The sequence below is a fragment of the Haplochromis burtoni genome, unplaced genomic scaffold (genome assembly GCF_018398535.1).
Source record: "Haplochromis burtoni strain Fernald_Lab_line unplaced genomic scaffold, NCSU_Asbu1 Contig_120, whole genome shotgun sequence".
Taxonomy (NCBI): Eukaryota; Metazoa; Chordata; class Actinopteri; order Cichliformes; family Cichlidae; genus Haplochromis; species Haplochromis burtoni.
Window position 1 is genome coordinate 830,652 of NW_024582481.1, and position 61,504 is coordinate 892,155.

The 61,504-nt window shown below is 40.4% G+C and overlaps 3 protein-coding genes across 5 annotated transcripts; all 3 read left to right on the forward strand.

Annotated features, from left to right (window-relative positions):
- The first annotated feature begins 29,646 nt into the window (after window positions 1-29,646).
- sp8b (sp8 transcription factor b) lies at window positions 29,647-32,786 on the forward strand. 2 transcript variants are annotated; one of them, XM_005934728.3, is made up of 2 exons: window positions 29,647-29,808; window positions 30,286-32,786. In XM_005934728.3, the coding sequence occupies exons 1-2, from the start codon at window positions 29,788-29,790 to the stop codon at window positions 31,621-31,623; spliced, it is 1,359 nt and encodes a 452-aa protein (XP_005934790.1). In that variant the 5' UTR covers window positions 29,647-29,787; the 3' UTR covers window positions 31,624-32,786. The 2 variants fall into 2 exon arrangements, with proteins under 2 accessions (XP_005934790.1, XP_005934791.1); XM_005934729.3 differs by having other exon boundaries at window positions 29,783-30,091.
- A 5,983-nt stretch (window positions 32,787-38,769) lies between these two features.
- Window positions 38,770-45,003, forward strand: macc1 (MET transcriptional regulator MACC1). Its single transcript, XM_005934730.3, has 5 exons — window positions 38,770-38,915; window positions 40,395-40,517; window positions 40,606-42,653; window positions 43,278-43,466; window positions 43,553-45,003. The coding sequence occupies exons 2-5, from the start codon at window positions 40,403-40,405 to the stop codon at window positions 43,754-43,756; spliced, it is 2,556 nt and encodes an 851-aa protein (XP_005934792.1). The 5' UTR covers window positions 38,770-38,915; window positions 40,395-40,402; the 3' UTR covers window positions 43,757-45,003.
- A 13,996-nt stretch (window positions 45,004-58,999) lies between these two features.
- twist1b (twist family bHLH transcription factor 1b) lies at window positions 59,000-60,402 on the forward strand. 2 transcript variants are annotated; one of them, XM_042223827.1, is made up of 2 exons: window positions 59,000-59,687; window positions 59,825-60,402. In XM_042223827.1, exon 1 carries the CDS (start codon window positions 59,155-59,157, stop codon window positions 59,659-59,661), a length of 507 nt encoding a protein of 168 aa, XP_042079761.1. In that variant the 5' UTR covers window positions 59,000-59,154; the 3' UTR covers window positions 59,662-59,687; window positions 59,825-60,402. The 2 variants fall into 2 exon arrangements, with proteins under 2 accessions (XP_042079761.1, XP_005934793.1); XM_005934731.3 differs by having other exon boundaries at window positions 59,863-60,402.
- The last annotated feature ends 1,102 nt before the right edge of the window (window positions 60,403-61,504 follow it).

The following is a 61,504-nucleotide window of genomic DNA, read 5'->3' on the forward strand; positions in this document are numbered from 1 at the left end:
CTCTCATCCCTTTGCTCATCTATCTCTCACTACTGTCCACTGATAGATTTCCCCTCACTGATTTATGGGAGAAAAAAAAATGTCACGGTGGAATAGGCTTTTGATAAAATTGTTCAAGAGATTCTGGGCAATAAATCCTGTTCTTTACATCAGGGTTGCTAGCTACTTTCACATTCTTGTGCCATCAATAAGAGCGGCCAAACATGACGACTAATCAATAACTTTACAATATTCTGGGCAGTTTGGGAAAACAGTAACATTTATATTTAACAGGAAAGAACAAGTCACTAGTTCTATATGGGGCGATCTATGGATAAGACTGTAACTTGAGCTGAAAATAAGTCAGGCTGTGTTTGCACTGCTAGCTGGAGAGAAATCGCTGTCCTTCACAACAGCTGATTAAAGCTGCCTTAAAACTAATGACAGATACTATCTTATCTTTATTTCTGTTTGCATTCGAATGTCCACAAAACCTGTTAAATTCACATTAATCAAAAATATCAAATCAATCGGTTAATCATTTGGGCTTTTTTGTGCCAGAAATCCAATTCAAATATGAAAAAAGGGTCATTTAGTGATCATTAATCAATGTGTCTTATATTGTAATGGCTTCCAAAGATGAGCCTATTTTTCCTGTAAAGAAAAACAGGCCAATATAATCGTAGTAACAAGTTACAGGATCTCTAATCCAACATCACTCACTCATCTGACAGGAACTCTTCAGTCAGCCGAGTGGCGCCAGAAAGGATGAGTGATTCAGCAAACCTGCCTGGTGTTGTCTCTCCGCTCTTTCAATCTTTTACGATGTAGCTTAGAGAAAAACAATGAGTCTGTTTCTCAGTACAGGTGTTTCTCGGAGGAGATGACTTGTAAAAACAGGTAGATTTCCTCTGAGACGTGAATTGACTCACATAAAAGGCTTCTGCTGCAGCAATAACTCACAACCGAGTCCTGGCCGTCTGCCCAGAGACACTGAAATCATAGCGGTGTTTAATTTGCACAAATAACCTCACAGGGGTGAAATATAAAAAATAAAAAAGTCCCCGAGCGACTGATGGCATTTGACAGCGTTTGCGGTAATGTCATCCTCGGCCGATCGGGAGATAAACATCAGCACTGTAACCTCAGACTGACAAAGAAACAAACAGTCAGCCACTCAGAAGAGCATACTTTAGAGGACCTCTGCACTCGCAATAAAGGCCAAGAAAAACTGGAACATGAACTTAAAGCCCTCTAAAGACAAGGTTGTCACAAGAGATGAGAGAGGAGAAAGCAAAAGACAAATAGCAAGCGGGGGGAAGCCATGTGGATGACTTTGTCTTTCAGATTAAAGCCCGAGCAACAAAGACATTTCTGACAGGGTGAGGAAATGAAATGTTTACAGTAAGAGGACTGATAAGAGAGGCCACATAAGACATTCGAGAGCACTTGTTTGGACTGCCCTGTGTGTTGCTACAGATGAGAAGTGGTCGTTCTTAAAACAGGTGTCAGGGCATGTGAAAAATGCCAAGTGGTGCGCTCCCCCCATTTAATTTAAGCCATCTGTGTGTCAAGACACCCCCAGCAATTTCAGTGCAACGCTGCACCGATATCAGCGATTTGTTTTGTCTTTACAGTGAAATTGAAATACTTTCCGACAGCATGTCAATGATTCTTTTCCCCGACTACTAAAAGGCTGAAATTACATTTGCTTTGCTATAGAACAATTTCGTCCATGCATTGATTTGGCTGCAGCCACATAAGATGCTGCACTGCCTTTATTATGCAGACTCCAAACCTGAGAGGCTCAGGACATTTGAATTATTTACATCAGTTGTCACAGGCTGGTGTGATTTCAAAGAGCATGCTCCCAGAGGCCCATTACCCTGCCCTTGTTTGTCGGGGACGAGATGAGACATTTTCTCACTGATAGGCTCCTCTTCTGATTCCTGCGGGAAGGAAAAACACCATGTTAATTTAATGCGTCCTGTCCCGATGCGATACACCGGCGCCAAAAAAAGATGCTTGTTCTCATCTATGTAATCACAGCGGCAGGAGCAGAGGGCACACATCCCCTGTGCCTCATTTCAGGGCTAATCTTTCATTTCATAGCCTATCTCTCCATATCAAACAGCACAAATGGCTCAATTTGCATGACAGGATTTGTAACATGGCAAATCAGGTGTCAGACTCGATTAAACATTACACCCGCACACTATCATAATCAGCCCTCTAATGAGTGTGGCCGCTGGTGTGAGAGGCTTGGATGGATCAGGGAGAACGGCTTCTCCACGCTGCCCAGCGGGGGGTGAGTAACTGGGGGATTAAATCGGGGATGCGGTCCCTCCGGCTCTGACAGAGGGGCTCCTCGGGGTGGCGGGGCTAGAGCCCTGTGATGCTGACAAGACAAGGCGACACAGGCCACACACAAACACGCACACTTCAGGAGGACTGGATGGGAGAGCTTCTCTCACAGCTCAAGCACACAGACAACCGTGGGGCAGCATCTGAGGACTGCTTACTCCTGTGTATTCTCAGCTTTGAATACTAATGCGTGGGGCTATTGCAGAGGATAGAAGCCCCAGCAGAGCGACCCCAGCCCTCAGCTCACAACAAGCTGATCCTGCTGCCTCAATGAAACGAGGCAACGGGATCATTAAGATGCTACAGAGACTCTGGCCACTAATTAATCTTACAATACTGGTTGTGCTTTTATTTCATGTAAACATCAAGTCACATGATAAGCTGATGTCACTCAGCCTCCGCTGAGCTGCCCCCTCCTCCCCGCTGTCATCTTCAGTCCCGTCCCTCTTTGTGTACAGTTTGCCACTCCCATTGTCCAGCCTTTTTTTTGTTTTCTGCTGAATATACACTGATGCTAATTCTACTGCTGGCTGTGTAGCTGTGCAGCTTTTGGTCACTGGTCCACAGAGACTTCCCTTTTACCACCATCCTACCACCCTAAGCATCAACATCCCCCTCCCCCTTACTTCTTTCCCCACCCTCTGCCCTGCTCCCCATTTGGGGTGACCCGGGTGCTGTTCTGAGGGTTCCTCACACCCCAGAAGCTGTCAGTGGCCTCCTTCCTTCCCATGAGCGGAACACACAATAGAGAAAGGGCTCCGGCTGAGAGGTTCAGTAGCCATTAACCCCTACCAGCTGTTCCTGCCGAGGGTATTCTGTGCCACAATACGTGCCCCCGAGGGGGCCCTCACGTCCACTAATCTAGCCATTGTTGGCCAGGAATGCTGACAGAAGAAAAGAAATTTTTCTTGTGTCCATGCAAGCGTGTGTATCCATGTGTGAGAGCCGAGAAACGTAGGGCTAATTTCTATAGTTGCCTGTGAAGAAGGGAGACCATGAAGAATACCCTATTTAGCTGCTTGACAAAATTCTTCTGCCTAAAAATGGAAAAACAATGGCAATTGTTTTCAAGTAAACTCCTTTACACTATCTGGATTTAAGAAGAAAGGGGAAAAAATGATATTCCTGTCTGGTGTGCAAAAAGTTAAAATAACTTTATAAGATTTGAATTATTTGGTTATCTGTGATTCATTTTTAATGCGTGGTCAGAGAAGCGTTCAAAAACGGCGATCGCTTCCAAAGCCATTTCTGCAGAGATTAAATTTTGGGAAAATGATTCCATTTTAGTACTTTGCTCTCAGAATATATTAACAATTAGTCCATTTCAATTAACATGGAAATTAAAACAGCATTTTCCAGTCAATTTAACCATGATGCAGCCATTAGGGGCTTCTGGTGTGCAGAGCATGTTTGCTTCTCCAGTCTATAAAAAAAGGAGAAAGAGAGAGAAAAAGATTATCCAGAAAGTGATTTTGATATTCCAGTCAGCACACATATTAGTTCATTTATTATTTTTAAAAATGGTGTAAAATAAACACCCACAAAAACTCAAATGCTTAAGGCAATTTGTTACAAACGTTATAATGACAAATGGAAGATGAATAGTCTTTTCATCTACTCTAATTCTTTTTTGGTCAATCTTCAAAAGGTTTCCTAAATGTAAGATATTGAAACTAAAACAGTAAACACACCCAAACAACATTTACTTTTGTCTTCCAGTGAAGTCAAAGTCAACAAATGTCAAAAGGTGCGATATTTCTTAATGACATCAACAGGAAGCAGCGCTTCACAGCCGTCAGCAGGCTGTAGGATGTGATATTTGCAAGAAGGAAGTAAACACAATAGCACCTAAAGAAAGGGGGAGGGCAGGTCTAATGTAAACTGTGAGGTGAGTTTTGAAGAGGATAGGTATTTTTCTAGTATGTGTGCTATCCCACAGTCTATGCTGTGTTGTGACAGGCGGGGGATCTGCGTCAGTCAATTATATGTCCCAACAGACTTTTGTGCTAATGAGTTGGTCCAGCCATCGGCAGACTTCCCCTGTCGTCCAGAAAAGATCACTTTCATTGCTTGCAGAACTAATTCAGGGCACAAAAGTGGGAGCTTCACCATTGCAGCCTCTTTTACTGCTCCTTTTGTGGAAGCTTTAGAAGTGCGCTGAAGAGAGGGCCTAGCGCTCAGGCCTCTTCATCTCCAGTCCATTGCCTGTCATTAACATACATATCCATATGAAAAGTGGGGTAAGGCCGGAACAGCTGTCCAGTAAAGAGGCAGTGATTCCCTCTCCCAAATGCTGACAGAAGCCTTTAGCCTTCCTTGGGCAATAATAAACCGAACCATTTAAACAGTCTTTCAGGGAGTGAGAAAGAGATTGGGCCATATAATGCTACATTCACAGGCACCAGTAGCCCTCACTGGCTCGCAACAGTCTCTAGTTAGACTCGCTAAAGTTAAGCGAAAAAGCAGGAAAAGAATCATAAAACTGTGAGACAATGTGGATATCATAAAATGACAACAAGGTTAGAAAAGATCCAAATTTAGCCACAAAGATGGCCGAGTGATTCAAATGGGCAGTTTTTGTGCAAACAACAGTCATTATGCAACTGCCACTTCTGAGCTGGTATTTTTTGTTAGTATCACTTCCATGTGGTGTCACAGGGTGGATATTAATAAGAAATTGATTTGTTTTACTGCGTTTTTGAGCAAATTGATTGGAATAGGAAATATTAATGTTTAGCAGCCTTTGTAAGTGTTGCCTGTGGTTGGCATTGTAATAAAAAAAAATGTATATTTGTTTGTTTTGACAGCTCTGCTTTTCACCAGGCTTTTCATCCTGAGCAAAATGATTCGGTCAGAGGGGACTCGAGGAGTGTATGGGGATGGAACTGAGCAATCCTCTTGTTTAAACTTGGGCGGTGGGCATGAAGACAGAGGTTAAGTGACTTGCCCCAGGTCACATGGGAAGTCGTTTACTTAGGGTGGATTTTCTCATCTAAACCCTCAGCCACTTAGACCAGAAGGGTTTCTACAAGTACATACTCAGTGTGGGCTTTTTTTTTTTTATGAAGTTATTTCTTTTTAACTGTGTCCTCTTCTTATTGTCACCATTCTCAACGCAAGCGTGGAGAGTCTGTTAGACACTCACGGTGCTTTGACGTGTTTACAAAACTGGATCTTTTGTGTAATTATCAAGAGTGTTTTGTGGGGGGTTTTCTTGTGCATCAGTTCACATCAGTTTGGGAAAACTTTGAATTGATTTGCCTAAAACAGCCATAAACACCCGTAACAGACTGTTGAAATAATAACAAAACACTAGAAGATTTCATTTTGGAAAAAAAATACAGATTGTGAGCTTATTTAAAGAAAATTAAAGTAATCTTTATTCTGGCAGAGATTTTGATGATGGAGAATCGTGATTACAGTTGTTGGCATTTTGGTGGAATAAGTAGTGTTTTTTTTTTTCAAATGTTACCATATTTATATTGGGTTTTTTTTTACTTTTTCTCTTTGTTAGAAAAATGGAAATTACTGTTTGTTATGTCAGACAAAGAAAATGATTGACACAGAGCAGCTGATGATTATTTTCAAAAATTTAATTTAATCACAATTTTTCTTTTCTGTGAATCCTTGAGTATCAGCTACCTTTAAATGATCGCTGCACATTTGCAATTTATTGTTAGTGATTTAAAAAAACCACAATAACAATTTTGTGTTAGTCAGTCATAGCAGGCACAGTGTCTATGATGTTATTCAAAACCTTAGTTTAAGGATCTTTTTGATATTTGTCTCCTTCCACTCAGTGGTTTTCTATGCTTGAGATGCCTCGTTCTCTAGAAAAGGAGGTAAAGGGAGAAGCCAGAATCCGGATCTAATGAATAAGAAAAGCCTTTAGTTAAAAGGGGACTGGTTTGTCTCTTCATGGGTCGCTTTTTATTCAGCTTTAGAAAGACGAGGAGTCCTGATTGATAAATCCCCTCTTTTGCCCCCCTGGGGGCCCGTGACCCCAGAGTCATCAAGTACAATGCACAGCACCTTAAGTTTCTAAATCTGTGATTGAAAAATAGAAGAAGTGAATTTGTGTCAAATGAGGGAGCTTTGACGTGCTTTTTGCAGCAGCGATGATTTCGAGGCCGCGTTGCCCGTGGAGCTAACAGCAGCTGGCTGCATACGGGACTTTTTCATCTGATCCTTCTACCCCGCCACCACCTGTGCATCAGCAACATCAACAAAAAAAAAAAAATGAGAGCGAGAGAGGGAGTGGGGAAAACACCTACTGTAATGGCACTTGTTGCAAGCATTTAAATCCAGCGGAAGTGATTTTTCATACATAAGCAGCCAACACCTCAGGCCCCTACATATCACAATCCCCCCTCTGCTCTATCCTTTATTTATCACAGTTCTGCTGTTTGTTGTGTCTTTAAGTCCCACAATTCATTAAAAAAAAAAAGGGGGGGGGGGCGTTGTGGAGCAGAAGAGAGGGACGGAGCACGGAGAAGCCAAATCTGGCTGGGGGTTGCTGTGAGGGAGCATGGGGTAAAGGGGAGGGATTAGGATGACTTCTTGAACACATTTTCTCCCTTTTGCTGCAATTAAACAAAGTAGGCCTGTGATTAGTGCAGCGCAGGGAGCAGAGAAAAAGACACCCTTGAATCCCAATGGAGGGACCTGACTGAGCATTATTGCCTGACAATGCCTGAGTTTATTGCTGAAACCTGCTTACCCTCCTGCATGGTAAACCATGGGAACTCCAGTCAGGTGGAAACTTTTTCTCCTTTTCTTTTCCCGCTCCTTGTTTTTCTCCCCCCTCTGACCACGGAAGCCCTCCAGGAGCTCACAGTATGGTTGAAGCCACACAACTCCCCCCTGGTAACTGAGATGTTTAGGATAAGCTCTGCCTGGTTTTTGTGCATGAGCTCACACTTGTCTGCTGTTGTTCGAACACAGTTAATGATGAGCTTCCTCTGTTTTTTCCACACCCCTTCCCTCTCTCCTGTCCTCCTCCTCCTCCACCTCCTCTCTCTGCTCCTTTTCTCCTTTCTTATTTGAAGCTAAGCGGCTGTTTAAGTGGAGTGCCTCCTCCCTCTGGCTCTTGGGAATGCTCTCAAGGGGCCCTTGCCTGGCACTGTGTGCATGACACATAATGAAAACAATTTTACGCTGCAGAGGGAAGTATGAGGCAATTACGGATGTGACAGCCACCTGCAGATTCACCCCCCTACAGCTCCAACTGCACTCTCCCAAACACTGCACCATTGCCGCAACCGCTGCACAGTGTCACCGCACTGGTACCCCCCCACCCCACACACACACCAATTGCTCACAGACACACACACTCCACCAGCCCCCAGCTTCATGAATATGTGATGGCTTGATGATGTTGTGAATGGCTGGGGCAGGTGAGGAGGGGCTGAGAAAGACCGGGGCTGTAATAAGTTGCCCAGCTGGAGATGGTGTTGTGGCCCTGTCGCCCTGTGGCAGTCCATAGAGGCATCTCTCCACAAGCACTGACCCCGGGATCGGCCTCCTGAGGGGAGCCAAGAGATGACGTGACAGGAGTGTGCAAAGCGCTCTCCCAAATCTCTTGTTGCCCAATTTTACACATGAAGCTGGGCCCAAAAGCCCAAGTGGCAGGCCTAACAGAGCCCTGATTTAATTTGATAACCTGCTTAGTGAATGCGAATTAAATGAGTATTTCACATACAAATTATCTTCTTTCACGTCGATGGTTTAAAGAATTACTCTTTTACTTCGCGAGACACATGTCTCAGAACCCCTTTGTTTTACACACCGAGATAAATCTGTTCTAGTTAGTCTTGGCTCTCTCTCGAGCGTAGTCAAGAGAGATATGAGCCTTCAGCATTAGCCGCTCCATACGGCAGACCCTTCAAATATCTCAAAAGGCTATAAACTTGCAAGGTTGACCCACATGTATAATGCGCAAATCTGTCAGGTTTCTATCCCACAGTGATTGTTCTAAAGCCCCAAGCCATGTGCAAAGCCCTTCTGACCTGTAGATCATTCAAAGTGAGGCCAAAGGGAGTATTTAATGCCTGCCAGTCCCCGAGAGCTGCCTCCTGATAGCCTGATGTGTCCTTAATGGTCCCGCTGAACAGTGGAGACAGCAGCATGATGAGTGGATCCTGAGTAACATCTGACACATTAGAGACCAAGTGATAAAAGCCACTGAGTAGACACACACGCGCGCACGCACACACGCTGCTCTTGCATACGCCACTTCAGGCAAGGATGTCCTACATGACACAGAGCACAAGGGTATAAACAAAGACACTAGCTGGAGATGTGAACACAGAGAAAATCGCGAGTGCTGATCAAATGAAACATCGGGGGAAACGCAGTGAAAAATGGCCCACTGAAAGTTGATATTATGCAATGGTTTCTGTAACCATCAATCCAATAAGGCATGAGGACTATATTCTCCCAGTGCTCGGAAGAAGCGTAATATAATAGATGAGAGGATCAAGGTGAAACAGGAATGAATAAGTGAAAACAGCATATCTAAGCATGAAAAATATTACAAGTGACACTGCAGACAGTAAACTGAGGAGCAAAGAGATGAGAAGTAGTAAATTAATCTTCGTGCAATATCTTGTGGACGAGAAAAGTGCACCAGTCTTTATTTCTTATAACAACTCAAGACAAATGACCACAGCAGGTACATTAGTTCTGCTAAGGGACATGCAAGAAAGACAATGGCTTTCAATTCCTGATTTAATCAACCCCTGACGTGATGTACGTCTGAAAATAACAACAGAGATTAATCAGGAATCAAGACATGGAGGGAGTGCAAGGGCAAGTGTCTGATTTCTCTGCATGTTTGCGATGAAATATACATAGTGTAATAAAGGGTCTGCTGCTGCCAGCACTGCCTGCCATGGCTAGGCACCTGTGAGATTGAAGTTGCGAACGCAACGTTACCAAAATACGGAGTGCACTGAATTAATTAGACCAAACCATCAGTGTGTGCACATCCAGTCCGATCTGGGGAGTCTTAATTTATTTTCTCTTTCCAAGTCATCCTTTACAAAAATGACAGTGTCTACTTATCGATTTTACACTCAGAGATCAATCAGCTTTGGCCTGACTCAGAGAAAATTTACAGCCCCCTCCCTCACCTCCACATTCCCATTCAGAGCTCAGGTCTGCTAAAATGGCAGGAGGGGTTATAAGCACCCCTCACTCACATCCACATAAACACACACCGAACCCCGTCCTCTGCCTCTGTAAAAGCCTGACCGAAGTTAAAATAAGCTAATCTACTGAAGAGGAGGAGACTGCTTCCTTGTTCAGACAGATTTAAGCCCTCTTTCTCATCCCCCCGCCTGCATTACACTCCCACACCCCAGGCAAAGACATGAGCACAAAAAAAAACTAAGGATGAGAGCTGTTTATACACAGGAGTGACTACATGAAGAAAGCTGCCAGAAAATGAGTGGACTGAAATAAAGCCTGCTGTAGCCTCAAACCTGCCAGTTTTATATGAGTGACGATAACATCTCGAAATCTTTTAAGTGCTTGGAAGCTGCTAAATCAATGACCAACTGTTTCGGTGGTTTATACTGCATCACCATTTGAAGAGTATTACTGTTTCTCTTGGACCAAATACAAAGATTCAAAAATACATAAATTAAGCTCTTCTAAAGCATGTTCTCCTAAAGGATCCTTTCCCATGTTTGTCAAGACGGAGATGAGGCCAGAGAACACTGCTCCTTATGATCCTGGCTCGATGGCGTGGTCGAACATTATCTCCGCCTGGCAGTGGCAATGGACGCCAGCTGTACAGAGATGACCATGCTGTCACGCTGCCCCTCAGATGGAACAAATTGTGCCAACGAGAGTCAATAGTACCTGGCACCGGGCAGCCACAGCCATTAGCCAAGGCCATTACCTTGCACTTGGGTCTGGTGGGTTAATCCAGGGTTAATTCTATTGGCCTGTCTGGCAGAGGAGAAGTGAGCAGACTGACAGCACTTCACTAAATTCAATACTGCAAAAAAGTCTGTCTAGGAAAGAGAGGGGGGGACTTTCTCATTATCATACTTTTGAGACAATAATGAATGAAAATGGAACTCTGCAGTGGACGGCCAGGCTGGTGAAAAATGTATTGATCAGTTAACCAACGCGAGAGGGATTCAAATTAATTTCTCAGCATTGAGGATAATATTAAAGTTGCTAGAACGGCACTGGCTTCCTGTGATAGTGAATTGGTTTGCAGAGTTCTGTAAACCACCACACATTAAAAAAAAATGCTGTAAATAAGAAAGAGGACAGATTTCAATCCCAGCATATTTAATATCAACTGCCAGCAAATGTAACTTAACAGCCCACCGAGGTCTTGCCTAAAACTGCAGGAAATGTTCAAATGGCCATATCTGAAGCTTCATAAAGCCTAAGCGGTAGGTAAATACAGATGATTGATAGTGTGACAAAATATTTTATATATTTAACAAGTCTCTCACATGGACGAGGTTATTATGGGCTTATTACTGTCACACGTGTACAGGGTATAACTAAAACAGTCCATCTTTTTAGCGCTGCTTTTTATTTAAAAAAAAAAAAAAGGCTCAACAACATCATATCAAACAAATGACACTTTAGCCTGTTCTCTGAAACCAGAAAGTTCATTTACAAAGGACTAGCTGTTGCAATCACAGCTCTAATGTAGTAGTGCAGAGAAAAAAAAAGGGTAATTGGTTTGGTAAAGATCGTTTTCCATCGCACCATAAAGCACTACACAATAGAAAAGGTCGCCAATTAAGCAATCATGAATACCAAGTACCATAGCTGATGAAAATAGGCCAGTGGTTTAAATAGATTTGCAAGCAATTTACCTTTTCACAATGTTGGCAATCTGATGCAATTTGCTTGCAATTTTGTCTGCTTTCAGTAGCACTCTGCGCTGACACTACACAGTGCAAATGGCAAAGAGGACCACATAGAAAATGTAAAACTATCTTGGCCACATCAAGGTATCAGAATGGCGCTTCATCAGGAAAATTACAACAATTAGCATAAGTGCTCCAAAATCAACACTTTAAATGTCAGCGCCAAAGGTTGGGCCACAGATGAGCAAGGGTGCGCAATGTCCTCCAGGATGGACTTGCCGTGGAACGCAAAGCAATCACCCATCATCTCTTGCCAGTGATGGCCCCACAATTGCTGTGACATTCTCTCGGGCCTGTCATTCTTGGTCACAGACTGTTTTTTCCTCTCTGCTTTGATTTGCTTGCAGCAGAATTGCAACAGCCTTGCTTCTACTTCAAAGACTAGTTGGGTTCTTTTTTTTTTCTTTTTTTTTTACTTTTTTCTTCATCATCATTTTATACTCAGTGAAAGACAATTACATATCTCAGGGTCAGGACTTGGTTTTTCTTTCCACATAGGTCGACTGATTTCTCACATATAAGATGATGCGAATTTACATTAAAGAAGTGAAGAAGCTTTCTTTCAAAGCAAAATATAAATAAATAAAAACGGTAATTTTAGTTGTGCTTATGTAGAATTCATGTCTTGCAAGATATTTTCAGGAAAAAGACGCATGCAGACTTTTTATTAACCCTTTTTGAAATTATCTGAGATAAACTAAAACACAGGAGAGCATTATTGATGCTTCTGATGTATAAAAACACATTTATATTCTTTGTAGATATTAAAGTACAAGGAAAGTGTCACATCTATCGCATATTTTTTTGCACACACAAATTAATACAACAGACACAAGATGATCCAAATTGTATTGGTCAGTCAGCACATTGTCTCCTTACTGATGGACAGTGGAGTGTTTGAGTGCCTGTTTTAAGGGCCCATCTGATGTTTCAGACACCTGAATGAACATGACTTACTAATACTCCACTGTACATGACAAGTCCTGCTTGTCAACTTTCAAATTAACCACCTGATTTTAAGGTGGGATCCCTCAGTTGTGGTCTATGAGAACCACCCAGCATTATCTTTGTGTCTCATCTGCTGCCTTAAGGCACCACTCAGGCAGAACTTTTTGGCTTTTCCCTGCAGCCCCTCCCCTTGTCTCAAAGGCTCTCCAGTTGAACTTGTCAGGAATAGCCAAAGGGGACAGATGTGTATGCTGTCTGACTATGTCATGATTGAACAAGAGGGAGACTGAGAGGTTCAAGGATGGAAAGAGGAAGTATTAGCTTGTTTTATTGCTTTAACAAAGGAAGGGCGCACACGTTTATAGACGTGGCTAAATGATGGAGATTCTTCTTTTCGTGTATTTGCCTGAAAAAAAAACTCTAAATGAGTCTAAATTTTCCAAAACCATGCTGTCACAGATTTGAAGTGTGTATTAGTTATCAAGAAATATATTCCTGGCTCTTATATTGGTGGAAGTTAACAGAAGATTGTTTTTTCCAACATAAAACAAATTCAACATTTTGATTTAAAATAGACCAACGTTACAATTTTTAATGCAATAAATGTTTTGCAAAGTTACACAATTTATTACATTCTGTGGAAGTTCCCAGCTCCTTAGACAATTTGCTTTGAAATTCGGTTAATGACTTTACAGAGTTTTTGAGTTACCTCCGTACATATCTCCAGCTGATACTCTCAATATCATCTTACAGCAGATGCTAGTTATCTTAAGCTATTAAAGTTATATTTATTTATTATTTTTAAATGTTTTAATGTTGTTTTTGGGGTGCTTTGTCTTAAAGATTCAAAATGTGACAATGCATAAAATGCTAAAAGAAAAGGGGGAGGGAAGTCTTTTTCCACTGAAACACACAAACAATCATCGATTAACTGCTGAAATTAATTGCCAGACAGATATTGTGTTGACTGTTGCTGGAGATGACCTGTAGCAATAGCATACTGTGCACAAGTTCAGTAATGAATGAAATAAAACTCTAGAAGGTCAGGCGTATTTTTTATGTCCTTTTTTTTTAGCTAAAAATGAATGATAACAGATTTAGGGAAATTAAATCGGACGCAAAAAAAGAAATGTGAGAGTAAAACAACTGTGCAAGTGTGCGAATGAAAACAGCATTAGTTGTGGGTGTCTCTTTGACACCTTCCTGTGTTTGTTAATTTGTCCATATGGATTTCAGCTCATTCCATCCCTCTAATGCTGTGTTTTGTCAATAGCTGGTCACAGTGTTGTCTGTTCCTCACTGTAGTGCATTTAATATTTACCAGCATCTGGGCCTTATTAAAGCAAGATGAATCAGCTCCGAGCCGATAGATTTCCTTTCAGCGGGGAATGAAAGAGAGCAAAGCAGAGAAGAAAGATAAAGACGGGCGTGAGGCAGGCAGAGGAAGAAAGTTTGCATGCTCAGATGATCGGCGTGCAGGGGTCTGGCTCGGGAGCTTGGGAGCCCGGGAGCGGCCCCCAGTGTTGGAGGAGTTTGTGAGCTCACTGATGATGGGGCTGCACAGATGGGCTGAAGCCTGGCTCCCGGCTCACTCCTTTGTATGGACTCTGCTCTCTAATTACAGCTGATGAGTGTGTGTATGTGTGTGTGAGGGAGAGTGAGTGGGGGAGAGAGGAAGGGAAAGGGGAACTGGGGTGGAGGATGTGGGGAGGAGGGAACACACAAGCAGGTGACAGGACGAGGAGAGGAACCTGTGGCAGATCCTCGGCACCATCAGGCACAACGTATCCGCAGCCTGACAGCTAATTAGAAACGACACGGATTTCTCCCAATGTAACAGATGTTGCCTAATCAGTCCAGCTCGGGAGAACCCTGCGCCAGCAACATTTCATGCACAATTTAACCATCTAAAAGGGATGAAATACTTAATGCATTGTAAGGCCAGCACAGCTGTTTCTCTCGTCTGAAAATTTCCCAGTCAAAAATATGCATGTTTTATGTAACTCTAGCCGAGTGTTTATAATGCTATAATAGCTGAGAAAAATTGCTGCCACACATCTGCCAAAGATTTCAGCTCTATTGGTTACCATAACATTGATGGAGCAAAGACTAAATGCAGATTTGAATTCTTTCTTTCTTTTTCTTCTTTTTCTGTAATAGCTTTTCTCTCCATCTCTGACAAATAATCAATAAACCTTCCTACAACAGAATAAGACTTTTTCCCTCCTATTTGCATTTCTAGAACTATTGCACTAACACACCTCACACATACATCTTTAAAATACAGCACAAAACAAAATATCAGGCTTTGAACCAGGTTAATTCAGGCAAAGAAGCGACATTTATTTATTTATTTTTCCGGAAACCGCTAATTATATGCATATATAGCATTCTCACCATTTAAACCGCATAATATAAATCACAATTCTCCATGCCAGGAGAAAAGCGCCTGTTATTGTGATGGTAATAATATGTTCTATTTGCCACCCTATCAGATAAGTGTAAATCTGTGTCCTCACCGTTCCTTTCACGTCTAACATTCTCTATCCAAATCTTTTTCTTCCTATCTGTTCCAGTGTTGGCTACATCTCCTCAACTCTGCATTTTTATCTGATGCACTGGATGACAGGTAATCTAGTAATCTATCTGAAAGTTCCAACAATTGCACACAGAGAAAAAAAAAAGCCCTGGCTGATGAAATCTGAGCAGTTATCACACTAACCATTACCTGTCAAGCTCTCCGCTTCAATTTAAGGGTGCATCAATTTTCTGAAGAGGAAATCAAGGGCGAGGAAGAAAAGCAGTCCAGATAAACAGTGACAAAGGCCTCTTTTCTGCTGCTTTTATTTATGATGGGATGTTGCTGTGTGCGGGGAGCAGGGCAAGGGCTTTATCAGACCAACTGATACATCTCTGATAGCCAGGGAGTCTTCACCCTTGATGAAGTGTTGCACTTGCCGAAGAAGATTTCGAACTCAAATGACTTTCCCTCAAAAACCCGTGGAGATAGGGGAGTCCCTCAACGGCCACACACGGCTGAGTGGAGTGACACAGTGAGCAAACAAAGACACAAGCTTGTTTTGTGTGTGAGTCTGTGTGCCGATGATGTGCACAGCTTGTTTTTTTTTTTGTTGTTGTTTTTTGTTTTTTTAGATGTGTTCACGTGAGAAAGTGTGAATTCTACATGACGAATAAATTGGCGAAAATGAGGCACTTGTGTTTATATGACACGTTAGCGGCAGGTCACCCTTTAATTGCATGTGAGCTTACCCCTGCACGATTTCTTCATATTGTTTAAAAGAAAGAAAGAAAGAAAGAAAGAAAGAAAGAAAGAAAGAAAGAAAGAAAGAAAGAAAGAAAGAAAGAAAGAAAAGAAAGAAAGAAAGAAAGAAAGAAAGAAAGTACTTGTCAAAATGTATTCAAGTGACTTTTAAAATATTGTTCCTGAATATGTGTGCCAGTATCAAGCCTCCTAGTAGATAGTAGATTTATCAGAATAATATAAAAGTCTTGTTTAAGCATGTTTTATCATTGGATATTAATTTTCATATTTTGGTTTATTTTAATTTATCATGTCTTTTCTTCTTGTAGACCAGAAGTAATTAATTACATATTTTAATTTATTTTACTGAACTTTTTCTATTGTCTTCTAGGTTTCTGGAAAAAATGACATCATAAGTCTTTTATAAGTATATGTGTAAAACATCAGTAAACTCTACCCTATTCAACCACAGTGTCTCATATTAAGGATAAAAAAATAGGTTTAAAATGGAGGGGAATCAATATGAAAAAAAAACAAAGTGTGAAGGGGAAACACCAAAGAAAATCTTTAATTTGTATACAGTGTTTTTTTTTTTTTTTTTAAAAAAGACATTTGATTATTTAAACTAATAAGCACTTTTAGGAGGTGCCATCATACTTGCTTTTACTTTTGCACCTGGACTAAAGCTTTATGGTGGGATGTTAAGGAAGGAGGTGGGACTCGAAGCCAAGTGTTGCTTTTATGGCTCTGACTGTGTGTGTGTGTGTGTGTGTGTGTGTGTGTGTGTGTGTGTGTGTGTGTGTGTGTTTGTGAGTGTGTGTGTGTGTGTGTGTGTGTGTGTGTGTGTGTGTGTGTTCATACTGGACTTACAGACTAAGGGCTCCCATGCTGGCAGTTAACTGAGTAGACAGAGAGGAACCATAATTAGATTCATCCACTGTTATTGACAGAGCCCCAGTCTGATCAATACACACACTCACCATATTGTTCCAAATACCAATAACTGTGAATATCTGTCTTAACTGCATTAGTTACAGTCAAATAATTAAATGCAACCTTTTAAGAATGGATGTTCCCATATGCCGATGTACATACTGAAAAGAAAAATCTATTTTTTGTTAAAATAGATAGATAGATAGATAGATAGATAGATAGATAGATAGATAGATAGATAGATAGATAGATAGATAGATAGATAGATAGATAGATAGATAGATAGATAGATAGATAGATAGATAGATAGATAGATAGATAGATAGATAGATAAAAAGGTACATTTTGACTGATTTTTAGTTTCATAAAATCTTTCTTTGTGGGGCGAAAGAAAATACACAGTAGCATCACCTAATTTCAAGGTGGAAAAAAAGGAAGATGCTACATTCTTGATCTTAATCATGTGTTTGCACTGCTTTATCAGTATGTACATGATATAGTGCTCTTGCATGAATGACTTTAGCCCACCACATCCCGCCCACCAAAAGCTTTTCACTGAGAATATCCCACCCTCGAACACAGAATCCATTATTGACAATACCAAACACTCTCCTACTCCCTGCCATTGACGTTTGACCCCCTCACGATTTTTTTCCCTTTTCAGAATCACTGATAGCTTTTTGTTTGCCATAACTGCCCCACTTATATTTCCACAGACGTAGACCTGCATTGACTGACTGCCTGGATGCAATGCAGATAGCCCAGCAGTGTATAGCACATAATAGCCACCATCTTTTAACCTTTAACAATGCTGTAAAAATCAGCCCAGTGGTGACATCTGAGCAGCTGTCAAGGATGTCAATATATATTTTGTGCGAGTCAAGGCAGAACTTAAGCTAATTGTTGCACATAACAATGAGAGGCACAAGTGATAATTGATAAAAATTAACCGACGGCAAGTATGATTCTCAGCAGCCGTGTTGGAAACGTTGCTATTTATTCTCTGTGATTAGTTGTGCCTATACTAATGACTGAGATGCACACCGCCACATGAACCTGACAAACATCATTTTGTTGAAAGGATATTTTGCTTTCCTGCGTACCTAGCCACTTTTATGTCCAGCTGTCGAGCTACCAACACTTAATAAAAGAAATATGTTATATTATATTGAATAAACTGTTGAGCAATTATGTGCTTATTTGCAATAAAATCAGGGTTGAAAGATCACTGAGATGAAACATATTAAAAGTAAGATGAAAAAAGTTAATATTTCAAGAGAAAGAAAATTAGTTATTACAAACAAACTTGGAAGTTTGATGGTTTGCAGCTTTTGACAGGTATTTTTATTTTGCCCGTCCTTTGACCTACAGGGCAAGCTAATGTCTTTCGGGTCACCCTCGAGCCACTCACACACAGACCGGGTCTCCTTCGCACTCGCTTTGAAAAAGCATGTGCACAAACACACACCGGGAGACAGGGCTATAAGAGCCACAGTTAATGGGATTACCCCAGCAGTCCTGAGCCATCTCTAACCTCACCTCCAGGTCCCACTGTGGCAATCACAGCCATCAGCCTCCTTAACGCATCATAGAGAGTGCTTGTGATACCACGCTGTGGGGACCTCTGCTCTCTAACCTCTTAACACAGCAGCCGCCTCTAACTGGAGTGACCTCGGCCGCTTTATAGAGCTACCCCCAGAAGAGACCTAAACGCAGCATCCACCGGGTCAGAGTATAAGACGCCATTAACCCAAAACCTCGGTGTGTTTAAAAATCTCTCCTCCGGCAATCACAGCAGCGTCAACACCTTGTAGGCTGACCTGGTCACACAGCATTCCAGATACTTGATCTTTAATGTTAGGGTCACATCGCTAATGGATCTGTACTGGTGCGTGCATGATATGTGTAGCTGACAATAAAAAGAAATGCTAATTTTTATGCTGCTTTGATACTGAAAACACGGGAACTGGTACACATTCCTTCCTATCCACACTCCCAACACGATTACTTAGAAATGAAGCGGAAAATGGAAGCGATTTATTAACGAGACATTAGAGGCACTTTTAATAACCTTCCCATCCTGCTCAGCAGGGAGCTGCGGATTACACCACACAGGTTTCGGTGACACCAGAAAGGAAGTCCCCCGCCGGGTGTGTGAAGAGCGCAGAGGGACACAATACCCAGCCTGGGGTTCTCACATCCCGCTCTGGGCCCTCACCCCAGAGGGAAGGACAATGGGTTAAAAAGGCATGAATGTCCTGCCTATCCAGGATATAATGTAGGTGGCTGCCACTGGGTCTGAATGGGCTGACAGAGCAGCGGAGGGAGAGGCACAAAGAGCCCGTAATAAAAGAGATTCCTCGGGTCAGTAAAGCATTGCATTCACTTTGGCCTCCACAGCTCACAGCCTCTCCTCTCACATTCACCTTTAGTCTAAGCTGCAACAGCTAAAGTATATATTTAAAATAGCAATATCTGGGAAGTGTAAGTATTCTTGTATTGTCTGGAAACTAATCAAATTTTTTTGAAATCAATATTTAAGTGTGTTTTAAAACGTTTACAGACATTTATCAACTTTTTGAATGAAGGACAATTTTTTTTAAAAAGTAAATATTTAACGATGACAATTCTTTTTAACTACCACGACGATGAAAGCAGCTGTAGAGTGCAAGTTGCACACGATATACTGAGGAGGAAATTTACCATGTTCATTTGATCTTATGCACTTTCAAAAAAAAACAAATCCAGTTTAAAAGGAAACGCTTCACTCCCACTAAAAGTAGAGGGAAGGATTAGAGGAATTCCACAGTATCAGGTGACTTATGTTCGTGCAGAAGTGTGAGAAATCAACAGCTTGTTTTTTTGTGTTTTTTGTGTTTTTTTGTTTTTTTGCTTTTTTGTCTGTGTATATCCAATTAGTGTGAGATAAAGCTAAGGTGAACTAAAATACAAACAGTTACAAAGTGAATAGATTTACTTAGTTATTCTCTGTTTTTTATTTTTTTATTTTTTTGCAACGAGGGAAGAAAAACATTGACTGCATTGGAGTGAGTAATCACTGAAAAGCATAACCATTGTCCAATTCAGTGGCTGGGACAATCAGATAATGCAAGGAGACGAGGGATGATGCCCACACAGACACATGCCTTTACTGCAACCTTAATCTAATTAAAGTAAATAAACTTATAACTGATCTCTTATGTGACAAAACACTGCTGAGGAAGCTAATTTGTTTCCTTGTTGTGGCTGCAGAAACAGATAATACTGTTTTATTACACAAAGGTCACGGGGGAAATTAACTTCTGGGCCAGCAAATAAAAGAAAGGCCTGGCACTCAGAATAACAAGTACATACAGATTACATTCAATCATGAGAGTCCCAGTTGGATAGGACGCTGACCTTTCTGCTGTCTTGTCAGGAAATAAGATAGGTAAACGTAGGATGGGCCACTTGCATGGGACCATCTTTATGTTGTATTGCGGAAACAATCTAGCGAGGCAGCTACTACACGGCAAACGGTGCAAGTTGTCTGTTGGGAAGAAGTTTAATTTTAACAGCTGAATAGAAATTCATGGCTGTTTTCAGACTCACAGAGCACTAAATTGGATTAAGAGCACAAAGCTGAATTCACAATGAATGAACAAAAAAGTTTCACTTTCTTTGTCTCTTAATAAATTCAGCTGAAGTCCAAAAGTATTATTAGTCACCCTCCATTAAATTCATAACACAATTCAAGGAATTCTTCTTCTAGAGGTGATTAACCATGAAGGCACAGTCTAGTGGTCTTTTGATGATTATCTAAATTCTTCTCTGGTGGTATATATTTCAGCTTCTCCAAGGACCAAGCTGGATGTTTCTTTTATTGTATACTTTCATTTCATTTCATCCCCCTCTCGCTGGTGCAGTTAGTCACTGTCTCCCTCTTTCTCTGTGATTGATGTTTACAGGTCATAGCAATACTCTTAACTCATTAGTTAGAAAGGGAAAGATGGGAGCACTTGCTGGAGTGAGATATTGCCAAGGAACAGAGGGAGCTATTTCAATGGGGAGACAGAGAAACTTAGCGTCAGTGTGATAATAGCCCCTGAACTATTGCATGTTTCAATCAATGGAGACAGAAGTAAATAAAAACCAGAGGGGAAGATTCACCGGCATCGATCCCAGCTCAACACAGACCTTGCTGACAATCTATGGTCTGGGCCAGTAATGCTCCCAGTCATCCACAAAATCAATGAAACCCATCCTTTCAATAGCATCCAATTATTAGCACAAAGTAAAGGCAGGCTTCCACAATAAATCAGAAAACTTTATTGAAAAGCGACGCGGACAAGATAAATGCTAATTGGAATGTGACTAATGTGCAATATTAAACTATATGATTAAGATCAGTCAACTTGGGTTATATTTCATAAAATAAGAATAATAAGACTTTAGGATTAACTTCAGGCCTAATTTTGCATTAATACCTTATACTTAAATATATATTTGCTTCACTTTCCATGTTTTAGCATGTGAGGAAGAAATTTCATAATCAGTGGATGAGACGTTTTCCATAAAAAAAAGTTGTTAAAGGCGGAAACTCTGGATACTATGTTCTATACTGTTTATATCTAATAATTTTTCATTAGTTTCAAAGAAGTAGCTCAAACTATGTGTAAAATCTGTAAAGTGTAAACAATTAGCTTTACTTTAAAAAATGTGTAAAAGTTTTATATAATAACTACAAATAATAATATATTTTTACTATGTTTCATAACATATATAATAATAATACATATTTTTATATTTAAAAAATTATAAAGATAAAAAAGAGATAGAGGAAACACCCTTCAACCATGTTATGATTGTTGATGCTGCTTAGTTTGTCCACCAAACTTCCCTGTTGGCACAACAACACAACAACCAGCTGATCCGAGCATAGTCGGTAGAGAGTAAACAATTAATCCACGACTTGGTGTGAAAAGAAAACAAGATTATTTTTAAACTGCACTGCCACATAACTACATATAACAAATAGGGAAATCTGTTTATGTTTGCATGTCTGAAAGAAAAAAATATCATCCAATATATCAGATTTTACATCACCAAATATTGGTACTGGTCTTAAAAACCCTATGTCGGTCAGGCTCTAGTACAAAAAATAAACAAAACAAGTATTTAAAATATATATTTGAATCTTGCCTCATAAATTATATGAACAGAATTTCATTTGTCAGACTAAAGTCATTGAAAAGTAGTTTCTTACAATTTAAAGATAAGACAAAGAGTTATCCAGAAATGTCTGCAGACATATATAGAAGATTTTTAGACAGATTCAACAATTAAAAATCTTTACCCACAAAATTCTTCCTATTCATTTTATTGCCAGTCTGTCCTCTGAGGTATTTTCGGATTACACTAACTCGAACAACCATGTTTTTCAAACAATCATTTCACATTCCTTGGATAGATAGAGCCAAAATGAAAGCAAACCTGTCTGCGTGTCGGTGTTTGGTAAGTATTACATTACCTTTTAGGTATTTGTGTAAGGCGTAAACATCTGTGTTACCAAATATAACACTAAGACAACAATTTATTGGTGACCTCATCATTTCAGCTTGACCAGCTGAGTGTGAACCTCTCAGGACACTCCACGCTTTTCAACGTACTGAGTGTGTTTTACATTAAGTCTACAACATTCCCCTCCGCTGCCCCACTCCCCCACCTCGAGTAATAACCATTAATTTCCCATCATAGTTTGTGTTAATTAAAAAATCTACAGGTTTAATTGCCGTTAAATGTAACGATGTTAGATCTCATGTTCATGTGTTCATCTCCACCCATCACCAGCTCGTTACGCAGACTTGCTGGGTTTAATCAGATAGAGAAGGAAGACACGTCTCTAATTATCTGCTCCGCTTCATCATTTAATCTTAACTGAAACAGCTCTTCGCATGTGCTGCAGCCTCAACTTCTAATATGTCTTTGCTGATGAGAAGACACAGCCATAAACTGTTCTACCAACCAAATAATTTGTTTATATATAATTTTGTCATCTTTTTATTCAAAACTCATTATTGTATATTTTTCAGAACCTGACAGGATATCATGGAGAGACTTTTAGATTTTTTTCACCATCACCAGATGCCTCTTGTGTCAAGAACGTGGGCTTCTTTCAATGCATCACTGGTTGAAGTACTAGTACGCTTGCTTGCAGTATGAAGAGGAAGAAAATCTGATTAAACAATTAGTGTCAATTAGCCCCGACCAAATCATTCCACAAACAATTGGTCTCTAGTGCCCGGCTTAATTACAGGAGACTTTCAGCTCCTTATCAGGAGCCATGTTGCCTGTGATTCATGTCGGACTCACGCCTGTCCCTCAAGCACCATCAATTATCCACCAGTAAACAAAACACCAGGCAAAAAAAAAAAAAAAACACACACACACAGCTCCAGGTCCCAGGCCTGATTAGCATACCTCTATGTATGCACGTCAGCTGTTGAGCAATGAGAAGTGACCAAAGCAGGGATGTGATCAGATGAAAAGCACGGTAAAGGATGAAGAAGAGATGATGATCAGGAAAAATAGAAACTTATGATCTGGATCTGGATCAAAATCATAACATTTTTCGAAGCCACGCTGGAGGCAGATTCATATAATTTCCCTAACAAGCTGACGCCCTCACACATACGTAATTAATTTGATTATCTGGACTCTGATGAACTCTGCAGAGATGTTCTGTTCACTTTAGAGTTAACAAAGTGTGCGCTAGCACAAACATCTAAAAAAAAACAAAAAACGTGAGGTCAGTGCCCTCGATATCAAGACACAAACACTCACACGTACACACCAAACATCCTCGGTGCGCAAAATGTGTGAAGGGGAGCGACAGCAGGCCTGATGACATGTTAAATTACCCTGGTGATGTATAGCTTAATGAACCCCTTGTGTTGATCACGCTCCACATTAATCAACAGCCATGAACAGATTCCCTTATTTTCTCAATGCTGCCTTGATAAACTGCAATTTCATTTAACCTTGGACAGCAACTTTAATAGCTTCCACAGGACAACTGTCAATACTTCCCTGGGTATACAGTGATTAAATTGCAAGGCGAGAAGTGTGTCCCAGCTTCCTCCTCATGCTCATCGTGCATCTCCCTCTCCTCACACTCCTTCCCCGACCGACCCCCTTTGCTTCAAATCACAATTTATACTTTCACACTTGCGGCCTGTGGTAAAAATCAAAGAATCAAAACTGACAGCTCATTGCAGTTTGTTGTGGTTGAACTTTTCGTATGAATGATTTTAACATGTACATTAAAAATTATGAATGTACTAAAATGAATATATCTTCCAAGTGTTACTTACTGATTTCGCTTCATGTCAATCCATAGACATAGTGGCTACTTTTACATGTCATATAAATACTAAATCACAAATAGTTAACTTAAAAGTTTAAATTGAGCTCCAGTGCAAATGTTGCTCATTTATCTGACTTTTCTGAACTTTTCTGCTGTCCAGCTCACAGGATGGGATAAAACAAGGTGGTGACAGGCAAGTGACCTGAGCCCCGTCACAATGATTTTCTGTGATATCCTCCACCCTTGTCAATTTAGCATAAATTATCAGCCATGAAAGGGCTTCTGGCTGATTAAAACCAATTGTCTGGGTAGGGAAGGACAAGGTAACCTCTTTATTATATGATAAACTAAGTTAATGGAAGAAGACAATCTGCCCTCTGGGAAATCGGGCTGACTCTTAATTAAAGCATTGTGTTTTTCCTGCTGTGTAGGAACACCTGTCTGTTATTCCAAACACGCCGCTTAATGGAAACTTTAAAAATAAAGAGATACTTAGTTCTTCTTTCTGCGCCAATATCTGACAAGACAGGGACAGAAGAAAAACGGTTGGGTATTTCTGCAGCAACGCGCCAATCAGACGATACTCGCTCGCTAACAAATAACAAAACTGTGTGTTTTAAGAGGCTTGTTTATCAAAAACAAATGTCTGACACTTCATAATTACACTCGATGCCCAAACAAATTATCACTTTTGAAGAACATGTCTCATTATCACATGCACAAATGAGAAGACTCCAATTTGTGTGTTACACGCTAAGCACTACAGGCTCAGTGCTGTTATTCAGTTCCGTGTGCGCTCAGCGAACAATACAAGTTTGCTTTACTCTTGTGCTCCTCGGATGACATAACAGAAAAGCAAACATTTCTCTGTCCAGCGCCTCTCGTTGGCTTCCTCCACCCACACTTGAGAGGTGACAGGCGTACACCCGGACTTCCATTATTATCCAACACGGCAAGAATGCCTCCAGGAGGATAATTACTGAAACTTGAAGAGCCAGGGCTAATCCTAAGTACTTCACTTTGTATGACTGCCTCGCCCGCCTGTCTCTCAGACTGCCGCTCACTCTGACAAAGTGCAATGTTGGGCTCAGTGAAAGTCAATAAGAAGACCTCATGGCCCACATATGCAGCAGCAGTCAAGCCAAATGGTGGCAAAATACACTGTTATCACTGTTTATCATAAACAGCGTTTGTGTGAAACTGTAATCTATCACCTCAGGCAAGCAAACAAGTGGTCTGGGACATACTGATCATAACATCTAATAAGGCTATGCAACAAATTCCCAAATAAATTGCTAAACTCATTTCATTTTGATCATAAATAGGCAGTCTTTGGGTGGCTGAAGAAGGACTCTAACAGTGGAAGGAGGGCAGCACTGACACCCACTATATAACCTGAACTATAAAACCTCTCTCAGAGCATTTCACTGCTTCTGCTGCTGTCAGCCAACACTTTGACTGACAGGTGCTCAGACAGATCATTAGCACCCTTTCCTGACATAGCTGCGTGACAAGACCCATCATACGACACCCACTGTAATTGTGAGGATATTCGTTATTTAACATACAATTATCTTAATATAGGGAGACAAATTATTCCCATCCAAATTACCATTTACATGGTTTCCATGTAAACCATCAACATGGCAACTGTGAACAAAGAAGCCACTGCCAGGGGTTGTCAGATATAAAAAGCAACTTTATATTAAAGCTTTTAAACAGCTCGGAGAGTGCGGCAGACTGATTCATGATTTTAATTCATTTGAATAGGATAAATATATAAAATCTGACCCGCTAGAAGTGATGAACGGCTCCTCGTTTGAATTTTTTCTTTCAGCCAGACCGAACTTGAAAGGCAGCAGAAAGTTTTTGGTGGCTTTGTCCATTCATCCCAAGAGGAACCAGAGGCTGCCGTCCTGCCAGACAAAGCCAGGAACAGCTGGCTGATCGATACCCGACAAAGGCTCAGAGGTTAGAGCAGTCAAAAGATTGTTAACTAGCCATTTTATTTGCCAGACATTTATATCATTGTTTATGGTTCAGCGCACCCCTTCAGTATGGGCCATGATGCACACCTGTGCTTGGAACTGTCTCAGGGTCTCTTCAGCCACTTTTCATGACCTAGTGGGCACAGGAAAAAACAAGATAGATAGATAGATAGATAGATAGATAGATAGATAGATAGATAGATAGATAGATAGATAGATATGATAGATAGATAGATAGATAGATAGATAGATAGATAGATAGATAGATAGATAGATAGATAGATAGATAGATAGATAGATAGATAGAGGTTCTGTATAAATGTAGATAAATATGTTTGTGAAGCTGAGAGCATGCACCGATGGCAATGTATTGTCTGGGATTGGACTGTTAGTGCGCATTCCTGCAAATGCATGTGTATATTTGTGTGAATAACAGTGTTGGTGCAGCATGCACTCCAGCCGGTAACACATGGCTTTGCTGCCACCACTCTGGCTCGTGTTGTGAGTGCCCCTGCAGGCTGGCAGAGAGGGGAGACCCTCTCTGTGGCTCACCCAGGCGGAGAGGGGCTTCCTGCACATCTTTTGTCACACCATTTGGGCTCTTGTGTCTGTGGCTGCCCTGCTCCTCCGGACCCACTTGGCAGCCACTGTGCAGACGGACATCTGCTCTTTCCAACCTCCCGGTGAATAGAGAAAACAACCAACAGACCCTGCTGTCTTACTCTATGCTCTATGCTCTCTGCACCTTTGCTAAGCAATCCATTTACACAGTGCGCTCTATCTATCTTTTAAAATATATACATATATTGTATATATTTTTATTTTTGTTTTCCTGATTAATTAATCTATTTTTAATAATAATAATAATAATAACCACAGTAATAAGACTATACGCTGTCTTAGCCACACTGCTCTCCTAATTGCTGGTGAGCCACAAGTGATTATGCTTTTCTCAAAAAAAAAATCCTTAATACCACTGCGGTCAGATTATTGAGCTGCTTTGTAAACCTTCACATTAAAGTACACTTCTGCATCTATGGCCTGACTCCCTTTTCCCGGTTCTCTAAGCAGAGCGATTCTGGAGCACGCAATATTGAACACACTTTGTTCATGCTCAGCGGCCCAGAATAACTCGGTCATTATGGTGGCGAAAGGGACAGGTTTTGAGTTTGATTTCATGATGGTAATATAGCCCATGTGTGTCGAAGAAGAAAGCCTTCAATGGGGACATCTGTTCAATGCGGCTTACTGTTACAGCCGTGCGATAGGAACAACCTGTGCGCACCATATGAACCGGGACCGACCCTCTCACTCTTACTGAACGCAACAGGCAACAAAAGATTTTTTCCCTTCTTTTTGTGGAGAAGAAGTGACCTAAGAATACATTAGATCGTTTGGGTTTAATATCTCTCCAGCCTCTGTGGCTTCAGGAACTAGATGCTTTAGTCGGGGAGTTATCACACTGACCTCTGACATCTGTCTTGCTGGTATGATCACTGGGTAATTTGTCAGCAGAGGCCAACACGTCCCCTGTCCATAATTTGCAGTGCAAATGCGCAAAAATCGCCCAGTATAATACATGAGCATTATTTTGAGAATAAGAAAGGAGGAAACCGATCATCTCACTCACGGGGTTCAACTGTTTTACAAATATAAACGTGAATTACACATACATATAATATGCGTCCGGGTACATGAGAGGTAAACGTGTAGGGGCAGTGGTTGTTTTTTTTTCCCTCTCAAAGTTATTGCTAATTGAATTGCCAGTGAAACATTTATTTGGCAAGGTCCACAATCTCACCGGCAGCGGTGGATGTTGTGTTTTCTCTGCTGAGAGCGAAACGTGGAGGGTCAATCAATGCACTGCAGAGCGGAGAAGCACGGTATGTAGGTTTTATTTCTCCTCGTCACATTTTATTCGCCTCGACCACGATCACACAATATTCGGATGATTTTTTTTCTCTAAAGCTGGTGTGATTGGTTAGGTTGAGGGAGATAAAAAAAAAATAATAGTAATAATAATGAATGACCAAACCCCCCTGATACGGCTAATGTGTTACCTCCAACGTCCAATTAGTTAAGATGTCTGCATTTGATATTTTTTAATCGCTACTTTCATATAAATTAACGATTAGAATAAATATTTTTACGTGTTATTTATCGCCACACATGTCGCCAGGAATATTAATTAACGATTTTCGCCTTCAATGTGAGAAAAAGCATTAACACAACTTAAACCTGGGATAGATGTTACGCGTAATAAGTTACAGAAATATGGCCGAATTACCTCTAAATGTTGGCAAAGCTTGGCAACTAAATAACACTCTGTGGGATTATTAAGTAAGACGCAACATATGTACATTTTGCTGATATACGAGGTGAAGCAACATCATGAATAATTGTAACAATTTTAAATCCTTCTTTAAAAAAAGAAGAAGAAAAAACACTTAAAAATAAATCCAAAAAAAAGAAAAAGCTGTTGTCCAATCCTAGAAACACAAGAATTAATCAGGGAGTCCATCTATCACACTGTGTAATAAAGGAAGCGACATGGGTTAGGCAGATGATTTGATGAATAATCCCTGGTCGTTTTAATTAACTTTTCCCTGTCCTGTAATGACCAAGCTGGTCAACAGACCCGGTCAATAAGCATGTTAATATCAAACAAATAAAACTGAGGATGATTAAAAACCTCCTGCGTTATTAAATTTGAAATTCAAATGAAATTTATGCTTCCCGTGCACACTGCATGCTAATAGCTCCAACAGAGAGTCCAGGGTTCAACACACATTTTCCCTACAGGTTCTTATTATGTAACATGAGCTTCCTGTATAGATTTTTACAAAATGTCAGCGGGTAAAGTAATGAACCTATTCAGTGCAACCTGCGTTATTTTACGCACGGAGCGCCATGGCTTACTTTAATAAATAATTTAAATTAACTACAATACAGAAATTCTCAGTATCTCCTAAAATAAATCTACAATTCTGTTTTAGTTGTTAATAGAAAGGCAGCAGACTTTCTGAAGTCAGGATCCCCACAGGTCTTTATTTTAAACTAACACAGCCATGATAAAATGAACCATCCCTCCCGTGAACGATGTGCAGTTTTAATCAAAACTGTCAAGATAATTGAACACAATTACAGTAAATGCGAAAGTTGGAGACGATCTAATAGAGGTCCGAGGCCAGAACAATGCACCCTTTATATCTTCTGTAATAGTTTGTGTATATTAACTCTTAAGAAGTTAAAACATGTTGAATCCCGCGGGGGCTAAATTGCACTAGAGTGCACGGTAATTGTCTGATATGAGAAAGATGGAGAAAACTGTGGAGAGGTCCTTGTAAAACAAGCACTTAAAGCTGCAGTGAAATCTGTAAAACACAGACCGAGGACAGAGTGAAGTCGGTCAACTTTTACGCACAAGTACATTTGCGGGAAAAGAAAAAGCAGAAAACTTTTTTTTTAAGCTTGCGCTTCAGAACGCGAAAGGCTTCTGAAAAATGGAAAAGAAAGAGGAGTTTGAACGCACTTGGTCTACTACATCGCGGTGTTTGTTGCCTCTTGGTGGAGGCGGCGGAGGCGATGGCGAATAATTTGCCAAGCTTTTTATTTACTACGCAGCATCCCACATCGCCAGACACGGGTCATCATTCCTCCTTCTTTAAATTTATGGAATGTGATGTTCTGTAAAAATTTCAGTAAGTGGCCCCCTAATACCTCCTTCCCAATTCACTCTCATTTAACTTTACCTTCCTTCCGCTGTCTTTTATTATGGAGGGGGCGGTGGGGTGGATGAGGGAGGGGAGGTGGGAGGGTGGCGGTGGGGGAGTGGAGAGCTGTCTGAGGCGCTCTATTGATGACCTCACGGTAGTATGTGGCAGTGCGACGGGACGAAGCCGCTGATTGGTCGCCCGTGTCACAGCGGCACTTCAAAGCCGGAGAGGAGCCTACAATTGTGGAAGAATGGGCGGAACACATCATTGTATTGCACACCTCTAAAAAAACAGTGCTCTGATTCATAAATATAAAAAGATCCTCTGAGGAGGGCTGTGTTTTTGTGTGATGGCAACTTCACTTCTAGGGGTGAGTCTAAAGGACTTTCTTACTGGTTTAATTAGTTCTTGTCATTGTCCTGCGGAGGGGGATTAAACTTACATCGGTCGCAAAGTAGCAGCAAAGCCAGTGCGTTGGTTATATTTCCAGCAAGCGGTTTGTATGATAAAGACGAGGCTCTGTAAACTGCATATAGGCTGAGTTTGGCGGTCATCGGCGCTCAAAACACGCATGTTTTCCCTGCTGTCCCGTTTGGCATGCATTTGTAAGCGCCGTCTGACGCATTTCACTTGTCTACTTTCTGTTCATCCAGGTAGGAAATCAAGATAATCTTCTCTGTTGATTACCAAAACTTAAACAAAAATACAGCTTATTAGTCGTCTGCTGAAAAACAGGGAAACTGTTTCTACTTGAACGCTATTTCCCGATCCGAAAAGAATGCATGAAAATGCCTGTAATTAATCTGTGGAACTTGTAAGTCGCTTACATATTTTCTTGTCCTTTCAGGAGGAGCCGAGGTTAGGATCGACTCCTTTAGCCATGTTAGCTGCAACATGTAACAAAATAGGGAGTCCGAGCCCTTCACCGTCGACAATTTCGGATAACTCCTCGTCATTTGGAAAAGGTTTCCACCCGTGGAAAAGAGCCGCTGCGAGTAGCTGCAGTCTCGGATCCGGCCTGCCCGGTTTCGGGGTATCGCGTAATGGATCTGGCATCTCGGACTCTTTTGGCACCAACAGCTCCACCGGATCCAGTGCCTTTTCCCTCACGTCCGGTACCTCGTCTAGTTCACACTTTGGAAACGATTATTCGGTTTTCCAAGCGTCCGTGTCGAGCAGCTCTCAAGAGTCCAGCCACCAGCCGGTCTTCATCTCAAAAGTGCACACCTCAGTGGACAGTTTGCAGGGCATCTATCCGAGGATGAGCGTTGCGCATCCTTACGAGTCCTGGTTCAAATCGTCTCATCCCGGGATCCCCACGGGAGACGTTGGTACCACCGGAGCCTCTGCATGGTGGGATGTGGGAGCGGGATGGATTGACGTTCAGAACCCTAACGGAGCAGCAATACAGACGTCCTTACATTCCGGTGGACTCCAGACCTCCTTGCACTCTCCCCTGGGCGGATATAACTCTGATTACTCGAGTTTAAGTCACTCTGCTTTCAGTACAAGTCCATCTCCACACCTGTTGACAACCGGCCAACACCTGATGGACGGTTTCAAGCCGGTGTTATCCTCTTATCCCGACACAAGCCCCTCTCCTTTAACCGGGGCAGGAGGGACTATGCTCTCCGGGGGTCCACCTGCGTCTTTAGCGGGGTCTCCGAGGTCATCTGCCCGGCGGTACTCGGGAAGAGCCACCTGCGACTGTCCAAACTGCCAGGAGGCGGAGAGACTGGGACCGGCGGGCGCCAGCCTCCGGAGGAAAGGTCTCCACAGCTGTCACATTCCAGGCTGTGGGAAGGTTTACGGGAAAACCTCGCACCTAAAGGCGCATTTGAGGTGGCACACAGGCGAGAGGCCGTTTGTGTGCAACTGGCTCTTTTGCGGAAAAAGGTTCACTCGCTCCGACGAGCTCCAGCGACATTTACGCACACACACAGGGGAGAAGCGATTCGCTTGTCCGGTGTGCAACAAGAGATTTATGCGTAGCGATCACCTGAGTAAACACGTAAAAACTCACAGCGCCGGGGGATCTGCCGGCTCTGGCTCCGGGGGCAGCGGAGGGAAGAGGGGGAGTGATACCGACAGCGAGCACAGTGCACCGGGAAGCCCTCCATGCCATTCCCCAGACCTGTTGCACCCACCTGAGTCTGCCCAGGGAGTAGGCATGAACGGGCTCTAAAAAAAAACTGCCCCAGTGAAGTGAAAACTGTAAAACAGCAAAGTGTCGTGATGGAATTGTCCGAGAGGACATGAAAGTGGACATACTTTGGTGCATCATCATTGTCATTTAATGAGAAAATCGGCCTCTATGTTTCTTTGACTCTTTCCAAGTGCTTAAGACGTCCAATTGAATAATTTCATAGCCGTGCCATCAGAAACTTCTCATCTGCGGTGTGAAAGTGTAGTCAAGTCCTTGTGTGACACACTGTGGGAGGGCACGATCAAAACTTTTTATTTTACTTACTGTTTTTCTTTTGCAGCCCGATCCTGAATACGCCTGATGTTTTATTTGTCCGGTATAAGACGCGAAAGACAGAAAACACTGCTGTCAAAATTGTAGGGCCTGAAAAAGTTGAGCAACTGCTATCATGCATATTGTTGAAAACCAAACACTGGCACTTTATTATCGAGCAGGGGAAACTGTTGCTGTCAATGTGGATGGACTGCTCGATAGGAACAAATACCTGTAGAGTATGGCGGTGAGACACGGGAGTGATGATCCCATTAAATAAAGTGATAAAGGAAGAGCAGGTTTATATATATATAGATATATATATATATATATATATAGATATATATAGATATATATATAGATATATATATATCACTGCTATTCTCTTCGCAGCCTACACTATGCGCCAACTTTATCACTAGGCCTGTTGAGGTTACTTAGACTTCGCTGCAAAATGTGTTGTATATAATTACAAATGTAGGTTAGAATAATTACAGCCCAGTGTAAAGGTGAGCAATGTATTTGTCCAGGAGACGATTTTGTATAGGTATTTCTAGCTGTATATGGACTCTAGTAAATATTTGAAAATATACGGAAATGTACTTGGATTTTCTTTGATATGATATAAAATGTATTGTGGGGAGTTATATTTAACCACGACTTTTTCTTGTATTTAGGGATCTATCATTAGGCGCACTTCGAATTTATTTGTAAAGTTTTGAAATCATTTACTGTTTACCCACTCGTTTAATTTAAGTAAGCATGTTGTAAAGTGATTTTAATTTTACAATGATATTTTTTTCTTTCTCTCTCTCTCTCTCTCTCCTTCTCTCTCTTACTCCGAGAATGGCTTTTTATGTGAGCCACTCAATAAAGTCAGTATGAAATCAGAAGCACCTGATCGACTCAGTTTGTCGGATTGCTGAGTCATTAAAAAAATGTAAACGCCTAAAAGAAACTCATAAATTACACTTTGCCTTCATGTTACATTACAAGTCCGTGTGTTTGCTATTAATGTGAAAAACTGTTGAGTTTCGTGATCTCCGTAACGGCCTCCAGCAACACCAGGCCCTTGCTCGCATCTTAATTTAAATTTCAATAATAAAATGTAACAATTATTAAGAAACGGGGAGAAAATTCAGTGTTATTTAAAAAAAAAATCTATTTAGCTTGAAATAAGTCATTATCGTTTAAAAAAATCTGTTAAGCAGAAAAATTCAGCCTCTTAACTTTTCTGAGGACGCGGCTTTACCATTAAACCACGGTTTATGATGAGTTAATTTGCGTATAGTAAATACTCGCAGCAACACACTGTAATTAGCATTTTTATTTTGTATTTATCACTACTATTCTTCTTTGTTTCATTCTTTATTTCCATCCAAATCTCCAGTTTATTTTCATCCTCAGGTTTTTCCTTCTCACTGGTCATTCTTAAAACACTCGTTTTTCTTCCGTTTTTGTAAATGTTACTAATAAATGCACAGCAGGTTGAGTGCCTACGTTATTTATTTTTGTGTGTAAACATTTAGATCGTCTAATGAGGACAGCGCGCGTTCTTCTGCGGAAAGTTTAGTTTCCCTTCAGGCTGGACTTAATTTGACCTCATTTCAAGTCAGAAAATTACTTAAAATCAAGATTCGAAGCAAAAGCACAAGAAATCTGTGGACTTTTCCATTCAGATGTGCTCATTTACTTAACTTGCCTAACACAGAGACTTTTATTTCGTTTAGTTGAACATCGTATTTCATGTCATTACAGCTGAAAATAGAGACCGTCTGTCTGTCTTTTTCTTTTTTCTCTTTCTGGTTTCTGGGTTTAAGGCGTCAAATCTTAAGAGCCGATTGTAACATACAGAGTGCGCACTGACGTAACATTTCCCATCTTCTAAACTGTTTTACAAAAAATAAAAAGTGATGCGTAGGGAAACTAATATAATAAAAACTGAATTATTCTGAGTTTTTTTTTTCCTTCGGATCTCTGAGAAACAGCTTAATCTCTAAACTTCAGAAAGGAGGCTTTGAATTTAAAGCTCTGTAGCGCCATCCAGCGCTATTCTGCTCAACCGACAGTATTTAAAGACCAGCCCTGGATCATCCTGATCAGATTTAAAGCTCGGATTTCTTTTCACTTCGTAGAAAGCATATTGCGATGCCTTAAGCAATTCTGATATATAATCATATCTGATATTAAAGCATGGTTACATTTATAATTGTTGATGCCAGACCTGATTAAAAGTTTAGCCTCTGATTTCAGCTAATCGTCTAATAATGGAATATGCGCTTTTGTAAGTTTACCCACCTCGTCCTCGTGAAGTGTTACTGAATCTTCAGACAAAGTTTTGACTCGGACAGTTGTAAGACTCCTAAACATACTTTGTACTTGTAAACAAGGTTAAAGTGATCATTAAAAAAATAAAGTTCTTACACTCACAGCTGCTCCGTTTAGCAGTACATGAGGAAAGATCGTCAGAGTGACTGGATATTTTCTGGGTACATCAAGCTCACAGTCTCCAGGTGTTTTGCTGACATGATCTGAAAAAGACTCACAATAGCAAACAGACTCAGTTTCATCTGCTTTTCAATATTATTTTTAAATACTTCCACACTCATTTGCACATTTTCATACAAATAAAGTTGCTCTACTGTGGTCCAAGGATGAAAGAAAAATGAAACAGAGGAGTGCACAAATGATTGACTAAACATATCCTGCTTTTACTGAGTTCATGAATCCCCAAAGTGCTTTGGCATGTGGGATTTGAATATAGAGATATTACAGCACTTACACAGCTTTAACCAAAGATTTTGTAGCTGATTTATATGTAGCTGGTCTGCTTAATAAATGTTTAGGCAGTCAAATTTCCCTTTAAGCATAAAATGTAGAACATTTTTTGTTTGTTTTTTAAATTCTGGCTCATTTAGGGTGAAAAGACTTCATGATTCAAATAAAGTAAACCTAAAACTGAGTTTTAAAAAAATAATATCATAATAATAACTAATTTTTAATTAGTTCAGCATTGTATTTGTGGCTTACCATATTACTGCAAGTTAAGTTTATAAAGTGATGCATCTTCATTTTTTTTTATTAAAATCGTTTTAAACATTTCAGTCAGAACACAACAGGCTTGTAGTTTTAAAAGCCGCCTCCAAAATAATCTAACCAGCCAAAAAGTGATCAGTTAATATGAGAGACTCATCTCAGCCAAACGTTTCAGTGCACCACTCCGTGTTGTCATACCATTAGCACCTTACTAGACTGTTGTTGCATCGCGTGGTCCTCAGAGGAACGTCCCACCGCTGGCCTCATTTGAATTAAGCTGGCCACAGGAAGTGCACGCATGCCAGGATGAAGAGGATGGGCCTGCCAACTGTGGATGAAGGCCACAATAACAGCTATGGTCAGAGCACACAGTGTGTTGGCAGCCAGGTTTATCGTTAATCCGGTTACCTAGAAAACAGGAAAGAAATAATATTATGCCAATGATGCTAAAAATTAGCATCGATTTATGATTTTAGGGTTGTTTAATGAATCTAAAGCCAAGATAGATAGATAGATCGATAGATAGATAGATAGATAGATAGATAGATAGATAGATAGACAGATAGATAGATAGATAGATAGATAGATAGATAGATAGATAGATAGATAGATAGATAGATAGATAGATAGATAGATAGATAGATAGATAGATAGATAGATAGATAGATAGATAGATAGAGAAATGAGTGAATGAGAAATAATATTTTATCTGTAAGGTAAATTTCTGTTTTCCAGAAACAGACAAAAGTATGTACAACTTTAGAGAAATAGGAATGATCACCTATAGTACAGACAAGGTTCTTGATTTGACGTTTTTCATTTCTACTTAATGAACATTTGAGCCGTAAGTGAGATCTGAGCCACAACCCTCCATTTTTTCTTGTAATCAAATGGCGAAACTTCCATAAAAAACTTAACCAAAGCTTCGTCTTTACTGTCATTGGACAGCAATTACTGGCTTTTAAAAAAAATGCCAGATTGGAACTCATGTACCTTTTCAAATCTGTTACTCCCTGTATTTCAATACTTCATGCTTGAAAATAATTTATTTAGCTTTATTTTTCTCTTACAACCACTATTTACCTAAACCTTGAAAATCACAGATTTGTGTTTCATATAATCTCATCAGAGCAGTTTTGGATCATTAAAACCATCAACATACAAACAACTTTACCCAACTTCATTGTTTGAAACAACACACGCTGGCACACCAGTTGTACGGTAGAGAAATGGCTCCATCAAGTGGCACGATATTGTAAACATTAGACATCCACTTTAATTCGGATTTCTAAACTCAAGTATCTTAAATTAACCGTGTCACACAATCAAGCTAAATAAAGCTTGTATTCCAAATGAAAAGATTCTTGAGAAACTACAGATTGTAAAATGCCCAGTGAAGACCTTTGCAGGCAGTGTACAGACTTTTTCGTCCATATATTTTGGACAATTATTAATTTTTTTGCCAAAAAGCCCCAGATGCGATTGAACGGCAGTCTTTGCGTTTTAATTCAAGGGGTTTTAAGTATTGCTGTTTAGGAACCGCAGCTATTTCTGTACACAATCCTCAATTTTAACAGGCTTAAAAATAATTGGACTATTGACTGACAAGCATGCAGCTCAAACCTGTTTCCTGATTTCATCACAGATTGAGCAGATAAAAGATCTGGAGTTGATTCCTGTTGAACCTGTATTTTGTATCTTTTCACTGGAGCTCTTAATAGAGTGTGCAAAGAGATGTTGGTGATAGTGAAAAAGACAATAATTAGATTGAAAAAACAAAGTAAACCAACCCGATTGGCAGCCGAAACTTTAGGAGGGGCCAAATCAACAATCATACAACAAAGGAATGCACTGGCCAGCTCAACAACATCAAAAGGCCTGAAAGACCAAAGAAGACAACAAAATTGCACAACTTCCCAACATCCAAGTTAAGAACAAGAAGGTAGGAGTGCCACTGTCAAGGTCTCTACATTTACATTAATACCTTTATTAATGTAAATACCAAGAGTTAACAACATGATGCAAGCCACTGGTTACACTGAAGAACAAGAAAGCCTCAAAGTGAAAACAAACAAACAAAAAACATAAATATATTGTACAACATACATCCATCTGTTTTCTTCCACTTGTCTAATTCAGGGTTGCCCATTCCAGCTACCATAGGACAAGACGTGTGGTACACTCTGGACAGGTCACCAAGTTAATCTGTGCAAAGTTTTTTTGTTTTGTGTAGACAGACAACTATTCACACCGATGGGCAGTTTTGAGTCACCAATTAACCTTTGGACCATGAGAGAAATCTGGATTACCCAGAGGGGACCCACGCAAACAAAGGGAGAACATACCAACTCCACACAGCTCGATGGTGGAGTCTTCTTGCTCTAAGGCAACGGTGCTAACTGCTGTGCCACCATGCTGCCCACTATTGTACAATGTACCATTTTTGGTTTTGGTTTTTTTAAATAAAGGATTTTTTTTTTCATATTAATTTCATTTTTTCAATTTTTCATATTAATTTAGGTGGAACATCTACAACCATTCTAAGAACAGATAATGTACCAGCAGGAGAAAAAAAAAACAACTTTGCACAGATTAACTTCCAAGATTAACTTCATATGTAGAAGAAAAGGAGCTTCTCATGATGACAAGCACACCACACTGTCTGTCAAACATGGTGGAGGCAGTGTTATTGTGTGGCAAGGGCAAGTAAGGCTGCTGGTGGAACCAGGTCACTAATGTTTATTGATGATGTGAGTCCTGATAAAGCAGCAGAATGAAGGGTACAGGTCTATATTCTCTTCTTACAGTCTGCCAAATCCTGCAAAAACCAATTAGACAGGGCTTTACAGTGCAAATGGATAATGGCCCAAAGCATAATGCAAAAGCAACCCCCATCAGACACACACAGAACAGGATATATGCAGGAGAATGCACTACATTTCAGTAAAATAGAAACAAGAATATAACTAACAGGTTTGCAAATGTTTGCTACTTAGACCTATACACTCTGTATCAGCAGATGATTATTACCCACAGCGAAATCCAAGCTACAGCAACCAAAGGCCGTTTCTGTTTTTTACTTCCAGTGTCATAATCTACTCAAGAGTGCTTATTGCATTCCTGGAGAATTGCTTGAGGATGAAAGGGCTTACATCAGAGACCACAGGCCAGTCGAACAGTTCTGAAGGAACATTTCAGCTTTAGCAGGATATTCAGTAACAACAACAATAACAGCCGGAAGATTCCTCAAGTTGTAACTTACATACACGTCTACTACCGAGCTCTGCCCTTGTCTTTTTTTTATATGAGCGCTAAATCATCAGTGTAAGTTACACTGTAACTTATCCTTAAGTTTGTGCTAACGATTAAGCTCCTTTTATGTTGTTACTCGAAATGCAGCGATAAAATGCCACAGTGAAAACCATGAAAAAACAGCAAACACATTCAGTAAACTGAGAAGCAAGAGAAATGGTAGGTTTTTCTGTTGTTTTTGGCTTAACTATACACTGCGTGACTTTCACGCGTTGCAACCATGTACAAATAATATATATATAATATATATATATAAATATATAAAACCAGTTATGCTTCTTCAGGCTGTGTAAATTAACCTTATTTCATGTCGGTGCACCACCCTGTCTAATATGTTTTTGCAACCCCTATAGCACTTATCAGTCAAGTCACACTTACATCGAAACCACGAGTATCGCTCAGTTTCATGCGTGCATAAACACTGTGTTGCATTGTGGATATTGTAGGCACTGTCTACCTAAGGCCACTCCTCCTCCGGGATTCCGGTAATAATTTAAACTTCCAGTCCCAAAATGCTTAGTGGCCAAAGGCAAATAGACTAAGAAGAAGCTGTGACGTGAGGAGGTCGGGGTTCTCGTTTTCACGCCCTAAAAAGCAGCGCTGATGATACTGGATTGACCTCTTTTCTAGCCAAAGAGCTGAAGGAAATCTACAAACATCTCGTGCTGACGGTTAGATCAAACTTTGATTTCTTTGTCTCGTATCTAATAGTTTTTCGTCTTGGTGTTAATATTAGGAGCACTCAGATGAACAGCCGAGGCGTTAGACTTTATGACTTTGTCGCTACTCAGTGAAGTCTACACCTGTTCAGGTGCGAAAATGGCAGTGACGCGTGTCTTGATGTTGTAGATGTGTTTAGAGAAGCTGGAGCTGAGGGACTTTGTGTTAAAGTGTTTCTGATCGGATTGTGAATGAATCAAAGATTTGCTTGATAGTGTTTTCATCAGATCAGAGGGAGAAAAATAATGTTCGCGTGAATTTAATTGGAGCTGTTTGCTCAGCCTCGAATAATAATGGAAAGGAAATGCAATGCAGATCAAGTAAAGCCACCGTGCAGTGTTTCTTCGGAAAATACACGGTCTGTAGTACAATAGGACTGGACTTTGATCATAGGAAGAAGCTCTTTGTGAAGTGACTAGTGTGTCATAGGCTTGACAAGACCAACCTGTTTTTGTGCACTGGTGTAAGAAACCACATTATTAATGACTGACTCACTGTGACAACTATTGAATGGGTAGTGTCATTTTACGCAAACAAGTAACAAACTGAAGAGTTCAGACAGTTTGGAGCAGCTTTCTGTAACAGACTGAAGCTCCGCCGAAACCCTGGGGCCCATTCTGCCTGACGAAACACCTGTGAGACAGAACAAAGCTGTAGTTTTACTTTTATTGTGAAGGTTGTTGCCACCTGTCACAACACTTTCAAATTCATCTAGATTTATAGATATTTGTAGGGCTGCCACTTGCTTTTATATTAAATCCAAACTGGAAGTAAAATAATGGTATCCCATTAATAAAGTCTTAATAGTGGGGTAATATTGTGGAAATAAAGAGACAGTAGCTACATAATACAATTTAATTAGCGTTTAATTACCAAGTTAGAGTTTGAGATCAAGCATGGTTTTCAGCAGAATTATATTAGACAGAAATGTGTATAATGGGATAATAACTAGATGTAATAATGTGGAAACAAGTGCCAAGAACATTTTAATTCCAAATATTTACACAGAAATTATAATTTTCTTGCACAGAGGTTATATTTTTTTTAACAGTACCATACTCTTTTTAACTGTCTTTGCCTTACAGCAAACATTTGCTTTTGTTATTAAGCTGTTATTTACATTTCAGTCTAATATCATCCAGCTAAAAGCATCCTTTAATACCAAGGTATTTCTTAGTTATTATCTTCATAATTAAATTGTATAGCTTGATTATTATATCCTTAGTTCCAGATTATTTCTTGTTTTGTTTGAAAAAAAAAAGCAAATATTCAAATGTTTATAAATATTTCGCTTTAGTAGTGGCTTAATTGTCATCTGATTGCTGTTCATTTTCTGATGATCAGCTGATTTGTACTGGGATTCCTATTATATTGTTTGAGGAGTAATGTAATTACGCCCCAAAATAATGAATCCATGTTTATGTTTACAGATGAAAATATGGCAGCTGAAAGAACCAGGTCCTTCCGTCGTGTTGGGAGTCTCATGCGGAGTAAATCCGAGGGCACCCTGATTGATCTGACTGACAGCGCCCCACCCAGCAATAACTTGAATGGTAAAAAGCTCAGTTTCAAGCTTAAGTGACCCGTGCTTTGAATTTGAACATGTGGTAATAATGTTAACCCCCATCTCGATTTTCACAGGTGGGCTCGTGTCAGGACAGACACAAAACTCTAACTGGACATTTTTGCAGTCAAACGTTTCACTTTCATCTCCGACTAAAAATCCTTTTTGGAACAAGATATCTGCATCAAACCCTTTCTTAGAAGATATTGTACACATCGGCACAGACAAGCATAGTTTTGACTCATCAGATTTACATGAAGACCATAAAGGGCATCAGTACACAAGTAACGACGATGCCATCAGCACTTCTTCCGATGAAGGCAACGTGAGCAACTTTCTGGAGAGCAGACAGAACATCAGCAACAAGTCTGGGAGATGGAGGAGTACTTCACACATCATGGATGATATAGAAAGAAAGGTGCCAAGACAGGAGAACACCTTCGCACCTCCCGTGCCGGTGCTGAGTCCAGATTTTGAGTGGCTAAAGAATGACAGAGAGGCCTATAAAATGGCTTGGCTGAGCCATAGGCAGCTAACACGCTCATGCCTGGACCTGAATGTGATTAGCCAGAGCCCTGGATGGGCTCAGACCCAGGCCACTAACTTTCAAGTTATCTGCAAGATTGGCCACGCTGGTGGCTCAGTACAGTTACCGGAGTCAGGAATTACCATCCATATACCAGAAGGACATGTTCCTCCTGGAGAAGTCCAGGAAGTTACACTCAAAGCAGTGCTAAATCCTCCCCCTGGACTCAACAACAACTACATGACAACCATGAGTCCCCTTGTTGAGGTGGTTCTCAGCAACATCAACACAAAGGAAACTTTGTCCCTGGAGATGAAACTGTCAGGAGAGGTGAAGAGTGATGATTCAAGTCAGGTGATGACCACTTTATACGGGCTGGTGTCCAACAAAAGAACAGGCCCTTACAACAGATTGAATGACTGTTACGTTCACAAGAATACGATGCAGTTGAAGCTCCAGGATCTGAAGACACACTTTTTTGTGATTGCAGTTGCAGAGGCCTCTGCACTGCAGTCCCCTGCTACATCAGTCTGGGATTACCTTGACCGCAAAATCACTGTCGCAGTTTATGGTCCCAGATACATCCACCCATCATTTAAGATCGTGATAGTTGTCTGTTGCCATGAGGACGTTCCACCAAAGCTCCCGTTTTCTGATATCTGCAGAGGCAACAAATACCTGCCTCCTGTTGTGCTGCAACTTTGGGGAAAACATCGCTTTAAACCAGACAAGCTCAGCAACCTTCATGTTGAAGTCGGTATTACTGACTCGATGTTTAAAATCAAAGCTGAAGACAAACTGAAAGAAGTGAGAGAAAGTCAGCTGAAAATAGGGACAGTTTTGCATCTGCCCATTGCATTATCTAGTTCTGGTAATGCAGACATGACCCCTTTTAAACTAGATTTACAAGTGAAGGAATCAAACAGTTCAGCTATTGCAGATTTTCAGGTGCCTTCCCCTCCTGCTGCACCCATCAGATCAGAAAAGCGAGCGACCAGACAGATAGAAAGGCCGGTCAAAATGATAAAACCTATTCCCATCACTGAGGAATGTCATTCAAATTTACCAGAATTCACAGACAGGCCCGTGAACTTGCAGTGCTACGGTGTGGCCCTAAAGTCTGTCTTTCGTCAGCCACGTGTAGAATATCTCCTGGAGTACTTCAAGGGTGACACGGTGGCTCTCCTTTCCAGAAATCCAGTTAAGTCTGTGGGAAACTCAAAAGTCAAAGAGTGGTATATCGGATTCCTCCGAGGGAAGACTGGTTTGATTCACTGCAAAAACATCAAACTCATAACTAGGGACCAGGTGATGGACTTCTATGACATTGAAGTGACCACAGAAGTCCTTCTGGAGAACATGACGAAGCCCTTTAAGAAACTTACTTACATGTACTCTGCCATCCAGACACTGGTCACCGAGCACATTACCAGCTGGAGATGTTTTGCAGATGCTTTAGGGTATAGCAAGCTGCCTCAGGATGCACTCATACGGAGGCATGCTGAAACTGAGCCCGATAAAGTGGCGTGCATTCTGGAGAAGCTGAAGGAAGACTGCCACACTGTGAGGGGCAGGAAGTTTCTGCATGAACTCATCGTTGTAAGTACAGGAAGTAAATAGTGGCCTTGTTTTTGGTCCATTTTCATTATGCTTGCAACATGCTAGGTTCATCCCGATGTCACGTTCCCCAGTGTCAGGTTAGCAGCTATAGTGGCTGCCTAATACTCATGCTGCCTTATCTTAGATCAATGCTGAGAGTGTTCGTGTTTTTCCTCTGGTCTATAATACAGTTTATAATATATGTTTGTTTTTTTTGTCTTTGTATGTTGACTAATCTTTGAGTTACTAGCTATAAAGACTTTTCTTCTCTTTAACGTCATGAACTAGCAGGCAAAAAAATACACCAGAAATTTGCATTTAAGTCCCATTTCCAGAAAAATGTGACCTAATTACAAAAAAAATCCACAAACCTCATTTGATGTTGGAACTATTTTCTTTCTAAAAACTACAGACTTCACACTGTGAAAAAGTAAGCATGGATCTACCTGACCTGGAACTACATCCCCCTCCGCTCACCTGAGCAACATTAGGTCGCTGCAGGCTTCCTTTAGCTGACAGCTTTGGGATGAACTATTCCTTTAAAATCCCCTCTGCTTTGCCTCACACTGTATTCTCTAATTGCTTTCATTATAGCTAATTTGTATTTTTAATATGGTTGTCAAGGGCCTGCTGAGGATGGATTCAGCGAGTCTTGTTGCCCAGGTCATACAGAACACTGTCATTCTGTCCACCGCCGTGGAACTGGGAATTCGATGGCGGGAGCTCGCTGAGAAAATGGGAAAGTTCTCAAGCACACAAATAGCTAAGCATGAAGCACCACATCGAGGGAAGAACGGTGAAGTCGGTCCCCAGGTCAGTTAAATGTTTTGTTTTAGGAAAGTTATTCGAAGTTTCACATCTGACAATTAAAAAAAGAATAACGATGTGTTCTGTTTCAGTCAATGTGGAAGCCTGCCTATGACTTTCTGTACTCCTGGAGTCTTCGCTATGGAGATAGCTACAAGGACCTAATCCAGGATCTGCACCTGGCCCTGGACAAAATGAAAAACCCTGCCACGAGACATTGGAGGCACCTGACCGGTGTGCTCGTCACAGTGAACTGCCTCGATGTCTTTCGAGCCTCTGCTTACCCAAAAGCCTAAACCTCCTCTTCCAGCAATCAAAACATCTTTTGTTACAAGGTGGTGAGGTTAGAATGATCATGTTACATATCTTTTCTGGTTGTCTTGTGGCTTTGCTTACTTTGTCTCGATGTTCATTTTCTGCACAGAGCATTAGAACTCACACAGCTACATGCATTATATATTAGAACAGCTAGCACACTGTTGAGAAAAATATGAGAAAATTAAAGTGTGATGTCTGTTATAGTGAAATGCCACATGTCGTTAAAGTTCATTTTCCTTCTGTCAAATCTCCATGAGGTTAGCCAACTACCATCAGGTGTCCTGGGTATTAACAATGCTCCTGATGTGTAATTATTTGTCAGATAAAAGATAAAAGCTGCTCATGAGTCAGTTAAAACAACTAAATAAAAGCAGAATGAGTCCAGAGGCACTCTGTTGGTTAAAATTATTTACAAAAAATAATAATACAGTTACACAAATCCATCCTCTATCGTCGATATGCGAAAAGGGTTTTTTGTTTTTTCCTCCAACTATGTCATCTTCCTATAACTTTTCTATAAATGTTTCCAAAATTCTAACCAGCAGAGTGCCTCAGGACTCCTTCTGCTTTATTTGTTTGTCTTTTTATTCCATTGCCTTTCAGTCGAAAGGTAATTTTACACAAATTTGTATTATTAAAAATATATTCCCAATACATGTGCTGTTTCTACACCTTTCAAGACGCTTCCACCAACAGTTTTTGCATAGTTATTGTAACCAATAATTGGTGAGTTCTCTGAAACAGGATCCACAGCAAGGCTCCTCTAAGTGTTTGTATCAGTGGAGTTTAAAAAAAGTTTAAGGCTTTTCTGTAATATAATGTAAAGGAGCTGCATGAAACCGATAAATGTGAACACTGTTGCAAAAAAAAGAAAAGAAAGAAATCTAGGGTTGCATTTCTGAGTCCGTGAATGAAGTGTTAGGTCTGCGTGCTGAAAATAAAAACGCACGACCAAAGTCAAAGTACCCTGATGGCAGTAAATAAACTGTTAAGGAGCTACTATAATGTAACTTAAACTGTTGTTTTCTTAAATATTAGTGCTATTTTTCTAATGTAATGTAATATTTTAGACATGCACAAAAACAGTACTTTTATAATGTATACATTATAATTGCAGTGTGTTCATGATTCATACTGTAATGTTGGGTTTTTTTGTCAAATGGAGAGTGGTGCCATGTACAGTACACACTGCCTTCAGTCTTTGATACCACGTTGTATGTAAAAAGAAAAAAGAAAAAAAGAAAGAAGAATAAGATGTGAATAAATATAAAAAATATAAATCTATTGTGATCATCTTTTGTTTTAATATACAGGTACAGAACTCCGATGATTGCATCATAACAGTAAGGTCTTTGTGCATCCCAGTGATGAAAATAGACAGACAGATAAAGATAGATATTTTAACAATATTTGAATACTTCAAAGCTTATATGTGTCTCCTGTTTTTCCAGTTTTAATGAAGTCAAACGACACATCTTGTGTGTCAGTGTTTTCCATTGATCTTCCCTTGCTGTTTGCTTTTACCTGTTTGTTTAAGCTAGTTTCAGTCGAAAGCATTATGTGCCAGTTCTCAGTTAAACAGAGAGCAGAGAACGCTGAATTGACTTTCCTTTTGCTCACTGATTACAGTGCGGGAAAAGTAAATCAAGACAGGAAAGTGGTATCAGGCAGCAAAGTGAAGTGCTGAGGTGATTGTATAAGATGCAACAATGCTTTTTCTAAGGACTGATAAACCTGCATAATATTAATTTAGCAGGACAAATGTTACAGGTAACATTAGGAACAAAAGACACAAATATCTATTGCAGACAATCACAAGGCAGCAACTCAATGCATTTCAACATTTAGACATGGTCAAGATGACCTGCTGAAGTTCAAACTGAGCACCAGAATGGGGAAGAAAGATGATTTAAGAGACTTTTAATGTAGCATGGTAGTTAGCATCTATGAAAGCACAACATAGAAGCAGATGGGCTACCGTAGAAGACGCTGTCAGCTAAAAACAAGAAACTATGGCTACACAAGGGGTCACTAAAACTGGACAATAGAAGACTGAAAAAATGTTGCCTGGTCTCATGAGTCCGAGTTTTTGATGAGGTCAAATAACAAAGCACCATCCTTTTATGACCACAATGTTCTCATCTTTTGATGGCTGCTTCCAGATGGATAACCATATCTTGCCACATCTCAAAGCAAAGATCATCTCAAACTGGCTTCTTCAACACAACCATGAGCTCACTGTTTTCAACTAGACTCCACAATCACCATCACGGATGTGCAGCTGACAGATCTGCAGGAACTGTGTAATGCTATCATGTCAATATGGACCCAAATCTCTGAGGAATGTTTCCAGCAGCTTATTGAATCTGTGGCACAAAGAATTACGGCACCTCTGATGGTGAAAAGTGAAACCACACAGCCTACTTTTTGTATGCATCAGATTATTTTTCATAGTAACACCACACAAGCCTTATCCCCCATTTTCAGTAGTGCTACCACTTCATAGAAAAGAAGCTTTTTCTTTAAGATTAATCAAACTTTGTTTCTTCTAAAAAAAGAAAAAAACATTCATTCAGGTCAAATCACCAAGACAGTGGGACAGTGAGGAAATCAAAACTCACAGCATATTTGAAAAACAGTCAAATTCTTCATAGAAAAACACTCAAATTATCCCCAGAGACAAGAATGGCCCCAGATAGAACTAAAGGTTTAGTAACACATTTTAAATTTGACATGCTTATTTTGAGAAGACCAGAATATTGGATCCCCACGGCTATTTTTAAAGCGCTGCTCTGTGCACACTTCATCCTTCATTAGGAAATGGGACAAGTTCCCTGTTTTAGTCATAATAACCACTGGTAGGTCCAGAGAAATGATTTCTCTGTGAGATTATCTCCACGATCCTTGGGTTCAAGCATTCGATCCTTTTAAAAAAGCAATAATGTGAGCTATAATGAAACATTTGTAATTAAATATCCATAAACATACTAGTTATTGACTAATGTGATGTGTTCAGGACACAGAATGACTCATCCAATTAATATAGGAAGTAGATGCATTCAGAGTGTACCAATTACAAATGAGCCCTATGAACTTAAACAGGGCTAAAAATATGCAAAACTGTGAAATAATATAGTGGTTTAGTCTTTATTATATACACACATATATATATTGGATAACAAATGCTTTTTATAGACATTTTTTAGTCATTTAATAGTGAAGGATGTGCTTCAGATTTGGTGTCTCAACAGGACATGTTGTAAAGTCTGTGCTGATTCTATCACAGTGAAGTGATTCAACAATTAAAGTGTTCCAGTTTGAAAATGGACTGTGTGTTTTCGAGTCCCTGTTTTTTAGGTGCGCTGAGGCGTTAAACTTTGAAGCTAACACGATGTGACCACTTTTGTTTTGGGAGTCTTTTATAGCAGCAGTGTGACAGTGCAGATAACAGTTTATAGCATTCAAATCGATGCACGTCAGAGTCTTTTTCTTATGTTTGCAAACTAGCTCATACTTCTCCTATGAATTAACTGCAGGCCGACAATAAAACTACAGTTTATGATCCATAAAATGAGACTTTGTTCCAGTAATTTGCCCCGATCATTCACACCGTCTTCTGCTTTGTTTCACTCAAAACTCAGAGCCCACAGGAGCTACTAAGTGCTTCTCATTAGATATCAGCACATCAAGAAGTCTTTGTCACTGACACCCCGGCCAAAACTCTGTGCAAAGTCCTGCCCATAAGTCAGAACATTTTCAACTGTGTCAAGGAAGACGGTGTTAAGCTCCTTGGAGTTGTAGTTGAGAACAAAATGAGACACTGAAAATGTTCCCACACTTGTACCAACTGCACCCCTTAAAACTTTAAGCTCTCATCATCAATCTAAGCACAGGGGAGGCTTGTTCTGCTACGTTCAGGTTATGTTTGTACAGCACACATTCATATATTTCCTCTCATTTCACTAGAGCCAAAGCCCACTGCAGATTTTAACCCTGTTCATCATTGCAGTGATGAGCATGAGATCCCACAAGCAACGCTCATCTCAGCTGCTCAGTCCGCTCCGCTGATCTGCGTGGGATTAAGGAGACGTTGGCATAATATTATTTCTGACCAGGGAGATAAAAAATTCTTCATTGCTTGTTGCTTTTTCTCTTTTCCCAACTATCTGCCAAGGAAAACTTTGGCCTATTAATTTTTTTTTCCATGTACATTTGGATGATGAATTAACTGAGTCATTATTACAGTTGAGTATCCTCTACCTGCCCTCAGATCTTATGGTGTGTGACCATTTATGCTGCCTTCACATTCATTAAGGAGAAAATGCACTACCTAATATTTCATTCCTTCACAGTTAAAAGCCGATAAAGCCGAGCAGAACAAGATCAAAAGAGCATTTCTGCACTTGTCAACACTAAATCTTCCTTGTACTGACAGATACAGATGATTTATCTAGCTCCTTAAACGTTGGAGTCCTCTGGGATATGTGCTGTATTGGACAAAAAATCACATTTTAAATGCATTTTAGCTTTTCCCTTTGCTAGCATTCATAGTTTTCTACTGTTGTGAATATTATGTAATGTTGACTGACAAGGAAAACTTTATTTATCTATTCGTTGAAACCTCCATCGTTACAGAACCGACACTTCCAGTCCAGTCCAGTGGGTGGCACTGTTGCATTGACCAAGTGGTTAGTTGCTCATTCTACGCAGCTCTGACATGTCGTTACCTAACAGCACTCTTGTAATAAATAAATAAAAAATAATATCCTAAATTATGTGTTAATTATGTCTTATTTACGTTTAGGGAATAATAATAACTCATCAACATTATGAAACTCTCTCAGGAAGACAAATAAAGCATGCGCAGTAATGCACCTTTATACTCCAATGCCTGCATCTTGTTCTGACCTGCAAGCAGTTTGGATTGTTCCTAATTTTAACTCAACAAAAAAAAATCTCAACAAGTATCCCTGCTGTTATAAGTGGGCATGCTCAGAGTCCACAGAGTGTGACTCTCTGAAGCCAGCAGCCATGGGAGCTATCCACAAATCACTGTTATGAACAGAAGCATTCCTCTGTCCTCCAGGGTATATAAGGCTTCATTTGGTTTGCGTCCATGATATATGTTGAGGGCAAGAAGTCATTTAGCTTTCAATTTATTAGCCTGGTGATTTATGCACGCTGCAAAGGTAGCAGTGGTGTCTCCCACTCCTTCTCTCCAGCCCCCACTGTCCCCTGCTCTCCACCACTTTCAGATTAGACTCTAATAATTTGGTAATAGATGATGTGAAAGAGGAGAAAGTTCAGCAATTAGAAAAAGTCAACAGAAAAACATGGGTTTACAGTTTCTTTGGCTGCACTTCATTTATCACCAGTGTTATAGTCACTCAGAGCATGATGAAGTGCCGAGACCACAGCAACCTGCACCATAGCTGGACTCCATATATTAGAGAAACAAAAACAAAACCACTAAAAGAATATCTACAATAAAAAATGATGGTAGAAAATCAGAGGTGTATCGGTTTAGGTTCAACAGCAATAAGAGACACAATAATTCAGCTGTTTCTATTCTCACCAACACAGAAATTTTATAGCTGCATTTAACATGCATCCTCTACCATTGCATAACATGAGCGAAAACAAAAGTCTTCAAATCCCTAATACAAAACAGAGATGGTTGCAGTTTTACAGATTTGGAAAGGTCTGTAGTTTCCAGTTTTAGCAGATTTGCAGTGCACAAGCATTTTACAAGGTGTCGATTGTTGCCCGGAGATCAATGTCTTTCTTCTGACTAACAGCCCCGCTCGGAGCCTCTTCCCATGACCACCGCTGGGATGGAGGAAGCTCTGTTACCAAATGACTCACTGGGAAAAAAAACAACCTGAAGTGTTTGGCAGTGTTCAGAGAGGCTTTGTGAGTAATCGCCATCCACATCCTTGGACACTTTATTTGCTCTCACTCTCACTTTTTCCATCAAGCAACTTTGCAGAACCCTAGTTTCATCATGCCAGAACCCTGAGATAAAAACTGAGGAAATTTAGAACACACAAATAAACCCGCTCTGCTATTTATAAACATCCGCATCTGCAACTCAAACCAAAGTCCTCAATTTAGCACAATTGCTTTGCCTTCAAGGGGATGGTGGCAAAGTGTTTCTCTTTCTGCTCCCTAGTTAGCAGACTGGTTTATTTTTGCTGATGTGATCACATCCTATCATGCATTAGGTTTTGTCAGGTGTACCATGACAGTGTGGAGGAGGTGCAGAGAGTGTATCTGCTGACGGGGCTGACGTACCAACTGTGACACTCCCACTCCATCGATAATGTACAAACCAGATGGAGGAGAGCTGGGAATGAGACATGGGAATGTGCAGGATTGTGGCATAAGATTTTGACAGTGAGCATATCACTACTGAACCTCTAGTAGTGTTTTTTCTTCCTAATAGGTTTGTGATTTTTACATCATGGCTCCATTCATTCGTCAGACCTGGGGTATTTCTTTTACAAGGGCTTTAAAGGCCTTTGAAGTACCTGCAGGGATGTTTTATGAATTAGTAACTTTTTAAAGTACATAAAACTTGTTCTGAAGTAATCGCACAATTGGTTTGTTTTTTTGGGGGGTTTTTTAATCAGTGAATGCAACAGTACTATTGTGTTGTTGTAGGTGGTTACTTGTAACTGTTTTATTGAGGGCTGTGATTCCCAATGTGCAACTCCAGGAAATTATGCCCTTAATATGTATAAACCTGAGTGGTCATGTGATAATTAATGCAGTGGAAAAGAAAAAAAAAGGTTGTGACAACCAAATGTGAGAGCATTGAAGCAGGATGGACTTTGGTGAAACTGCTAATTACTAATAAACTTTTTTTAAATACTGAAACTACAAGTAAATTCTTGCTTAAAGTATGTACAACACACAAAGTTCAGCACCCATCAGCCCAAAGATTCATGGGATTACAATGTTTAGGTTAAAAAAATAACAATTTAGCAGTTTTTTAATGTTTCCATTTAAATTAAGTTGTTTAATTCAATTATGTTTTATTTATGTAATGATGTAGTGCCAAATCACAACAACAGACGGTGAGACCTGAACAGTTCAGGGTTACTGTTCAGGTCTTACTGGATGAAGTGGTCTTATAATTATACAGTATATGAGGCACAGGATTGCCTGTAAGTAAATAGATCATGAAAGTAAATAGATCATGAAAGGTTTTCTGAGTCATTTCATGACTTGACTTTTGCGTACGTTTGACCAATATCCCTGACAACATTTTAACTGTAGTGGTAAAATGGCAAATTGACCCATTCTTTACTTTTATAGTATACTTGAACACATAGAGGTTTATACGACATACCTCATTTACACAGGAACTTTTCTCTAGACCTTAGTGCTTCTCTATCTAACATTCACACACCAATGGATGCAAAGAGCAACTTTGGGTCTGGTCTCTTGGCCAAGGATTAACTTTCAGACTGGAGCAGCCAGCAGTTGCACCACCAACCTTCTTATTAGTGGATGACCTGCTTGAGCTGCTGACTCAAAGCCTCTGCAGAGTAGTCCAATTATCATGCTGGAGTAAAACAGATAATAATTTCCACTGAAATTCAGAAGCCTAGAAGAAATCAAAATAATATTATACCTGATTACTGCAAGGTGTTTTTAACTACAGTAAAAGCCTATTTAATGTCACAACTGCCGGTGGTTGCATGGTACATATTCCTTTTTTCATCTCTGTTTTACGACTTCAAAAAATCTTGCAGATGGTAAGAGCAGTTTTAAGCTGCAGATGTCTACATATTACAACAACAAGCAAGCCCTCATCATCCAAATGAAGCTCATACTTCTGCCATGACTGTTGGTTATGTATTGGAAAGTCTAGTCAGATAACATTTTCATACCTTTTCTCCTTTAACTTGAAGTCAAACTTCACATCTTGAAACTAGCTGGGTGGCCATCACGACCACACAACTTCCACATTGATGAGTTAACACATCATGAGAAAAAAAAAAACAAAACAAAACACCAGCAACACAAAACCTGCTATCTACTATTCAATGGAGATAAGGGATGGGGGATAAATCTGTCACAGAATAGTGTCCTCTTGACTAATTTCTGTCAACCAAGAGGGAGAACAAGTGGGGCTGAAGGGCTACTATTCCAAAAACAACATAGCTGGAAAGGTAGCCTATTGGGTCCTGACAGATTGGTCTGCCTAAAAAACGAGGAGGAGGAGGTCGCCTTTAACTGACACATGGGGAGGAGCAGAGGTGAGCAGAAATCTGGAGGAGATGGGAACACAGCTGCGGTTCAGGGGAGAGTTAGTGTCTACTTCCAAAGGCTTCCCTGGGAGTCTGAATTTATTGGTGCCCACTGGTTGAAAGCCACCTAATGATACTGTCATAGAGGGATCTATCTATCTATCTATCTATCTATCTATCTATCTATCTATCTATCTATCTATCTATCTATCTATCTATCTATCTATCTATCTATCTATCTATCTGTCTATCTATCTATCTATCTATCTATCTATCTATCTATCTATCTATCTATCTATCTATCTATCTATCTATCTATCTATCTATCTATCTATCTATCTATCTATCTATCTATCTATCTATCTATCTATCTATCTGTCTATCTGTCTGTCTGTCTGTCTGTCTGTCTGTCTGTCTGTCTGACACCCTTCACACCCCTCCTCTGTTGTTTTTGGCGCTGGATATGATGCTTTCCTTTGCGTCTTTGGTCCTGATCACTCCCCAGGTGCTCCACCGCCACCGCCACCCCCACATCCCTGCCTATCATCCCTCTTTAAAGTGTTCTTTCTCATGTGCAGCTGGAGCACTCTGTTTGACCTCATCTCTCCTCATAGAGGCTTTATTAATTGGAGTTGTGGTGGGAGTCCCCACAGCACGTGTGGTTAGAGCGAAGAGCCACCCTCATCACTTAACGTACTGCAAGTCTCAGTGACATGCCATGTTATGTTGTCGTCCAGCCTGTGCTCTGCCAGTGTTGTTTTAATGGGCTTGAAGCCAGAGATAAAGATGCAGCTGTTACATTTCTAACATTAAATTACTTTATTTCATACAAAGACCGATTACACTTTAATGGTGTGTGTGTGTGTGTGTGGGGGGGTGTCAAATCAGTTACATTTTTTTCTTATTTTTTTACTGACAGCACGATTGTGAGCCAACATGCACCTTCAGAGCACTTCTGGATATGGGAGCGCTCCAATAAAAATACTCATGCTCATTCCACAGATACCTCAATTTACTGTAAAGGTTTTGCAAGAAAGCCCATTTTTTATGCTGTTGTGCTTTGTAGAGTTTGTCCCACATTTTTTATTTGAGTATTTTTATGGAAACATATTTGACTGAGAGGTTAATTTATGTTCTCTAGAGTCATAAAGCATCAGCAATGTGACAGGTTTTTTTGTTGTTGTCAAGATAGTTGAGACAAAATTGGGGGAAAAATAATCAGAGATCAAAGGCATTTACCTATTCAAGATTTGTAGCTTTTTCACCAGCAGATAAAAATCCAGTAAAATTTGAGGAGAGCTGGGTCTGCTTATTATCAAGTAATTACACTGTTTCTGGAAAGAAATGCTGTAGTTAAGTTGTATGAATGTTATTTTTCAGTGTTTGAGCGGGAAATAAATCAGTCATATATGTCTATTATGTCCATGTAAAATTTAACATGTCTGTTTTTCTTTTCATGTATATTTTGCATTCATGAAATATGAAGTGGAGGACACTCCTAAATGTACAGCACCATCAAACGATATTTTGAAAAGGAAGCATTTAATCTTAGTGCTCCTACATTGTTAGTGGTGGTCCTGCACGTTCAGCTGTCTTCTAAAATGTTTGGTGAACCAATTTCTCACTCTGTGTCTCAGATAAAGTGAACATGACTGGCTACTTTATTTGGTACACCTTCATCAGGTACACCTGCGACCATTTTAGCAAGCAAACCTGTGTATGCATCTGTGGCCACTCTATTAGGTACACCTTTGGACCCTTTCTTAGGTATACCATGCACCTTTTAAAATGGCCACCCACTTTATTAGATACACCTCTGGCCATTTTATTAGGTATATCTGTGGGCATAAAAAAACACCACTTTATTATGTATACCTGTTATCACGTAATCAGGTGCAGCTATATATGTAGCCACTTTATGCCTTAAAAAAGTTGCAGCACTTTCGGTACATCTGTGTGTCTTTTAAAAATGGCTGGACACTTTACTACGTACACCTCTGACCACAACATTAGGTATAAATGAGGCCATTTGATTAGGTACACAATTACCAATTTTTTTAGGGACACCTGTGTACTGAATAAAGTTGCTGGCCAATATATTAAGTACAAATGGCCACTTTATTAGGTACATCTGTGCTCTAGTAAAGTGGCTAAGCACTTTTTCAAATTCCATCCTTTTTATCCAACCTGTTAACCTGCACCTTTTAAGCAGCAAGGCCTAGACCAGGTCTGTCAGAATAATCCTACCACCGTTTCTTCATAAATTGTACTGTCTAGTAAGGAGTAAAATGCACAACTATGTAACCCTGCTAAATGCAGAAGCATTAAATTGCTTCTGCAGTTGTTTGCATAGTTTCAACTCTGGAAAAGTAACTGTGGAAAACTGTAATTTAGTTTATTGTAAAGTTTCATAGTCACTAACAATCTACAGGTTGCTATTTTCTCCCCGGAGATTTCACAGTTGTTTAAATGCATATTTCTATATACGTGAGAAAGTAAACACATGTCCATCCAAATGCACTTCTGTATAAGTGTAGGGGAGGGCATTAGTGAAGGCCCTGCTCCAGCTACTTTGGTGCCCCAGGTGGGATTAGGATTTGGTGCCAGTAGTGTGGGCAAACAAACAGCAGAGTCTGAAAGGCTATAAAAAAAAAGTTTATGTGAAAGTCAGCTCCAGAGCCTTTATGTATTTTCTTCTCAGCTGTTTATTGCACTGTGAGCAGTGTTTTTAGCAATGCATGAACCACACTGGATATTACTGACAGGCTTTTAAAGATCAGATGTAATGAAAACAAATAGATCTTCCTCTTCTTTGGTGATGTTCCAGCTTGTGCCCTGTATGACTTTCTTGAAGTCAGTTGTCTGTTTCTAATCCAAGCTGTACAATACTCTTCATAGGACCATTTTCATACTCTGCTTTGACAGACATGTAATCAGATTATGATGTATAATTTTTTGACTTGAGTTCCTTCAATGATGTTATATTAGACTGGTCACTATGTGCCATGTCACAGTGCAGCACCTGTCGATCTCCTACAGCCCAGCAAAATGTGATAAAGCTACTGTAGCTCTGTGAACAGATATTTTCATTGCATGGGTCAGTGCACTGGTCTCCATGCTGCAGCAGCATGGGTGAATGCGTGTGTGGTCTGCTGGATGGCAGCATGCTTTATAGCCAGCAGAAGGCATGACTCAGTGGTACCGAGGCATTAGATAAAGCAGGACCATAAAATGTATTTGGATTATGCTCTAGTTTTTCACTGACAGTTTAGAAATCAGTGAGCTTTTGTTTTTTCTCAATACAGAGAATACATAAATTGTGTTTTGTGAGTAACATTTGGCCAGTGAAACTCTTCCTCAAGCTCTCGGAGGAGGGTCTGTGTTTGTTTTGTGTGTGCAAGTGTGTGTCTGTGTGTGTTTTAAGCCGAGATTATACTGCTGGGATGCCAGTTCTTCACAGTCCCCACATCACCCAGAGTTTCCAAGCTGTGAAAACATACTGGGCGTTTGTTGGTTCTTAGTGGCTAATAAGGTGTCATTGTCCGGTTGAGCTGTCTGATATCCCGCAGAGTCATTAGGATCACATGACGAGATTTAACAGAACATCCATTACACTCACACTCATGCCTCTACACATCTGCACTTCTTTGTGTACAACATGAGCCTTTCGCTTCTCAAAAAATGATATTTTTATTAGATAAGGAAGGGGCAGAGATGGGCTCGGCTTTGCTGCATTTCTCAAAGTAAATTTGTATTCTGCTCCGTGAAATCTGGCTTGAGCCACGATTAGAACCTGTAACATCAAAGCGCCGAGGCTTTCAAAGGCTTTCTTTTACAGCTAACTTCAGCAGTCTTGGCTCCTATGTGTCCAGACAGCTTATAAAGGGCTGTTTTCATCATCACTTCCCAATTCAACACCCCAAATCTCGCCATCCCCCGCTATCAGAAAGAACCCTGATTACGATGTCTGGTTTCTCCACAGACTGGGACATTTTGAGAGTATTTCAGAGGAAAAAATGTGGTCATCCAACTCTGCTGCTTGACCTTGTTAGTCCCGAGGGCTGATTAGACGCTATCTGGAGCTGCTCTTTGAAGAGCGCACCTCTGTCTTTTCTCATTCCGTGCAGTTGATCCATCTTGGCGAGCTGGCACTGGACTCATTGCGGTTACACTTTAATGGAGTGAACATGAATATCACTGTCAATAGTGGGAGACTCATACATGTGGAGGGCTGTGGTTTGTTATTTCAATAGATATGAGAAGGTTGATAGAGAAACACGGCCTTCCAAGACCTGAGCAGAGAAAATAGACAGGTCTCTGTGGATCTCGCTCTCACTCAGTGCTTCGAGAGTGAGAGCCTGAGTTGCGCCTGCCTTGATGTGACCTCAGGGAGGCGTGGTTAATGACGCTCTGGGGTCACACATGACTGGCTTGTCAAGTTGCATGAATCGGTAATATGCATTTGACTTTATCACAACAGCCACTCATTGCTCATTGATAAGGGAAAAGGCTTTCTTCATCTGTCACGTGCCACTACTCTAGGCTGAGCAGTAAGAAAGCAGTCGGTGCTGCTTATCTCCTCTTCGTGCACTTCAAGCCCTGAGAGTCTGTAACTGACCGATGAAGGTTTTGTCCTTATTGAAGATCAACACGGAGGAGTTGTCCTGTGATGACATCATATTCTCGAGAAGCAGCTGTGTTTTCTCAGAGTTACTTCAGCAGCAAAGAGCTGAACTCTGGAGAAAGATCTGCCAAGAAATGTAAATGTAGCATGGGTGTCCATCCCAGTTTCTGCATTACTGCTTTTTAAAATGAGGAAAGATGTGGACTCCTCGTGAACTAAGTGTGCACTCACTTTGAAATCACAACTCCTCTGGCACAAGTGTGGCTGCAGAAGTTACAAAGCTTAGTTCACGTGTGCAGACGCAGGAAGGCAACCGACTGAAACTCCTCAGTGATACAATACAGTGTAGTCATAAATATCTGAGTTGTAAAAGAAGATAACAAATAGCAACGAAGCACTGCGCTACACTTCCTTTGTAAGCTGTAACTTATTTTTAAAGGCACGATAGTGGAAGTGTTGAGTATCATAATTTATATATTTATCATGGTTTTTATCTAAGAGAGAGATCTGCAGCACTTAATCATTCAAGCAAATTTTTTCCAGCACTTGAATGAATGTGCTTTGCGACAGTTTAAGTACATGACACATGGATTGACATTAAAAAGATGAAGGCTTCATTCATTTGAACACTTTATTTCATTTCAGTTTAAAGGAAACAGCTCAAAAAACAGTAAATATAAAACTGGATTGTCTCTTTTGTACAGCAGAGATGATTGTGCAAAGTTTTACACCAGAGATTTATTATACTAGACAGATACACTCACCCTGATGAGGCCTTAGCTATTCTGATTTTTTTTTTTAAGTCGTACAAATCTCTGAAAGTCACAATCTTTAATTAAACATTTCACATGTACTTTTTAACAAAGGAAAATGAGTGAATGAATGAGCATGCATGTTTTGCAATAACAAATTTCAAACACAGTTTATTGTCTCTTTAGTTAAAATGTAAAAGTTTTGATACAAGGAGGAAACCGCTCACTTAAACAAGCCTGTTTCCCTCGGAACAATACGTCTACTAAGTCTCAGGCCTCCACGAAGATGTAAATGGATGTTTGGTAGTGTTGTGACCTTCGACCCTGGCTGACCCCCCCTGTTTCCTGAACCAGATGCTGCTCCTGTGGACTACACTCTTCCCAACCTAAACAAAGTAATCCTCCACTAAACAAGATGGATATTGTATCACCAACCTAGTAAATACCAGAGAGCCAAACACACAAAGCTGCCCTCTTTTCATCTCTCTGGCTGGAAACAACAGGCAAAAAAATAATTTCCTTTAGTTTTGTCCAGAGTGAGCAAGCACATAACAATTTGAATCTAACACTGTTTTACATGAATTTTCCCCCCAATGTTACAACTAAAATAGCCCTCTAGGTTCTTAAAAATAATCTTTTACACTATATGGTAAAATGTGAGATGGGATCACTTATCCCATGCAAATCTATATGGCCAATATCTGCAGATGTACCCCCACAATTTACTATAGTTGATTCTTAAAAAGAGAACAGCTAGTGGAGATTGTAGCACACACAGTGATCCGAAGTTGGATGATGGATGAGCAGTTGGCTTGTTTAAATGATGGATTGGTGAAAGGAAAGAAAGACCTCATCCTGGATCATTATTGCTGTGTTTTCTCATTTTGAAGACCTTTTTAGCACAAACAGCATCAACACCAGGATCCTAGCAAAGTCTTCCTTTTGCACTCCCCAGCCGTGTAGAGGCATGTTATGCTTAAGCGGGTGAATTAAATCTCTTTCGTTAAGGAACTTTTGCGTGATACACACCGATTCTTAGGAATAAACAAGACATGACACCTGCACACGTGCCAGCGTTATATCTGTTGTGTGCGCCCGTTTCTACTAATTTATTTAGTCTGGTTTTTTATTCCAGTCTCAGTTTGATTTTCTCTCCTGTTCAACTACAAACTTATGTTTTTAATTCTCATGTCTTGTGTGTCATTTTGCTATGTGAACTTCTTCATGTGTCTTTTTTCCCCGTTTTGCTTGGAAAGGAAAACGGGGAAAATGCCTTGATCAGCCTTTGACTTTTCGATTCCTCCCTCACTGCTAGGAGCCTAATTAAATTCAGCTCTTCTTTCGTGTTCTGCTTTTCACTTCATTTTATATTTTGATGTCTATTTTGCAATCATAATAATCAGGCAATCATGAGAAATAGCACCTTATGCTGCCTTTCCCAGCTCTGGCTTTGCAATGAGGGCTGTGCTGATAGTTGCCGAGATACTCCCGCCCCTCGACTCACGTAATTCATCTTGTTGACCAATCCCGTCGTTCCCCCAAAAAAGTTTACGCCATGCAGCCTATAAGAACTGCTTAAGTATCTCAAGTAACAGAAAAGACTTGTCTTTCCCGTAACCCATTTATGGATTCGTTGGTGCCTTCAAAGCCTGGTAGAGCCACAGGTGGACTAACTCTTTGACTTCATGAGAGGGAAATAATTTTGGGGGGACACTTTCTGGCCGCCATCGACCCAGGTGGAGATGTCTGAGGAAAATCTGGGGGAAGAATCGGGCAGCTCCCCAGTCTCTCCTGTGGACAGCCTGAGCAACAGCGAGGGGGAGCTGGACAGACAGCCGAAGAGATGTGGGAGGAAGAGGAGACCGAGCAGGAAAAATGGGGAGGACTCAGATAGCCCGACCCCTGGGAAAAGAGGGAAGAAGTCCAGCAGCAGCAGCCCCCAGTCTTTCGAGGAGCTCCAATCGCAGCGGGTCATGGCCAACGTCCGGGAGCGACAGAGGACCCAGTCTCTGAACGAGGCTTTCGCGGCTCTGCGGAAAATTATCCCCACTTTACCTTCGGACAAACTCAGCAAAATACAGACCCTAAAACTTGCAGCCAGATACATCGACTTCCTCTGCCAGGTGCTGCAGAGCGACGAGCTGGACTCCAAAATGTCAAGCTGCAGTTATGTGGCTCACGAGAGGCTGAGCTACGCCTTCTCTGTGTGGAGGATGGAGGGCGCTTGGTCCATGTCAACATCTCACTAGCACCTGGAGAAATCATGCCCAAAATGGTACGCTTGGCTTTTTTCAACTAAAACTGCATGACTGGAAAATAAATAAATAGACTGTTTTATGGCTGCACATTACAGTGGTGTAATTCAACCTAAGCAGCTTTACTTTGTACACTTTTCCTTGTGTCTTTCTGCAGAGTTTCGTGACTTAGCGAATGCCTTATTTTACCTACAGGTGACTGCTGAATCTACTACTCACATTCTGAAAAGGGACAATCTGGAGTCCAATGCTGGATACATGGGATCGCCTAACGACATCAGAAGTTATGTGCAGAGGCCCGAAAGGGACTCACAGCCGTGTGTGTTAGCTCCATACACCCCAATTCTGGTGTGTTTTCGTGCTGTTGACGACGAATGTTTAAAATTTCGCCTTTTTTAAATGCATGCCTTTGGGCTTTATTTCTGTGGAGGTCAAAGTGCATTATTGAAGTCTCAGTTTTTTTTGTTTTTTATTTTTCTCGTTTTTGTGTGTGTGCGAGAGAGAGGGAGACTGTCAACTGGTGGTGTGGCTCACATTACAGGCTGACTTTGTGGATCTAACCTGTGCAAAAAAAATATTTTTCAGAATGCATTTATTTATTTATTGATGAAACGTGTTGGAGAATAGATCCTGTGTCTGAAATAAATACGTTCCTATTTTTTATTATCGTTTTTTCAGTTTTGTAAATGTTTGTATATAACTTTTTTTTGCATTAAAGAAAGACGATGAAAGCTGCTTGCATTTGACTTCCCCCCCTTGTTTTTACCCAGCGTGCTTGCCAGTGAGGAGGGCGAAACTACTGCCAAGTAAAGCACGCTTACATTTGATAGTCAACATAAATTACATCTGAAATAAATTAGCTTTCATACATCACGTGGAGGGTGATTGCATTTGCATATCCATCAATTTAATGGTAAAACCTCCCACTATTGCCAGCTAGGAAAAACAGATGGCGTTATTACTGGCATGGATAGAAGTGTTGGATATATGTTTTTTATTATTATTATTATTTGTTGCACATCCAAAAAGAAAATAAATTTTTTTAAATCATAGTTTGGTACGCTTCTCACATATAACTAAACTATTTAAGGAAAGATTGAGGTCAACTCGTGATTTAAAAGACAGAAACGTTTTTATTGCAGCACAGTGTGTGCTGTTAAAAAAGCGCCAGTCAATCTAAAATTGCGTTTTAATTAAAACATTTTTTTGAAAGCCCCGTGCAGTCTCCAGTTTCTCTCTCACTCTCTCTTTCTCTGGCTTTGTTTACAGTTGGATTAAGGCCTGTGCTTGAAACTCGCCATTATAAGTAAATGAGTTACACTGAGGTCAGATGAGCCCGCTGCTGGACTCCTGCTACAGTCTCCTTTCTGCCAGCAGCTGAACTTCAGCAGAAGTTCACTTCAGGGGTTATAGGATTTCAGAAATTCTTTAGAAATTGTCGTTAGTTACAAAGGACGTGCCTTATGAGATCATAACTGAGGGAAAAAAATCGATTCACGTCTGGTGTAATTGCACATATTACATCAGCGGTAATTTAGCGACTTCCCCACGTTGTATAGCCTTGAAATGTATTCCTGCGCATTGTCACTAAATAAATCTTTCACAGTGCTATCGTGCTGTGATTGATCTCGGTGATCTGGGAAAGTCCTTCTCGCTGTCCAAATCAAAGTGCGTGCCCGTTTGAAGGTGTGTAATTGGCTTGGGAGGCATGTATGGTATTCCCAGATGTCTATGAAACTTAAGGAGGCCGTGAAGGTAGGCTGTGGGTCCCCGCGTGGAAGCACTGGACGTTCAGGGGAAATGCCTCCCAACTATGTATCAACAGCCTTTCCACCCC

Coding starts and splice junctions, on each gene's coding strand:
- sp8b (XM_005934728.3), top strand. CDS start 29,788: ATGGCAACTTCACTTCTAGGG. Junction 29,809..30,285: donor TGGCAACTTCACTTCTAGGG/GTGAGTCTAAAG, acceptor TTGTCCTTTCAG/GAGGAGCCGAGGTTAGGATC.
- macc1 (XM_005934730.3), top strand. CDS start 40,403: ATGGCAGCTGAAAGAACCAGGTCCTTCCGTCGTGTTGGGAGTCTCATG. Junction 40,518..40,605: donor ACCCAGCAATAACTTGAATG/GTAAAAAGCTCA, acceptor CGATTTTCACAG/GTGGGCTCGTGTCAGGACAG. Junction 43,467..43,552: donor ACGGTGAAGTCGGTCCCCAG/GTCAGTTAAATG, acceptor GTTCTGTTTCAG/TCAATGTGGAAGCCTGCCTA.
- twist1b (XM_042223827.1), top strand. CDS start 59,155: ATGTCTGAGGAAAATCTGGGGGAAGAATCGGGCAGCTCCCCAGTCTCT.